At 42.3% G+C, this 60,948-nt stretch overlaps 1 protein-coding gene across 1 annotated transcript; it reads right to left on the bottom strand.

Annotated features, from left to right (window-relative positions):
- Positions 1 to 666: 666 nt before the first annotated feature.
- Vps4b (vacuolar protein sorting 4 homolog B) lies at positions 667 to 29,041 on the bottom strand. Its single transcript, XM_051203891.1, has 11 exons — positions 28,958 to 29,041; positions 21,531 to 21,642; positions 19,640 to 19,796; positions 16,610 to 16,677; positions 11,676 to 11,795; positions 9,492 to 9,648; positions 9,019 to 9,167; positions 8,026 to 8,107; positions 5,362 to 5,581; positions 3,276 to 3,416; positions 667 to 2,109 (listed from the first exon to the last, which is right to left on the bottom strand). Exons 1-11 carry the CDS (start codon positions 28,982 to 28,984, stop codon positions 2,008 to 2,010), a joined length of 1,335 nt encoding a protein of 444 aa, XP_051059848.1. The 5' UTR covers positions 28,985 to 29,041; the 3' UTR covers positions 667 to 2,007.
- Between the last annotated feature and the right edge of the window lie 31,907 nt (positions 29,042 to 60,948).

Here is a 60,948-nt window from a genome sequence, read left to right as displayed (position 1 = left end):
ACAGTTTACAAATGATTCATTCACAAACTACATGTATTAATTTGAGTAATAACAGCCACTAAATGTTCATATATTTGAATGCTTACTCATCAGGGTAAGCACTACTTGAGAAGGATTAGGTGTGGCCTTGCTGGAGGAGGTGTGGTCTTGCTGGAGATGTATCACTGTGAGTGGGTGCTGATGTTTTCAAAAGTCCAAGCCAGGCCCAGTGGCTATCTGTTTTCCTTCTGCCTACTGATCCTGATGCAGAACTCTCAGCTACTTCTCCATCACCACATAGACCAGCATGCAGCCAGGCTCCCTACCATGACAATGGCCTAAACTTCTGAAACTGTAAGCAAGTCCAATGACATGTTTTCCTTTGTAAGTGTTGCCCTGGTCATAGTGTCTCTTCAAAGCCAAAGAACACTAAAACACTATCCAAACCAATTCATTTAGAAAGAATTCAGTGTTGTTCTACCAAAATAAATTGGCAGCTCTCATACACAGCAGCTGATAATTTTATTTTATTTTTTTAAAGATAATGTCTTGCTATGGAGCCCAGGCGGTGCATGTCTACCCCTGATTCTTTCATATATACTCATTAATAATTTAAATTATTTCTTAGCACCCAATTTATTCTCGTAACCAATTTAGACAAATAAAGAATACACAAGATAGCCAAAATTAGGTTATAGCAATTTACTTCACATAATAACAGTGTATTTCAGGCCTATGATTTTCATTGAATATCAACAAAAATAATCTGTACAGAAAACCTAAAGGCAATCATATAGCATAGCATGTAAAATGTGCAAATATACTTTAAAAATGTAATTATTGTGTACGTAGCACTTGCAAGGTAGAACTGCATAGCAATTCTAGTTAACCTAGTAATTGTTTGCATGTAGTAAATGCAAATGTCCAAGGCACAACTCAGAGTTGGTACACTCTGTGTGTGTGTGACACACACCCTCAGATCTTTTATTTGAAGACATTAAAATAACGTGATGTTATATTTAATGAGACATCGGTTTATCGCTAAAGCTTCATGAAATACCACATTGATAATGCTTGTGTGTCTAGGACAAACTGCTCCCTGAACTTAAAAGTGAAAAATAAGATTCTCGCTATCCTATATTTAAAAAATTATATATAATATATATATATATATATATGTATGTACATACACACCCACATCATACAGTGGAAACATCCTAAAGTCCAAAGGGAAGCCATTTTCTTATTATTAAAGGTTCCCATTACAGTATTTCTTAACAATTTTTAAAAAGGAATACTTCTTTGCCAGCTCTTTTGGTCAACCTTGGCTATAAAAAGAAACTGAAGTAGACAACTTTCTTCTTCAAGGTGAAGATGATGACTTAGAAAGCCTCTTGCACAGTGGAAGGTGTTGTGTGGTTATAAAAGCCTGCTGCCTTTTGAGAATCACTTTAATCTACACAGGAAGAATCAACCCACGGCAAAGTCACCAGGAGCACTGGGTGTGGCACAAACCCCAAATTCATCACCATGTTATGCGTTTTACTGCTCATCCCTGAGAGTGAAGATTCTATCATTTTTAATAAAGCAATAGCTTTACACTGGTAAGAATGCTTAAAGATTTCTTTTTTTAAGATATTTATATATCATTAGCTTTAGCCCTATTTCAATTTCCTAAATACAAAAAAAAAAAAAAAGAAAGAAAGAAGGAGGCCGTTGCTCTTTGAAAGTGTGCTCATGGTAATCCCGAGAGCTGCACATGGAGCCAAGCTTGAGGCTCTCCTCACTGTTTCAATTCCCTGCTGTTTTTCATGCTCACTTCCTTACAACTTCACAATTTTTGTTAATTGGAGAATTTAACAGGTAGTGTAGGAAAAGTACAACACGAACTTAATGGAACACTGAAGTGAGATGTATGTTGTCCTGTGTAAGAGTTTTACTGGAAATAATCTGAATGTCACCCAAGAAAGGCAAGATACCTACAAAAGAGAAGAGATGCAGAGTAAACATGTTCTTGCTGTCTTTGCACTAGCCTTCCTGGCCAAAATCCTCTGTAAACTTCTTTAACTTCAACAAGTCATGGTCATTGACGGTTGGCTTGGTGCTGGACAGTGACCGCAGCATATCCCACTGTCAGAGAAAAGAGAGCATGAACAATGGACTTACAACAGTAAACACTTTCATTAGTTATTAGTTACCAATTTACAGTCACAAGGAAAGGCGCAGCACCATGAGCTCCTGACGGCAGACCCTTGCTCCTGCTCCTCTGTGCACCTCTGGGTGCTCATTACCTATTGCAAGGACTCTCCTAGCAGCCCAGGTCATCACCCCCTGGCCATGATCTTCTTCCTGCCTAACTCTTTCCCTTCAAAAAGAGGTCTGCTTTCCACTAAATGTAACTCTGAAGGAAAATGGTAATTTCTCAAGAAATTAATAATTTCTTACAATCTCTGTGGAAATTTGTAACTGAAGCAGCAAATTCTGAAAGTCTATTAGCTCTTCAATAATAGAAAATCTTCTGCATTCTTTTAATCCTTCCCACGAAAACTGCACTTTGTAGTGTAACAGCACTGCATTCCCTCTGAAATGTACTTACCGAATCATACTCCTTTTTCACTACAAAAACACATTTATATGCATCACTCAGTTTTGCTTAAATGAAAACAATGGCACAAAGCAATGAGAATTTTTTTTAAGTTAAAACTAATAACGAAACTGAAGATATGCTAACATCAGAAAGTCATTAAAAATAAATGGTTCCTGTAAAATTGCATAGCAACTGAAATAAGGAAGCACTCTAAATTATTGTGAATACTTAAAAAAAATAATTTAATCTATCAAGGACAAGAGGGATTTCTGAATAAGATAAGCAGCAATGAGACCCACGCATACACAGACATCTATGTCTGGTGTCTGTGCAACCGAAAGATGTAAAACAAAACCAATACTATTTATGAACAGTACCATACAAGAGTTGGTATTTCTGGTTATTTTTAAACACAGGAGATTCAGGGGCAAAACTCACATTTTATTTAAGTTCTAACAATATTTTATGCAATATATGTGAGAATTTTGTGGATGACTTAAAGCCAGAAAATTTGCTTTCAAAATAGCCTTCCTAATTAACACAAGTCTCACAACTTAAGATAATTATTTTTACATCTAAGCACAATTACTATTTATAATTCTTCAAGTATTAAATATATAAGCCTAATCATAAAATTCTCTAGCTGATGTTACATAAATGAATGCTTGCTATTTGACAAATTAGTGTATAAAGACTGAATGTGTCCCACCATGGAAACAACTGGCTCCAAGAGTTTATCTCCAGGGACATCCATCCATGTCATTTCCATAGCACCAGGGTCCCCTGGAGAGCAGGGTGTCAGCAGGTCATTTACAATGCAGTTAGGATCAGCTCTTGAGGGTCCACAAACCTGTAATCACAGTAACTTCAATTTATCTGAGTAAATGAAATAAGAATTAAGAGTTTTGTTATTATCAGGAAAGTTAAAAAAAATACATTAATTTTTATGTTGTATTAAAATGTTTACTCCAGGAAAAATAGCAATATGGAAAAGAGGTTATCATTAGGTTGATTTAAAGTTTGTCTTGGTGCATTGCTATATACAATAATTTACGTGACTATTGGGATAGAAAGGAAAAACACACTGTAGGAGAAGTGGTTACTTCTGGCTAAATCTTCTCTTATTCTCCTGATGCTTATTAAATGGTAGTCACCTTACTGACCAAACACATTACAGAATTCTCCAAAGTTGTTTTTTTCCATGGCTGAAAAACTTGTGACATTTAGTATTTAGTTTTAAATTAGTCATTATCTGTCTCTTTCAACAAAGACTTTAAAAACAAACAAAAAAACCTAAAACCTGCATGTGTGGCGATTTCAAGGAGAATGTCCCCCAGTCTCATGTATTTGAATGTGTGGTTCCATATGATAGGCAGCTTAGGATGATTAGGTGTGGCCTTTAATAGAGGTGTGTCATTGGGGGTGGGCTTTGAGGTCTCAAGCCCATGACAAGCCCAGTTGGTGTCTCTCTGCCTCCAATTTGCAGATAAAATGTGAGCTCTCAGCTACTGCTCCAGCACCATGCCTGCCTGCCTGCCGCCACGGTCCCTGCCATGGACTCAGCCTCTGAAACTGTAAGAAAGACCTCAGTTAGAGTCTATGTTATAATCTGCTTTGGTCTTGGACACGTTGTCTGATCACAGCAATAGAAAATGACTAAGACAACATGTAAGGGCTATACTGGGTAGTATTTTGTCAGACACAAGTTAGAATCATTTAAAAAGAAGGAAACTCAATTGAGAAAAAGACTTTTATTTCTCAAACTGGCCTGCAGGAAAGTCTATGACTTGTGTGGGAGGACCCAGTCTACTGTAGATGATGGGATCACCTCTGGGCAGACGGCCTTGGTGTAAGGAAGGAGTGACAGGAAGCAGCACTCCTTCATGGCCTGGGCATCAGTTTCTGTCTCCAGGTTCCTGCTCTGGCTTATTTTCACCATGGACTATAAATCAGAACCATAAGAAATAAACCCTTCCCTCCCCAGACTGCTTTTTCACACTAACAGAAAGCAAACCAAGACAAAAATAAAGTACTTAATAATTTCTGTCATTTCATGAAACACAGCATAGTTAAAATGAGGTTTTAGCAATTTCTTAAAAAAGAACCTTTGTAACAAAACTGCATACAAATATTTAGATGGTAAAATATTTGCATCAAACTGGGATTGCTGTCAAGTTTATTCCATGACGAACTTTATCTAAGGGTTGGTGCAGATATAAAGTATACCTTTTCAGCTTGCTGTGAACATACTCATACTTAATTTACTTGACTTTATGTCTATCTTTCTTTACCAACTGTATGAGATCAGGAAGTTTTATCTGTTTATATCCTGGCATGGTACAAAAATACTAGATTCTGCTCCAGATTGCTATGGTCACCCCCAAAGCACATCTTCAACCATCAGAATGACCCAGAAATGCCTCAGATCATTTAATAGAAAAACACAGTACTTTAGGACCATGAATAATCTTCACTGGAGAAATCTCTCTGTCTCTGTCTCTCTCTCCACTTTCCCTCTTTTCTTTTTCTGGTCTTTTGAGACTGGGTTTCTCTGTGTAGCTCTGGTTGTCCTGGATATTGCTTCCAACTGCCTTTGCTTCCCAAGATCTGGGATTAAAGGCATGCACCTCCATGCCCATCAAGGAATTATTTTCAATGCAACAGAAATATATTTATTATAGAAACTTACTATCATGTAACATTGAAGCCATTCCAACTACTTTGAGAAACAAGCCAGGGACAGTCCTGAATCTTCATTTCAAAAGCATGTGACAGGGCAGATTAAAGCTGCTTACCTTTTTGAAATGAGTAGCTGACTGAACTTTTCTAACAGGCTGCATTAGTGCATCCCGTACAATGATACTGATATCTGCTCCTGAATAGCCATCCGTCTTCCTCCCAAGTTCTTGAAAGTCTGTTTCTGTGAGGCTGTTCTGAGTGCTGCCCAAGTGCAGTTTAAACATGGCTGCACGGGCATGTGCTTCAGGCAAAGGAATATAAATACGTTTCTCAAATCTTAAAAGAAATTATACAAGTGGTATTAAATACACATGCTTAATTTCTATGTAAAATTCGCATATTTAGAAAAGCCATACACATTTAGTTAGGTATTCTCAATTGTACCAGGTTAGGGTGAACAGCACCAAAGTTAAACATCCATATATTAAAGTGCATGTACATAAACACAGATACCTGCCTACCTCAAGAAAATACTAGCTATGATGTACCAAAAACTAAAATTAGAAGCAAAATAGGAAACAATTTTTGCCTGGTTTAATCTTTCACATGCAACTTTTGGATCAGTTTTGGCTGTCTGCATCTGGAATTCATGTCATAAAGGCAGGTCTCACAAGCTCTGCACCCTGAACTAGTGATAAACAGAGTAATGATTCACAGTATAAATTAAGGATTACCATAATTCTTTAAGTTAAAAATAGCAAAACTACTTAAAATCCAACAGAGTAAACATTATACAAAATGTTCTCTTCACTCTCGAGTTCATTCTGAACAATCCTGTACTATACAGCATACATAGTTTATTAATAATTTTACTTGTGGTGGTGGCTTGAAAGATATGGCCCCCAAGGGACTGGCATTGTTAGGAGGTGTGGCCTTGTTGGAGGACGTGTGTTACTGTGGAGGCAGGCTTTGAGGTCTCATATGTTCAAGATGCCGCCCAGCGTTACAGGTCACATTATGTGGCCTACAGCATGAAAAGTCCCAGCTACTTCTCCAGCACCATGTCTTCCCACACACTGCATGTCCCACCATGACAGTAACGGACTGGACCTCTGAACTGTAAGCACCCTCAACAAATGTTTTCCTTACAAGAGTTGCCGTGGCCATGGTGTCTCTTCACAGCAATAGAAAGCCTAACTATGACACTTGCCTTCATAAACTTCAGGCATTTGGAAACAGGAAGCGAGGAAGGACAATTTTCTGCAGACTCACTGTGGCGTTGATATTTTAAGGTTTGTCTTCTCTTTACATAGGCTTGCTTTGGAATCAGGCCACTTTCTAAAACTGCCTGACACAGTTCCTCTGGTGGCATTGGATGCTAACCTAGCACTCTGCCAAATCAACAAATGAAGGTGACAAAGTGGCACACACTCAAGTGCTCTTTTTATCATGCAATTAAAGAATGCTATAGAGAGCTGCAGAGCTGTTAGGAGTCTACACAGGTTCTACAGCCGAAGTTTCAATTTCACTTTAAAAATGACAGACTTGTGTTGTTTTAAACAGGGTTTATATAGTCTAAACTGGTCTGGAACTTGCTACATAGCTGAAGATGACCTTGAGTCCTTGATTCTCCTGGCCTTCTCCTAAGTGCTGGGGCTACAGATGATTGCCACTTCACCCAGTAACAAACAAACCTCCTTTTAAAACTAAACATCTATCTTCCTTGCCAAGCATGGTAGCTCGTGCCTATGATCCCAGCATGTGGGAGAGGCTGAAGGAGGGTTGCTATGAGCCGAGGCTAGCATGAGCTATAGAATAAGGAGTAGTACAACAGATCATTTTGCCATGGGCACCAGTATGGTCTCCAGTGGCAGCCTATGAACCTCAACAAAGCTTCAGAAGCCAGTACAGACCACAGACCATGTGGTCTTCGGTGGTAGCATGGACCATAGACATCAACATGGCCTTCTGCTCCCTGCTCCCTCTGATTGTAAAGGGCAAGGAAGGTTCTTTTATGGAGGCACCAATGATTGCAGGATCACAGTTGAGAAAAACAGACATAGTAGGCTTCTGTGAACCCCCCCCCCCTTAAAAGTAACATTCTAGACAGGAAGCTATAGAAGAGAACTATGAAAAATTGGGATAAGGATGCTGAAATGTAGCTCTCCCCAACTGAGGGCTTCTGGCAGGCATGGAGGTAGGAAAGGGCTTGGTTTTCTTTAAGGGGCTGCTGGCCACTGAGAGTTTGACCATGCTCCAGTGACTGTATGGACAACACAAATTGGACTTGTCTTTTTTTGGGGGGCCCACAAGAATGGGGGTGACAGGCCTTCGAGAACTGGAAAGTGAGTGTGATCAGGGTGCATTACATGAAATTCCCAAATAATAAGAATATTTTGTTTGGAAAAGGAAATCACTTTGTAGAACTTTATATGAAGGGTTTTCAGAGAGACAGACTGTTTTTGTCAGTTTTGAAGTATCATTCCTTCTAAACTTAATCAAAACTAAAGTTAAGCATAGTCACTAAGCAATGTACTTTTCAAAGTGGAAAACTCTAGTATATACAGTGCTCATCTTCAATACATCCAGCAAACAAAAGCAATGGTCACTCCTTGTCCCCCAACACAAGGGGAGAAAGAGCATTAGGACTGATTAATTAAAAGGATTTAAAAATAAAAAAAAATTGAAATTATCAGAATAAATTCCTATAAAGGGAAGGGAGATTATCATTTATTGCTACACCTCTTGTTAGAAATAAGATGTTTATTCTATCATCATACCTTCGTCTAATTGCAGAATCCAGAACCCAGGGTATATTTGTAGCTCCCAGAACCAAAATGCCATCATTGTCCACACCAACTCCTGCATTAAAATAGGTAATGTTTTAAATAATAATTTGATGCTTTCTTTTTAAAAAAGTTACTGGTGTATGCTCATGACAGGTAACAATGTTTTCATATGTATATAAGGAGCATACTCCCCCAATGTCCCATCTCTCCCCTACCCATTAGCTCTTTCTGTTCCCTGAGACAGTTTCTTCTACTTTCATGACATAGATACACATAAGTTTACATTTCTCATAAAATCCAGTAACCAAAAATATGAGGAAATATGATATCTGTCTTCCTGAAAGTGACTTAGTTTGTTTAATAAGATTATACACAGTTAAATCCATTTTCTGCAAATGATAATTTCATTTTTCGCGCACGCATGCGCGCGCGCGCGCACACACACACACACATTTTTAATCTACTCTCCACTCTGTGTATGTTCCATTAAGAAAGGTAGTGTTTTATGTAAAACTGAAGTACTACATCTTCACAAAAATGTAACTAATGAAGAACCACATGCTCAAGTACCAATCATACCGTCCAAAGAAGCAAATCTCTTAGATTATAAACACATACTATTAACATTTTTCCCCCCCAAAATATCCTTTCATGCAGTTCCTGGTACATTGGTACATGAGTAGAGATATAATCTGCTTGCTAATAATATCTGTGAATCCCGTAAGATAATTACACAAATGATGCATCCATGCAGGGAATACATATCTTTAATCTCAGTGCTTGGGAGGCAGGGCCAGGTGGATTATCTATGGTGCTAGCCTGGTCTACGTCGAAGTTAAAGGCAAGCCAGGGCTACACAGTGAGATCCTGTCTTAAAACAAAAAACAAGAATGGCCATAATAGATTTTAGAGCAATTCTACTTATTCCTTTCCATTAACGGTTAAATGAGAATGAGAAGCTATCCGAAGAAGCAGTAATGCTACCTTGCATCTGAACCAGGAATTCGGTCTTAATTCTCCGTGCAGCTTCACTTTCGTTTTCACTTCTGGACCCACACAGAGAGTCAATCTCATCAATGAAGATAATGGAAGGCTTGTTCTCTCTGGCAAGCTGGAATAAGTTCTTAACCAGTCTAAAAGTAAGGATAAATACAGCTGGGACAAAAGGACCACAACAAGGACATTTACCAGTATTATAAGAACCACAAAGACAAAAGGCCTAATCATGCTGTGGGGTAGGAAACAACAAATTACAACTAGATAGATAATTCACTGTCACACACACACACATGCACGCACGCACACACACATACATACTAGCTTTTCTCCTACAAAATAAATTCCCAGTTAGGTACTGAGCTTGACAGAGAAGTGAATACCTATATTATATTTCTTCCCTGAGTATTTAGCAATGGTATGTGAACCCTCTTAATGCACAGAATGACAGTGACACTTACTTTTCACTTTCCCCCAACCACTTAGAAACAAGGTCAGAGGAAGATATAGAGAAAAATGTTGAGTTGTTTGCTTCCGTTGCAACAGCTTTGGCTAAATAGGATTTTCCTGTTCCTGGTGGCCCAAATAATAGGATTCCTCTCCACGGTGTCCTCTTCCCTACAAGTTGTATTAGAAAAATATGAGAATTTCCATACTATTCATTTCAGTTACTACAGACATTGTCCACACTGAAGAATATTGTAAAAAAGATCTTCATTAGAAAGCTGTCAGTAAGATTAAAAAGATAGTCTAAGTTATGTCTTAAGTGTATGCGACTTGCTATGTCTAGAAACATCATCAAAAGCACTGACCTCTAATAGGAAGTTCATTTACTTGCGCACGCATGTGTTGCAATGCATGATACAGGCAATAGGATCTCTGCTCCCCAGGGACAGAAAGTTCAGTTAGAGGGTACTGCTCAACACTAGACTAATGCAAGGAAAACACAGTCATGGGGCAGGGCAGCTGCAAAGCCTTGCTTCTAAGTATCTGTCACCTGTGGAGGATGACAGGATGTGACACTCACATTCTAGAGTCCTAAGGAATTCCCAATTACCAGGAAACAGGCTAGAGTGACAATCAGCAGCTTCAATGGTTGGTAATGACATGGGAGGTATCACTGTACATCCTACTTCTACTTAAAAATGAGGGGGGGAAAATCAACGTTTTCTTATGCCTTAATTTGGCTACTCAGAAATTATATTGCCTAAAATATAGTAGGCTGTATAGAATTATAAAATATTCTACATATATATAAAATATAAATTAAAACCACATACAAACTGCAAGGTAGGTATTCATTGCCTGCAGCAGACCATCCCTAGATGACTAATGCAAAAACTAAATAATACTTATGAAAAACTTGATTGACTTTTACTGGAATTCTGCTTTTTTTTATTCCTTTTTATTTTATGTGCACTGGTGTTCGGGTCCCCTGGAACTGGAATTTCAGACAGTTGTAAGCTGCCATGTGGGCGCTGGGAATTGAACCCCAGTCCTCTGAAAGGGCAGTCAGTGCTCTTAACCACTGAGACATCTCTCCAGCTCCCTGCTTTTCCCTGCTTTTCTCTTCTAAATGCATACACCTGTAAGGCAGTGTTGCCCTAAGTGGGTACTCGGTGCACAGAATACTGGAAGGGTAGAAAATGATATTAGATAGTGTATACTTTTTATTTAACTGATTACCTTTAAATGTATATTAAATAGACACTTCTTTTTATTCATGGTCAATAGTAAGACTTTAAAAATAATTTTAATCATGTAAAAGTAAACATAATTTGAAGTTCAAATATAAGCAAACTCTGTGTATGATCTGTGTGTGTCATACCCAGAGTCTAAGGAGATTTCCGAACCTTTCCAGGATTATATAATTAACTTTTATACTATCAGTTTTATGTACCTGAGATTGGGCTGTCAACAGTGCCTTGAAGCTTGGGAAGCCAGATGCAGCCCAGAGCTGCTTTGCTCTATCTGCTCTCTGTGACATTACAGTTTGAACGTTCTCAGTTTGTAGCCGACAACATAATGTGTTCTCTACGTGAAGCAGCTTGTTTTCAAGAGCAGAAAACCTCTGTGTGTTAAGACTGTGGGTACACTCACATCACAGCCACAGTCACAAAAAGGACAATGTAAAGCCATTCGACACAGCAAGTGATCACTCACGCCAGAACTAGAGCTTGGGCTATGGTCAGCAAAGATCTCTTCACAGCATAACAAGTGCTTTCTTTGTCCTTTGTGCAACATCTATAATTATAACCCCAGCACTTATTAGCATTTTAAAGCCAACCCATTTACATCTACTTATGGAATCATATTGTATGTTATCATAACTTTCTTTCTGATCTTTATAATAGATGTGGACATCTTTCAGTAAATTATCCTGTGGATTGAAATTTATTAAATATGGATATATACACTATATTTTAATGAGTGTGTAGTATTTCAGTGACCTTCATAAGCCCTACTGGCTAACACTTAAATTATTCTGCAAATATAGACATGAAAAGGAACATCTTTATGAAGATAAGATTTACTACATTTAAACTGTCAATTCAAGATAATTTATGATATGGAACATGAACTCACAATGCTCGCCCTCAATCACTAATATGTTTGAAATAAAAAATGTTTAGAAGCCATTTCACCTGTAAATAGATGAGGAAATTTAATAGGCAGAATCACAGCCTCTTTAAGTGCTTCTTTGGCTCCTTCAAGACCAGCGACATCACTCCACTTCACATTTGGTCGCTCTATAACAATGGCACCTACAAGATATTGGGTCACTTTTAAATTGAGAAAAACTAATTCAGCAAAGTTAGAAAGCAACATTTAAAAACCACAATATATCACAACCCCAGAGAAGCTAGGTAACAAAGAAGACTAAGACTGACATACATGGATCCCCCTTGGAAGAGGAAACAGATAGAATAAATCAGGAGCATGGGGGGTAGGGGGTAAGGTAGAAGGGGAGGAGAGATTGGTAGCGGGGAGGAGGGCATGGGGAGGAGAATAGGAGTGAATAGGATGATCTAGTTGGGGTAAGGACAGAGAAGGAGCACAAGAAAAGAGATATCTTGACGGAGTCATTATGGGGTTATCAATAAACCTAGCACAAGGGAAATTCCTAGGAATCCTCAAGGATAATCCCCAAACTAAGTAAGACTAAGCAATAGTGGAGAGGGTGCCTGAACTGGTTTCCCCTGTAATTAGATTGATGACTGCCCTAATTGTCATCATAGAACCTTCATCCAGTAGCTGATGGAAGCAGATACAGAGATCCACAGCTAAGCACTGGGCAGAGCTCCTAGACTCAGTTGAAGAGAGGCAGGAGTAAAGGGATCAAGACCATGCTGGGGAAACCCACAGAAACAGCTGACCTGAGGAAGTGGGAGCTCACTGCATAGAACCGAACTAGGCCCTCTGAATGTGGGTGACAGTTGTGTGGCTTGGGCAGTTTATGGGGCCACTGGTAGTGGGACCAGGATTTACCCCTACTGCATGAACTTGCTTTTTTGGAGCCCATTCCCTAGAAGGGTTACCTTGCTCAGCCTAGATACAGGGGGAAGGACCTTGATTCTGCCTCAATGTGATGTGACAAACTTTGTTGATTTGTCATGGGAGGCCTCACCCTCTCTGAGGAGTAGATGGGAGGTGGGGGAGGGGGAAGCTGGGGGGGGTAACCAGGACAAAGGGAGGGAAGGGGAACTGGGATTAGTATGAAAAAAAGAAAATAAATAAAGCCAACATAAAACTAAATATTTCAGGTACTAGGACTTTCTTTGAAGTAGTGTTAATGATGTTGTCAGAAATCAGTAGGAGGCGAGAACTTAGGTGGTTGGCTGAGCAGCTATGGACAGGACTCAACGCCTACATTTCTGCTCCCTCATCGGTGAAATGAAAATAGTACTACCTGGCCACCACACAGACAGGGTAGCACAAGCATCAGGTGACACAGTGAGCCTAGAGCCAAGGACTGTACTTCTTCAGTGGGGCTGGCTTACTATTTCTCTTGTTAACACTCTCTGTTGAGAATTCCAGAGAATACACTTCAGTGATTTTTAACTAAAGGAGACGAGATCAGGAAAGACAGAAAGAATGGAAATCGGACAGAAACAGATAATGGAAAAGACATTGTCTCCTTAAAGACCTGCAATTCTTCTTCTTCTTCTTTTTTTTTTTAATTAGCAAAGTTACTTAAAGGAATGATTTAGTTTCTCAAAAACTACAATTAGCTGTTTCAGTAAAGAATCCAAGAAAAGAGTCCTGTAATTCATTAGAAGAAACCTCTAGCTATTTTCATCAAAAGCCTTTCCAATTTTCTAGTCCACGGAACTGCTTTGTTATAAATGACTTAACAGCCCGATAAGATGAGAAGTAGCACTCTACACTGAGGAATGCTCAGTCAGCAAAGTCATGCTGTGCAAGCACCCATGTCAAACTGTGGTGGCACTCTGGGGGTGTGGGGTGCAGAGACAGGAGGACTCCTGGAGCTCACTGTCCAAAAGTCAAGCTCAATAGATAAGCTCCAGGTTCAATAATAGAGCTTGTTGCAAAAACTAAGGTGGGGTGATCTAGGAAGATGCCTGAAGTCAACCGCTGGCCTCCATACACATGCACACACACAAACACACACAAAAAGATGATAGGCAGTTGTTTAAAAAGAACATAGACATCTCCATGTACATCAATCACTGATCATGATATTACTTTTAAACCCAATTTTTTGTTGTTAGAAATTATTACCTATGATTCTAAGCCTGTAGTTAGTAACTTAACTTTCCTAAAGTATAAAAATCTGCAGTCATTAGGCTAAAATTAAATAAAACCGTATTTTGCAATCTAAAAGTTCAGTTTGATACACAAAAGTCAATGTGCACTGTTTATGTTCCACTGAGATCAGTAACATCGTGATAAAAAAAAAAAATCTATACCACATGATAGGGCTTCATTTGTTAAATGAAAGTAAATTCTCTTTATCCATGTACATACATCATCTGGCTAACTCAAGAGTTTCATGTAATCTAACACCACGAGAAGCTGGAGAAACAGCTCAGCTGGTAAATAGCTTGCCTAACAAGTGTTGAGAACTGGAGCTAGGATTCCCAGCTCCATGGAAGTGCCAGATGGATGTGTGATTGCATGTCATCCCGGTACATGAGGATCCAGAGAATCTCTGGAACAAGATGACTAACTAGACTAGCTGAAAGGGAGATCTAGGTTCAAGTGTGAAACTCAGCCTCAATACACAAGGTAGAGAATGCTCACACATGCACATACCCTTCCCAACATGCCACGAGCACTAACACACATGAACATGCATTTACACCTTCTTCACCAAGTATGCATACTATATATCCCCTCCCCCTACCTTTATTGGAGACACGGTCTCACTGTGTAGCTCTGGCTGTTTGGCTATATGGCCAGCTCTGGATGGCCATAAAACTCAGAGCTCTGTCTGCATCTGCCTCTCAAGTGCTACAGGAGTGCTCAGTTTATTCCCATATTTAATATTTCTATTAAAGTTTAAAGGTGACTTTCCAATATTTAGTTGTGAAAGATTAAGTGCCAGACAAAACTTAATGGATTACTGAAAAATATAAACTGACTCTACTTCCAAGAATATAAAAGCACTGTATATTATATGGATGGCTCAGTAGATAAAGGCACTTGCTGCCAAGCCTGTGGATCTAAGCTCGATCCCCAGAACTGCATGACAGAAGTACAAAACTGATTCCTGAAAGCTATCCTGACTTCCACATAGGTGATGTGGTTCACACACATTCACACCCCACACACATAAAGGCACACACAATAAATACAAAAAATTAAACTCAGACATTTAACCTCATAAGTCCCTGAATTAGCTAACAGATTTAGCTAACAGAAAATTCAACCCATAATCTATTTTAATCCTAGTAATCCAAAACACAAGTAAAATGTTAAAATATTATTTCAGGAATAAAAAATTAAAAATGACAGAATGTGTGTATTTGCATGTGTAGGTGTGTAGTCCGTGTGTCTTCTGTGGAGGCCAGAGGGCAACCTCAAGTTCATTCCTCAAGAGCCCTCCATCACCTTCTTTATGAGACAGCTCACCTGGCAGGCTGGACTGGCAGGCCAGCATACCTGAGACATCAAATCCACCTTCACCTCTCAGCACTAGGATTATGAATGTATGCTACTATATCTGGCTTTAGTACGTGAGTCCTGAGGCTTCAACTCAGGTTCTCATGCTTGTGTGGCAATCATTTTACTGACTGAGCTATCTTCCCATTACTAACAAATAAAGATACTAATCCATTAATAATCATTAAATTTAAAACAAAACAAAACAAAATTTTTAAAAAAGGACAAGAGCCACACATGGTGGCACACACCTCTAATCCCAGAACTTGGGAGGTGGAGGCAAAAAGATCACAAATTCATAAAATTTAAGGCCAGCCTGGGCTATGAAAGACACCCTCTTCTGACCTCTGTGGGCATCCATTCCCACAGAGATACATACACATAGATTAAAAAAAAAAAAAAAAAACAAAAAAACCTCTGCTCGCTACCATAATTAATTATATTATTTTTAACATGCTCTCTACCATAATTATATAGTTTTTAACATAACAAGGTTTATAGTATTCTCTTACATATCCCAGTGAGGTGGGTAAGAGAAATACTAGCAGAATAAAGGAAGTAGTAAAGCAAGGTTACCCACACTAACTCACTATCCAGTAACCAAACTCAGCCTACAAAATGGGGATCCTTTTGTTAAATATTTTGTTAGCTAAGACTCAAAGGTGCAAATACGTACTACCAATGACTAAGCCTTTTATTTGCAAAGCCATTAGCTAACATACAAAAGAACAATTGCATCTCAGCAATTAAAGAAGCCAACAATTAAATAGATGCCTTTTTAGATATGCAGAGCTACCATTTATTAAGATTTTTGCATTATGTTGCTTTCCTTCCCCTGAAATAAATGTCCGTTTTCAAGATGGGGGACTCAGATTCTGAGAGGCTGGGGAACTTGCCCTCAATCTGAAAACTTGTAAGTGGCAGACCTCGCTCGGAGTGGAATCCAGATCTGTGTTTACAGCCACTCCGTTACGTCACTGTATTTAGGACAGCATAATCAACGAGCCTCGGCATGTGTAACAGACAAAAAGAAAAGGAAATGTAATGAAATAAGCATATCTGTGAACACTAGGAAGTGGGGGAGAAGAACAGGGCCATGGCAGTAGAGAATCAGAGGAATTCCTAATCCAGTCAGTTCCTTGGGCCTTGCTGTATGTTACTAAGTGTCAATGCTACCTATTTTACAAGGGGCAAATACATGAAAAAGAGCAACTGTTGGCAGCCTACTAAAGGCAGGTTTGAAAACAAGCCACTTTTAACTTCATTAAAAACAACAAAATATTAGAAAGCCTTGAGAGCAAATCCTAGTCTGGAACCAAGCCAGCATGTGACCCACCAGCAATCAAAGCCATTTGTTGAAACTCAGAGAAATAGAGGGAAACAAAACAGTTCAAGGAGACAATCCATGAGTCTTTTCAACAGGAATAAATTTAACAGTGAAATCCAGAGTAACCTTGAAGTTGATTCTGTAGTTTCTTTTTTTCAGGGTCATCAGATTCTGCTTCCCCATCACTGTCATTCCTAATGAAGAGAATTTAATATATGCAAAAGATCACTCACTGCTAATAACAATGCAAAAGTGAAGGAACGATAACCTAAAATGTTTAAGCAAGACGTTGACATTAAAATTACTTCTATTTAAGTGTTCCAAATGATGCTTTTTAAGAATATATTAAAATAGGAAGCAGGCAAATAATCAGTAGGGAACTATGCACTGGAATCAGACAAGATGGGGATGAAGTCAGACACACCTCCATACGCATGACATAATTGTGCACTTATGCATCCATAGGTTGTATGTCCCATACTTTCAATGAATGATTTAAAATAGAGTACAGGAAAGTTTAAGAAACTACAAAACCATCAGGACCAGGGCAAATATAACCCAACAAGACTTGATGCTAGAAGAAAACATACAATTCACAATTATCTACAACATAACCCTTAACCTAAGGTTCCCAAAAAGTAGATAAAGCTTTCTATAAAAATCTGAACATCCAAGAAAAATGGCAAATCCACTTGTGCTGATTAGTTTTTGCCAACTTGACACAAAGCTAGATTACTTGGGAGGAGGATTGCTCATGAAGGAACTGCCTCCACCACTCTGGACTGTGGACACATGTGTGGCACTATCTTGATTGCTGATTGATGTAGGAGGGCCAAGCCCACTATGGGCAGGTGAGCTTGGGCTATACAAGAATGATGGCTGAGCAAGTGAGAGACAGCATGCCGGTAAGCAGCATCCCTGCCAGTCTCGGCTTGCAGCTCCTGCTTGGGCTTCCCTTGGTGGTGGACTATGCCCTCTATCTGCATTAAATCCTTTCTCCACATACTGCTTTTGCTCATGGTATTTTAGCATAGCAACAAAGAAACAAACTAGAATGGCACTAGTTCACATCTAGGGGTTTACATTGAGGAGATAAATTTTAAAATTTCACTGCAAGGACAATCACATCTACAGTACACTAAGAAAAAAAAAAAAAACAAAACTAATTTATGTTGTTGCAGACATTAGCCTTACGAAACAATACTCTACAGTTTTAAAAAACGATATTGTAGAAACAATTAATGGAAAGAAGTTTCCTGATGCAGAGAAGAAAAGTCTTACCAACTTTTCAGATTTTAAGATACAAAGAGGATTTAAAACACTTGATGGACTTGTGTTAGGGTGAGAAATCTTGGTTATTTGTAGAATTGGCAGGGTTATGAATGAAGTAACTAGCAAGAGCTGATTCAAGTTTCTCATGCTGTAAGGACCATTTAAAACAAACTGCCATTTGTAGGTTCCCTTGCAGACAGACAGCTTTTATCCTCATCAGACTTGAGTTCCTCGAAAGTGGGGGTTGCTTGCATGAAGAACAAATCTTTAGGTACCATTGGTTTGCTCTGGGGAAACTGAGGCAGGGGTCTTGCTGTGTTTTTCTGAGCCCTAGGAGTATCTGGTGAGGGTGGTGGCAGCAGCAGCAGGATCTCTACTTGAATATAAATACCACAGGCATGAATTTTCTATGCCCCCATATGGTATCCTCGGTAGTTTTCCTAATGATGGGAACTCAAGGCTGATTCTGTCCTCAAAATTCTATAAGGTAATCCCTATTAAAAAAAAAAAAAAAAAAAAAAAAAAAATCAGCCTAAGTAAGCCCTGCTGCTTGGTAGAAAAGACGGGCTCTCCCTTGTCAGGCAGCCATGACAGAGCAGGTCATTAGTGGGCCCTCACTAACACACCACACTGCCCTAGCAGACAGGAAAGACCAGATGTTCCTGCTGGCAGAAGTCTGAGATGTAGAGGCCCTGTATGCTCATAATGGATGTGCATTTCATGTTGGAAGTTACTATGTGCAGAATGAATATATATAAGCAAACTCTTGGCATGTCATAGAAACTGTTTCCTAACCACATCTTAACAGAGAATATAAAACTTGGAGCTTATAATTTTCTTCAAACTCTGCCACACAGAGTTAAGGCAGTCACATCTAAATTTTATACTTCTCCTGTCCTTAACTTTAGCAATGCCTAGTAAAGAGCAAAATTCCATCAAGAACAAACACAGGGGAGGAGCACTGCCTATAGGGCTCCATCCCTCATTCCCTCATGACCTTGGGCATCATCCAAGAAACCTGCAGCCTACAGAACATGAACAGCGAGCACATAGACTCCAGAGCTCACAAGATCCTCAGTGCTTCCAACCCAGCCAGGCCACATCAACTCAGAATTTCGTTTTCCTAATGCGTCATCAAGGACAAATCTAGCTAGACCAAGTCCTCTTTGCTTAGCAGAGCTGGGAATGCATGCACTAAATGTGCAGTAAATGCTCTTTACATCTGCGATACCTCATGCATCTAGGAAGATATGTAAAAACTGGAGTTCACTGTTTAAAAAATGTGCTGTTGCTTTCTTCACAATGGCATAATGCAAATCTACCTTTAAAAACATTTGCATAAAATAGAAATTGGCATTATTGGAGTTCATGTTCATTTTGTCCACAGGGTCAGATTTAATCCACAGATCACTCGTGGGGTTTTGTGCTGTTGCTTTCTTCACAATGGCATAATGCAAATCCACCTTTAAAAACATTTGCATAAAATAGAAATTGGCATTATTGGAGTTCATGTTCATTTTGTCCACAGGGTCAGATTTAATCCACAGATCACTCGTGGAGTTTTGTTGGTGTCACGCCCACAGTGTTTTTCCAAGTTATTTGAAAACAATCAGGGAGGTATAAAAATGCAGTAAGCACTGATTAGCAAACTTTGCTCTTTGAGAGACTTGATGGTAAATATTTCTGGGTTTTGTGGTTTCTATTGTAACCACTCAATTCTATTGTCACAGTACAAGAGCTGCCTGGGGTGACAGTAAATAAAACTGTCTCAATAAAACTCAATGACTGAAATAGGCAACACGTTCTTTCTGGCCCATGACAAAAGAAACTTATTACCCAATAAGAGGTTATAAGATGTAAAATCTAACACTTTAGGATACGTACCCCTTCTCATCCACTGCACTGGACTGCTCCTCTTTCATGGGCTTCTGTGGCTTCTTCTCTTTTTTCTTCAGATAATCTTTCAGTTTTTCTGCTCTATCAAGGTACTCTGTACACTTGGCCCTGATACTTTGCTTGGCTTTATCACCTTGTGTTTCATCTGTAGAAGGGAATGAGACCCCATTTCGTTAGCATTTGTTGTGGTTTGAATATGAATATCCCCACAGGCTCATGTATCTAAACACCTGGACCCTGGTGGGTGGTGCTGTCTAGGAAGGTTAAGGAGGCAGAGCCTTGCTGCAGGAACTATGACACTGGGGTTAGACTCTGAGGTTTTACCATCTGGCTCTACTTCCTGTTCTCTAGTTTCCTAAGTGTTGATGGTATGTGACCAGCTAGCTCCCTGACTCCAAGGCTGGCCTCACACTGCTGCCACGCCTTCCCTGAAATGACAGGCTGGATCCCCTCTGGAACTGTATGTAAACCACAATGCAGCTTTTCTTCCCTAACCTGTTTTCTCCCAAGGTATTCTATCATGACATTAGAAAAGCAACTAATATAGTATTCAACAGAGAACAGTTCAAACTTAGAGCTATTCTTTTAACTAGAAATTTCTATGACGGAGGAGGAGAAGGCATTGCTAATTTGTTGTATCCAGTGATTATCACCCCTTTTTTGTTCCTTCTCACTGGCTCTGTCAAGGGTCGGAGGCCACCAGTAGGTGTGAATTTAAAACAAACAAACAAACAAACAAAATAGAACTTCAGAGCAAAATGGTAGGTATTTTAAGTTAATGTTATATAATCACAAAGTATTCAACAGGCTATAGGTTTCAAATTCTCCCCTTCACAGTTTGCAGATAGCTGAAAGCTGTCTTACATAATAAAACCAACCACAAGCTGGGCATGGCTGTGCACTCCTAGAATTCTGAGTTCAAGGCCAGCCTGATCTACAGAGCAAGTTTCAGGACAGGCTCCAAAGCTATAGAGAAACCATGTCTCGAAAAACCAAAAAACCAAACCAAACAAAATAAAAACCCCAAACAACAACAGCAACAAAACAAAACAAAAAACCAACCACAAGAGACAACATACAACTCTGAATGTAGAATAGTGATTACTAAAGGCTGGGAAGGGAGCAGTTAGAAAAATGGAAGCTGGATTTGCTCTCTGTACACTGCAGGCACATGCTGATTGATAAAAATTAATACAAGTGAATAAAAGTTTTAAAATATAAAAGATAATCCAAAGTAAAGCAATAGTAACTCCATTAACATATTTGCTTTATTCCAAAGTATACAGTGACAGAAATCACATACGTTATGGGCACAACATAGTAACCTTATTACTATGTCAAAGGCCTCTATCATGGCTATTTTGAACAATACAGGCAATGCATAGGCTTATTCTCATGTCTCTTACGTGTTGCTTTCATTCTCAGCTCACACTAATACCCCAATGCACCGAGTGTAAGACTGATGAGAGACCTTGCAGGTTATGCACTTGTTTCTCAGTGCTGAATCTCTAGTCCCCAGAACAGAGTCTAGCACAAGACAAACATCAAGTGTGCGTTTGAAAAATACACTTAATATCGCCCAGCCTACTCTTACGACAAAACCATTTCCAACATATGCTTAGGAGAGGATTAAGTTCAAATCATATAATCTAGATAGGTCATCTATAAAAACAAAGCTTTCTCCACTGAATACACAAAAAGATTCTGGGTGTATGAAGTAACAACTATAACAGCTGTCACATCTGTTAACAGTACTTAAAAGTTAGGAGAACAAGGACTTTCTTTTTAACGAGTGGTTTAGATCTTTAGAATTCTTTTGGCTTGTTAACAGTTTTTTCCCTTTTAGTGCACAAGTTTAAGTAAAATAAACATGCCTTACACTTAACGACATGGAGAAAATACTGAACAGCATGTTGGTAGAGTTGAAGAGCTTCCTCATAGTTCCCAGCTTTGTCTTCCTGGGCTGCTTTGCTTGCAAGATCTATTGCTTTCTGTTTGAGGGAGGCAAAAATAATAAACTTAGTATGAAAGCATAATCCCCAAGTTTGAAGCAAATAATATTCCCCCCAAAACACGCAGGGAGGGAGGCAGTTAGGGAAATTCTCAAAATGTAAGTACTGCAGGACTGGAGACATGGCTCTGGGATTAAGGGCACTGGCTAGTCTTCTAGCCAGTCTTCTCAGCATCCACATGTCAGATCACAAATGTCTGTAACTCCAGTTCAGGGAATGTGACACCATCTTCTGGCCTCTGTGGACACCAGGCACATACGGCTACACAGATACACATGCAGACATATACACATAAATTTAAAGAATTTGAAAAAAGTCTAGTGCTGCTTTGCCTAAAGCATAAACATAACGTACAGAGATTAAAAGACAAAACAAAACAAAAACAAGCAAGCCCATGGAGCAATGAGATATCAAGACTCTGAAAAGTTCTCAAAACTATACCGAGCAAAAACATTAAAAAACAAATAGTGCTGGGCAGTGGCTCTCCATACCTTCAATCCCAGCACTCAGGAGGCAAAGGCAGATGGGTATCTGTAAGTTCAAGGCCAGCCTGGTCCACAGAGCAAGTTCCAGGACAGCCAGGAACATAGAGAAACCCTGTAGTGAAAAACAAACAAATATATAGGAACTACTACAGAGATTTAAAAAGGGAGACCTTCCCAGAAATAGAGCCATACAAACATAGCCAAGGGTTATTTAAAGTGATGCAGAACCAAGTCAACAATAAGAAAACAGGCTTTTAAAATGGTACCATGAGGGTACAAAAAAAAAAAAAAAAAAAAAAAAAAGGAATCTTAACTTAAATCCCATGTGCTTCTGCAAAAACTAACTCAAAATGAGCACAGACTCAAACATAAAGCCTACAGAATAAAAACAACAACAAAAAAGTTCTTAGATTTAATCACAAAAGCACAGGGTATACAATGAAAAGATGTTAACACATCAGTTTAAAAATCTGTTTTCTAAAGGGTTCTAATGATGAAAACAGTACAGACTGGGAGAAATCCTGTGAACTTCAGACAAAAGAGAAACATCTACTAAAATGCATAAAGGGATCCTGAAGATGTAACAGTTTAAAAAGAACCCATTAGTGGGCTAGTGAGATGGCTCAGCAAAAAAAGGATCTTGCTACCCAGCTTGATTGAGAGACCTACACAGTAGAAGAGAGCCAATCATTCTTGCAAGCGGTATCCACACAGAAGCCTGCAGATGAATGAATGTTCTAGGTAGCCTTCAATGGTATCACTGCTAAACAGCTATGTAATACCATGGAACACTAGGCAGCAATAAAAAGGACGGACTGATGTGGATGAATCTTAAGGCTATTATGTTGTTTAAAAAAGTCAAACATTAGTCAATGCTAATGGTTGAGTATTAATGGCTCCATTTATATACTGTTCTCAAAATGTCAAAATCAGAGATGGGAAGTGATGGATTCTGCCAGGGAATTGGAATGTGAGTGAGAGAGAAAATGGAGGTTCAGTGTAGACTTAAGGGCAGCACGAAGGGTCCCTCTGGGAATACTCTACAGTGAAATGCCTGCTTATATACACTGATTATGTGTTTAGTCTGGGACACTAAACCTCGGTGATAGACACACAAACACAAAAGTACAAGTCAATCTGCGGGGCGAGTAAGAGCTACAGAGTGTCAGCATCAGGATCCTGATGTGACACTGTACTGGTTTTACAGTGTGCAGCTAGGGGAAGCGCACACTGAGAACCTCTTCTCACTTTTTAAAACTGTGCGTTGTCTCAAAACTGACTTTGTAATTTAGGGGCTGGAGAAATGTCTCAGGGGTTAAAAGCACTTCTTTTACATATACATATATGTCATTTTTATTTTACATCGATCCCAGTTCCCTCTCCCTCCCTTCCAAACCTCCCCCCTCCCACTCCACAGGGCAGGTGATGCCTTCCAGGTGAGATCATCAAAATCTGTCAAAGTCATTTGGAGTAGGGACTAGGCCCTCCCTCCTGCCTTTAGACTAAGGGAGTCCCTCCATGGGAAATGTGCTCCCGAAGTCCTTTCTTGCACCAGGGATCCATCCTGGTTCCACTGTCAGAGGTCCCTTAGACTGCCCAGGCCTTCTAACTGAGACCTCTCAAGTTTTTATCTAGGCAGGGTATGAACGTGGAAGTCACAGATAAGGTTGGTTACCTGGTGTTTAGGAGAAACTGTTCACATAACCATATACTCTAAATGCTCAATGGTTAAACCACATGGCAGAAACAAATTCCTTATGCAGACAGTAATTTTCTCCAGATCAACTTGAAATGCTGTGTTTCTTCAGTCACTATTCCCCCAACTCAGCCGAGTCTAATATGTTAAAACCTTTTCTTTATTTTTTTAAGACAAAATTTTGTTATGTTGCTCAGGCTGGTCTTGAATATATGCACTCAAGAACCCTCCAGCCGTATCCTTCAGAGTAGCTGGGGTTATGTGTACACCCCACCATACCTAGGTTACAGTAAAATTCTTATTTTCGGTGTGTGGTTTCAAACAATGCGTAAGACACACAGTCGAACAGCCTTACTGACAAAGCCTTTCGGTTCTGATCATGATGAATGCCCCATCTCACCCTTGGCATTGCTGGCACTCTGCACTTGAAACTGTGTCCTGCACAGTTTTGAAGAGTGAACTGTTCTGTGGGAACAGTCCTTTTCATTTCCCGTCACTCTTGCCTTTGCCAAAACTACCACCTAGTATGTGGACAGCCCATTTCCACTCCCGCCACCCAAACAGATCACCACACTTTGCTGTCTCCCCACTGCCGACTAGCAGAATACAAATGCTGGAGCACGGTCTATATGGCCTTACATGCTAGTCCCTAGCTCTGTACTGGAACATTCTAGTCCTACTTCAGCTGGTAAATCCTTAGAGAAGGCTCCCGGAATCGTCTAAACTAGGGCTCTGTTCCGTCCCTGCTGTCAGCTCTCCCTACATCCCTTTCTATTATGACTGCATTAGCTGCTCTTTGCACTCACAGCCGCTTCCTCAGTTTTCCCGTGAAGGAAGACAGACTTCTTTGCCTAAAGCATTTGAGCCCAGAATGGCTCTGGTAAATGATGGGCACACTGTTAACTTGCTGCATGACTGGAAACTCCAGACTCCTCCTGCTCTTAAAGCAATCCTGTCCTTCGTTATTCCTGTCATCTCTAACAACCCCTCTCCTCTAGGTATTTCCAGCAGCACACAAGCAGCTCTGCTTCAGGGTACATCCCTTACATCTGACACTGAAATACTTCCCCCAGAATTTGGTCTGAGGCTCAATTCTATTTATGCCCTCTCTAGCCGAGATATTTTTAAGGACTCATGGCTGACAATCTTTATGATGCTGATTCATTCCCAAATTTATTCCATTTTTATGGAGATGTCCATATAATTCCTATGAATAAACTTTCCAGGTTGCTCTAAGTATATGCATTTGTTTTTACTGTTATTTATCTCTCTGCCTGTCTGTCTTGTCTCTCACTAGACTGAAGCTCCATGAAGTCAGGGTTATATCTTCACTTTTGGATGCATTAACATAAGCCTGGCCAAGTGACTTCATTACCCCAAGGTCAGCCAGACCTAGCCATCAATATAAAGTACAAAGGTTTGGAAGATCTGAGGTTGGCTTTTTCTGAGTAGATCATGGAGCATCCATCCTAGAAAAATCCCTGGAAACAGCATCTGGACAAATAAGTTCCAACCCTGTCTCTATGTTCAGGAGTTCAATTCCATTGTACCCTTTGATATTCGCTCTATCAATGACATGCCACTGGACTGTCCTGCCTAACCCTTCCCTTTTGGTTAGGGTCTTCCCCTGAAGAAAAATGTGTTTAAGCTGTCTCAGATCTATAGATACAATATATATCCCATTAATAATGCACCAGTTTTCTTGTGTTCCTAGACTCCTCTCTAGCTGTCATCTTAGCATCTCTTTATCTCCATAACAAAATCCCAAAGAAAGCCATGTAGTGATATCTTGTTTATACACAAGCAAATAAAGCTTACCTAAAGATCAGAAGGCAGAGCCAGCCACTAATTAACCATAGAGACCTGGAGGTCTGTACAGACAGACAGGAAGTGAGATGGCTGGGTGGAGAGAGGAAGTTATAGAGCAGGAGACAGGAACTCTTGTCTCTTTTCTGCTGGGAAGTTGAGTAGGTAAGGTGGCTGTGGTTTTGTTCCTGTGTCTCTCTCATCTCTCAGTATTTCACCTATATCTGACTCCAGGCTTTTATTACTAAGACCCATTAAAACTTGTGTTACAAAGCCCCAAGTTCATTTGGGTTTCTTGATCTTCTATTCCAGAAATGCTATCTTTTGACTGCCAAAGCATGCTCATCTAACTTCCTCTCTACAGGACACAACACTAATAACAAATACCCAGACAGTCCCATTACCTACAGACTGTGATGTGTTTATTTTCCAGTGTCTATGATATGCTAAAGGGTCCTTGTTTTCTTCTTCTGTAAATTCTCTCTGTGTCTACTCTTATGCCAACTCCAGAATCCTTATTTCTCCAAACACGTACATTTGGCACTTTCATTTGGCTGTCTCAGCAAACAAAGTTAATTCAGCACTCAACTTCTTGTCGTGTATCTTCAGAACCAGCTTATATCCATTCTGATAGTCAACCCAGAACTCTTGTACAAAACCCAGACTCCAACTCCTCCTCCCTTTCTGTTGCTTTCCATGTACAGCAGAATGAGGACCCACCATGGGACACAGCACACAAATTCCTGTGACAACCTGTTTCCACTCATGCTCCTTCCTTATGCGTTCCTGTCATCAAATGGCTGGTACAACATAAACCAACAAAATCTACAAGTACACATAACATACATACAAAGAGTACACATAACATACATACAAAGAAGACCTATGCCATCGTCTCTGTAAAACTCCAGCGTTCGGGGCTTCAGTGCTAATATGACCCTCCTGGTGCAACACACTCTCCAGAACCAAACAGTCTGGTATAATATACTTCATAGATTCCTATGGTTGCACCTATGTGTTCCTAATGATTATATTCTGTTCTAGCGGTTGCTTTCTGCTTTTATATAAGCCATTAGAATTGTGTGGACACAGGCACGGCACATACACATAAAGTCAAGTCACACAATGGTGATTTTTTTTTTTAAGTCACACTCTCTTACTTGGGAGTTTTTTCCATCTCTCTACAAGTGGTTTTTCTTTCTTTTTTTATTTCTGCATTTTTCTCTGCCCAGAATGCCTTCGACATTCTTCAAGGACCCAGAATCTGCAGTGAAAGAAAACCGCAAGCTTGTAAGCACATAGGCCTGGATTCAAAACTAATGTCCGCACTAATTAACTGTGTGTATTCAGCACATCACAGCCTCAAGAAACTTGAGTTTCTAATAAAGTGAAACTGGATAGCATTCACCTGGAGGAGCTATTCTGAGGGTTCATGAGATCACATCAAACACTGGGGCAATTACACTCAGTGCTCATTTTATCCGGCATCATCACCTCATTGAGACACTTATTTGTCCTTGGAAGAGTGAGCTACACCCTTCCTGGGTGCTGAGCCACACTAGCCTCCAATTCAGCTAGAGCAGATATGGAACTGGTTTTTGTTGTTTGTTGTTGCTGTTTGTTTTGTTTTTTTTCCCAGGCAGTTCCACTGTGTAATATCCCTAGCTGGGGCTTGCTCTGTAGACCAGGCTGACCTCTAATTCAGAGATCCGCTTGCTCCTGCCTCCGAAGTGCTGGGATTAAAGGTGTGGTTTTAAATTCTGGAACTGGTTTGTTTTAGTAATTTGCATTCTGCATTAGACTTAAACCATCTGTCAACATTGTGCTTTGTTTCTTGGAGAAGTTACTCATTTCCCAGCTCTTCGCCTAAATGTCCTAGGTTAGGAAGTAGAGAAGGCTGGAGAAAAGCACAGCGGAAGCAACCACTAAATCACTCAACAACCCTCCTCTTTACCGCTCACACCCACACGTTTAATACTGTCAGTTTCCACCTGGCTCAGCAAAGAACGCCTAGCAATCCAACTCAAACACAATACAGTCTAGTTATACAGTCAATCTACACATGTTGGAAAAGGGAGACGATGAATGTTACAGAAGAAAGCTTTAATATCCAAAGGAAAGCTTTTACCAATAAATAAATACATTCACACACACACACACACACACACACACACACACACACACACACACACACGCGCTGCATTTTCTGACTAGGGTTACAAAAACTTGGTGGAAAATATGAACATACACAGGGAACTCACTCTTAATTATTAGAAATAAATCGTTGTTGCAATCAGACTTTACTAAAGATAGCAAACATTTTTATGATCTTTTAGGCTAAACTTCCGGATAAGAGCACCAGAAAAGCCCCTCCCTTTCTTTGTGTGTACTGCTCTCTGTTTAAACGGCCCTCCTTCGGGTAGAATTTCGTCAGAATCAATTATCCTACGTTAAGGAAACTGCTAGTTATACCACAACACTCAACAGATTCCTATTTGACAAACTACCAAGAGGCCGATATTGAAGAGTATTTCGTTCTACTCTGTGATAAGTAACTGACCCACTGTGCTAGAAGTCTTGGGTACCAAGCCACATTCAACCCCACTGACAATCCCACGACAGGAGGCACTGCTGTCACATTTGTTAATGAATGCCATCCCACGAAGGAGCAATAATCTTTTCCTAACATTAGCTATTCCATTTTTCTTTTTTTTTTTTCTTTTTTTCTTTCTTTTTTTTTTTTTTGTTTGCTGTGAGGGCAGGAAAGTAAAGATACAGATGAACACACTCCTTGGTCTTACATAATGTAACTTGGGAGAACGTACACAAAAACATACTCCTAATGAATTCGGTGTGTGTGTGGGGGGGGGGGTGTTGGCCGTCTCCAACCTCAGGTTCTCGTATTTCTATTCACCGGACACCTGGAAGAGCTTTGTTGATCGGCAGGGGAAACCAAGTCTACCCTATTCTAAACTGCCCCGAGTAGCGCTCTGCAAAAACTACGCTTCCTGGTTAGGGAGACTGAAGCTCTTCCTGATGGGACAGATCTGCCCAGTTCGGCCCAAGCTCTACCGGCTTGTTTGCCACTGTTACGAGCAAACCAGGAGTCCCCAGACACAGACGGTGAGGCTGGGACAAGGCCGACCCGTCCTGGCATTGCCTCCTTTCCTTTAGGGTCTGCGCAGCCCCGCCCTACTGGGCCCGGGACGGGGACGCGGCCCTTCCCCGCGCCTCCCTGGCGCCACCCTTCCCCGCGCCTCCCCGGCCGCTCCTTCCGTGGCCGAGGGGCCGAGGAGGCCCGAGGTACCTGGAGGTTGTTGCTCGTGGACGCCATGGCGGAGATCCGAGGCGGGTCGGCGAGGAGGAACGCGGGGCGAGGGCAGCAGCGTCGGGTGGCGCCGGGGTCACAGCCGCAGGCCTCCCGGAGCTGGTGGCCGAGACCCCGAGCAGCAGCCTCGGCTCAGGAGCCGCAAACCTGCTGGCAAGCGCAGCAGCCGCCCAAACTGCTAGCAAAACTTCCGCAATCCCGAGCCCCTTTGGGCTCTGGTCCCGCCTCTGGCCCGGCACTTCCGCTTCGTCATCCGCACGCGCGCTCCCCAGTCACCCCGGGTGCGTCTCGCCCTGGGTGAGGGGTCTCGCGAGATGAGATCAGGAAGCCAGGGTGCCCACCCCCAGGCCTGGCGGAAGTCGGGCTGAGCGCCGGCGCGTCGCGGGTTCAGTCTGGAAGGGTGGGGCGGCTTTGCGCGCCGAGGGCTGAGCCGCCACAGGGCTGGGACACTTTTTTAGGCTTCCGTTTATCCCTCTTTGCCGCTCGTGCATGTGTACTGTCGCCACTTTGGCTTTATGGCCCAAAAAACAAAAGGTTGCCTAGTGTCTGAAGCCCGTGGCCTGGGGACGTCGGGCTTGTTTTGTTCCGGGTCCCCCAGTTTCCGAGGTGGTGATGGGTGTCAATCACGCAATCTCTCGTGGTCAGAGCGCGGTGATCGGCGAGCAGGGAGACCTCAGGCACCCCAGCTGTGCTCGCCCGGGGAAGCTCGGGCGGGGTTTGGGTAAATACGTCCCGTGCGGCCGCGGCCCTGCGCTTCAGCGAGGGCGGGAGATAAAATACCAGTTAATAGTTCACAAAGGAAGCCGTTGGCCCCGGGGTACGTGCTTCGCTCTTGTTGGGTATATCGGGATTAGTGGCAGAGATGGAATATTTCTTCTTCTCGGTCCACTGCACAATCCCCGCTCTCTTCTGCTGTTCGTGGCTAGGCTTCTTAGGGGCGAACGGAATCACTCCCTAATTTTATTTCCTATGTATAACTTTTAGCCCTATCGTATTCTAAGTACGGGCTGTAATAGTATGGTCAACCACCCTTGAAATTGCTCCTTTGTAGTTCTCTAATACCCCTCTACATTTCCCACTGGCTTCTCTTTACCTTATAGTTACAGAATTTTCTCAAGTCCTATCTTCTCGCTACGATATCTCCACTCATCCTCCATAGACAGAAATGACTTCAAATTGAGATTTTGAGCCTACGCTGTCCTTTTCTTATCTACTATGCCCGTCCACAGGGTTTTACTTGGTACAAGACAAATTCAAAGCCAAATTAATTATCTTCCACCATAAGTTTCCTTCTTTAGTTTCCCTTTGGCATCGCCCTCCATAAATGAGCTCAGCTCTAAACACTTAGTGGAGCTCAATACAGGTGTTCAGTGGGCATCAACACTTTGGGCATGCATGTTCTTGCTACTTAAGAGTCTGAACATTAGTGGAAGAGAGAGGAGTTTGGACAAAGGCCTCTGATAAGATAGGTTGAGTATTAGCACGAGCCAGTCTGTTCTAGACACTGAATATCAAGTAATATCATTGATGCACTGTTCTCCCATGTGCAGTGAGGAAGGCACATTTTCGTTATGGTATTAATCCCTCCACATCTGTAACCCAGTCAATTATGAGAAAAAAAGAAAGTAAGTCTTCATAGGGTGTTCCTGCTTCTGTAAAATAAACAGAGCTCTATAAAAACATCAAGGTTATAAACGATGGAACATCTGAGAAGTTGTCCCAGATTGAGGACTGTAAGACATGCCAACTAAATGTGTGGGATTCCTGATTGAGTCCTGGTGCAGAAAAAAGGAACATTAGTTAAAACTGACGAAAGTGAGGGAGAAAATGTGTAGCTCAGCTAATGTATCGTGTGTTACCATCTCAGTTATTTACGATGCTGGGTAAAAAGTATATTGGAATTCTCTGTATTTGCAACTCTTCTGCAAACATTTCAAAATAAGTTTTTCTTTTTGAAATTACTACTATCTGGTCTTTACATTCTGGCACAATAAAAACTGCCTATTGTGTATATACAATATAAACAGAGCCTTCACGCTTACTGGCTAGTGTTCATGGTACTGGAAAGTACTCTCCACAGGACCAGAGGAAAAGAGTGACAGTCAACCCAGCCTCAAACCCTGGGATCTGCCACTGTGGCCTGCCTGCTGATATGCTGGTCCAATACTTGCACAAATGTGGGAATGACCAACCACTCTCTGATTGGATTTAAGACCCCTCCACAAAATGGAACCCAAGCTTGACACTACTTGGGTGGCTATGAAGTTTAGTCTGGATAATCCATGGGCCTAGGAGAAAACCAAATACTGTTGTTCTGATAAAGGAACACAGCAACAGAATGACTCCTAATAACATTCTACTATACCCATAGATCACTACTTCACTCATTATCAGAGAAGCTTCCCCTCATAGTAGATGATAACTAACGTAGAGACCCTAGTAAGTGGACAGTGTGCAAAGAGTGAGGGGCTTGAAGTACTCAGTCTTAAAAGGAATGTCTCCATCACACCCCCCAGTCAGGGCTCAAGAGCTATTCAGAGGAGAAACAAAGACTCTGAGAGCCAGAGGAGTTGGATGGCTCCAAGGAAACAGACACAGGGAGACTGATGCACATAAGAACTCAGACTGGCAGCATGAACAGGTGTGGTGAAATATTATTTATGATTTATTAAAGCTTGCCTGAGGATTCAGAAAACAAGAAGCCATAGAAGCGAGGCACACACCTTTAATTCCAACAGTCAGAAACTAGGAGGTGGCGATACACACTTTTAATCCCAGGGCTCAGGATAAAGAGGTAGACAGATCTGAGTTCAAGGCCACCCAGGGATACACGAGATTGAATCAGTCCAAAAGAGTAACAGATCATAATAATCCCAGCTCCAGAGGGGTATGGGAGAGAAGCAGGGTCTTCAATATTGAGTAGGAGCATTCATTTTCCAGCCACACTGAGGATAGGCGCATGGATTCTCCAGACACACTGAAGATAGGAAGGCTCAGTATCAAAGAGGATTGAAAGGCGTTGAAGTATCAGGATTCTCCAGCCACACTGAGGAGAGGCAGCAGTTTGAGGCGTGGTGAAGAGCTCGTGCGTGGATCAGCCCTTTCAGCCTGAGCTTGTGATGAGATCTAGTGGCTGCTTGCTTTGCTTCCCTGATCTTCAGGTTGAACACCCTGAATCGATCTCTGGGTCTTTTATTTTTTTGTGTTACAGACAGGGTTCAAGTCAAACAGCCCACCCACCCCTTACCTAGAAGCTGTCTGCAACTGACATCCACTTGAAAAGGAAAATTTAAATGTTTACAATGAACTCTCATTGGATATACATACCACACTTAGGGGTAAGCTCCATGTCAGCACAAAACAAACTTGATGGCATTTTTGTAGACTTTCTCATACTACTTTGCTTGGTCTTTTTGTTTCCTTCTAAATGTTCTTTTGCCCATATATTATAGTTTCTAATCTTGTGTGTTTATGGGATGTGTGTCTCATTGTGTTCTTTCTTTCCTTTTCTGCTGGTTTTCGTTCCAAAAAGAGAGAGAAAGAAAACAGCATGGAGGTGTGTGGTGATGGATTGCTTATGATCTAATAAAGCTTGCCTGAAGATCAGAATGCAAAGCTAGCCACAGCCACAGAGACCAGACAGTACACACCTTTAATCCCAGCAGGCATACTGGTTAGTCATAGATGCTGGGTGGTGGTGGTGTTCACCTTTAATCCCAGCACAGGACATCAGGGGCTCATGCAGTATTCAGTCTCCAGTCACTTTGAGGATAGGATTGCCCCAGCCTTGGTAAAGGTAAGAACTCTCTGGTGCTTGGCTGCTTTGCTTTTCTGATTTTCAGCTTAAACTCCAATATCTGTCTCTCGGTTTTATTATTTGTACTATTTGTATTATTTGGGTGGGTTTTATTGTGTTTACTACAGAGGTGTGTGGGTGGGGGTGTGGAAGGGATCTGGGAGAAGTTAGGAAATGGGAAATCTTGATTAGGATATATTGTTTGAAAAAAAACTTTTTTCAGTAAAACAATAAAATGGAAGTGGAAATTTTTATATGTATAGCAGTTTACAAAACACTTCTATATACATTTTATCTTACTGAATTCTGTGAGGAATGTTGTAAGTGTAATGGCTGATTTTGTGTGTCAACTTGACACAAGCAAGAGTCATTACGGAGGAAGGAACCTCAGTTGAGAAAATGAGGTCCAGCCGTAAGGCATTTTCTCAATTAATGATCGATGCAGAAGGGCCCAGCCCATAGTGGGTGGTGTCATCCCTGGTCTAGTGGTCCTGCATTCTATATGAAAACAAACTGAGCAAGTCATGGGAAGCAAGCCAGGAAACAGCAACCCACTATTGTTTCTGCATCTGCTCCTGCCTCCCGGTTCCTGCCCTGTTTGAGTTCCTGTCTTGACTTCCTTCAGTGATGAACAGCAATGTGGAAATGTTAGTCAAATAAAACCTTTCCTCCCCAATTTTGCTTTCTGATCATTGTGTTTGTTTCATCAGTAGAGACCTTAATTAAGATAGTAAGTGTCCATGTTCTACAAATAAAGAAGCCAATTGGTTGATCAAGAAAGCAGTTTGCAGAGCTGAAGAGTGAATTCAGGTCACCTAGCCGCAGAGGCAATCTCATCAGAGAACTGTGACAAGTGAATAGCACCATGCCATTGGAGAGGATGCTCAAGTTTGATGACTTGGACAGAGATGCCTTAGGGAGATGCCATTTGAACTGAGTCTCAAATTCTTAAATTCATTTCCGCAGACCAGGCCATTTCATACAGCAATCAGAACAGAATAAATGCAGAAATGAAAGCTATCCAACATGTTTATGGGAGGCTGGCATGCAGGAAGCAGAAGCACTTTGGAAAAAAGAGTAGCAGGAAATGTATCAGTAGGCACTGCTGGATGCTCAGGGATGCAGTTAAGCTTTTCCTGCAACCAGTAGGGTTTGGAGAAGCCCAGCATTATTGGTCCTTCTAGACTCCAGCGAAGTTGTGATTGGTGGGATATTGGCTTAAAGAAGATGGATCTGAGTATCTGTTAAGGGCAGACCAAGAGGAAGCAGGTAATAGGATGAAGTAATAGGCGCCTTGTGTCTACACTTTAGGAGAGAGGGCATAGAGCCAACAGTATACTCTTCATTCCTCCAGCACAAAGTTTGCTTCCTGACTCATGGGCTTTGGTGCTAGACAATTTTCTTCAATTGCTTTTGATTAACTCATCCTGTTTAAAAAAAAACATTCTTCAAGTGCCTATTCCAATGTCACTTTCTCATAAAGTCTTGGAAATGTCTCCATTGTCAAAAGTACCTTGGAACTTGCATTCCCCTTAGATATTGTGTGCTGAGTGCAAGTGCATCACAAATAAGGGAAAGCGTCTTTTCCTCTCATTGGCATAGTATCCTGCATTTCTAGAGGTAGACTCTCTGAGGTCCCACCTTTCTAGACTATAATCCCCTGGGCACTAAACTTTACATGGTTTTGTAACTCCCCCTGCCCTTACTCTCGACACACACCCACAGACTGTGTGCTTAAGTAACCAAAGTTAATTGAGAAAAGCTTCCCTTCTTCAAGGGAAAACTTTCAGGGAAATATTTTCAGCTTCAAGAATTTTGAAAGTGAGGGAGATCAGTGGAGCTCATGGGTGGGCATTGTGAATTCAGCCTTTGAAAGAGTTTCACAAAGACAGAATCCATCTCAGTCTTAATGAAAGGTTTAAGTGAAGCACATAATAGTAAGACCTTCTCTATATCCCGAACAGCCACACATGTATACCCAGAAGTCATGTCTCTACTTGCTGAGTTTTCATCTCTCTCATGACCTGGAACACAATGGTATGCAGGCCAAGGGTTGTCAGGGCTGGTTCTGTGAAAGAGTTGACTCAGCATTCTCCAGCTGGAAACCTCTTGGCCCATTTGGAGTGTCATACCTTTCTGAGTACACTAAAGCAACGTGGAAGCCTAGCCCTCTCAACGTAGACCATTTTCTTAGGTTTTCATTTTATTTAATTGATGTGGGTGGCTGGTTTGAATTTCTGTGCAGCACATTCTTGCCTAATGTCTGTGGAGGTTGGAAGAAGGCATTAAGTCACCCAGAACTGAAGTTACATATAACTGTGAGCCAAGATGTTGGTGCTGGGAACTGAACCTGAATCCTCTGGAAGAGAAAGTAGTGCTTTTAACTGCTGTGCCATCTCTCCAGCTCTTCGTTTTATTTTGTGCAGCTGCAGCAGGCTTGGGAGGTGAGATGTGTGTTCCATGATTGTCTTAGGGGTTCTACTACTGTGTGGCAGCATCACAATTTCTTAAAAAGGAAAGCATTTAATTGGGGCTACCTTACCGTTTCAGAGGTTTAGGCCACACATTCTCCAGTACTATCTCCTAATAGCATCACATTCTGTGGGCCAAGGACTCAATCACATGAATGTATGGGGCCAATTACATTCAAATCACCATATTCTACTTCATGGCCCCCACGGGCTTGTAGCCATAACATAATGCAAGATACATTTAGTCCAATTTCAAAAGCCTGTCACAGTCTCAAACTTGTTTAAAAGTCCAAAGTCCCCCGAAATATGCCTGACATCAGCAGTTTTCCTTAGTTACTCCTTAACTTGAAATCCAGAATGACAGGGCCAAAGCTGCCAAGCATTGCCACTTCTGGGGCAGGGACACGGATGGTCTCCTTGTTCAATTACATCTTCACCAGCTTTTTTGTTTTTTGATGGATTCCTTCACTCCTAAGTTTGGCTATTCTGGAACTTAGAGATTTGCTTGCCTCTGTTTCCAGAGTGCTGGGTTGGTAGGCTTGTACCACCATACTGGTCTCTAAGCTTTTCTTGAATTTCTTTTCCCAAGTTGGGAGCTTAGCTAGGTGGGATCTTGCCCTGAGATCACCACTTCTTTTAGTCCATTTCTTAATCTGTTTATCCCCTTGAACACTGGAGTTAGTTCCATTCCACTTTCCCCTCAATCATTATATTTTGTATTTTTACTTGCTCACCTTTCTTGTTTTCCTTATAAATCTTCATAAGAGTCAACACTAGAAACTACACTACAGTCTGTACTAGGCTGTATTGAGATAAAACTCTTGCTTTAGCCTCTGGCAGAATTTTCAGACAAGGACAAAAAGCAGACCATTTTCCACTGAACTATCACAAGAATGATCTCGAGGCAAAATACTAAAATTTTTCTCCTTTGAAATCTCTTGAGCCTGACCCCACCATTCAAGCCACTGTTGGCACCACTGTCTCCCATGCTTGGTGCCTAAAAACAGTGCACTTCTTTGCTAACCCAAAGTACCGTACATCAGTCCTTGATACTATAGTGTTTTATGAAACATGAGTGCGGTTGCCTGTGGAGACCAGAACAAGGAGGTGGATCTCCTGGTGCTGTAGTTACAGGTGGGATAAATCTTCTGACCTGGGTGCTGGGAACTCAACTTGGGTCTTCTGCAAGAACAACGTGCACTCTTAACCACTGAGCCAGCCTCAACTATAAACATTTTAAAATGATTTAATTACTCCCATGAAAAAGCACAAATTGGTTGTAGTTTTTGTTTGTTTGTTTGTTTGTTGTTGTAGAGCACATAGAGACACTTCATGATTCGGTCACTACCTGAGCACTGATGAGGTAGCCCTTTGGTAAATTTTTAAGTAAGATAGTACTCTGGGAAGAGGAGAAACGAAGACAGAGTGGCCCTTGAGGAGAAGCTCAACGTGAGTGAACTCTTATAAGTAGCAGTCTGGTAATGTTATTCTGTGTGATGGACCAGTTTCTGTGAGTGATATGTGGAGATAGATTTGGGGCAAGAGAGATGGCTGAGCAGGTGAGTACTGTTCTTGCTGAAGATCTAAGTTCAGTTCCCTGCACCCACATCAGGTGACTTAAAGCCACCAGACCATCTCCAAGGGTTCTAGAGCCTTCTGGCCTCCACAGAGAACTGTACTTGTCACAGAGAACTGTACTTGTACACATTCCCTCATGCATAAATATATAACTTACAGGCACAAACCCATGCACTTAGGTGCACATGATTAAAAATAAAATCTTACAAAAGGGGTAAATTTGGAGACAGCTTCAAAGGCTTAGATGAAAAACCAGAAACTGACAAACTTAAGACTTTTTTGAAGCCGATGTTTCAGAGTACTTTAAGGTAAGGGTTTTAACTCAGTAAGACGTTTAATAGTTGAGTCCTGCACGAGGTTTAACGAAGTTGAATTTTAAATCAAAACATATGACATGGAATTCTTTTAAAATTTTATTTGTGTGTGTGTGTGTGAGCTTGTGCGTGTGCGCGCATGCATGCGTGGTATGTATGCATGTGCATGCTTCTGATCTTGTTGGAGTCAGTTTTTCCTTCCACAGTGGATCCCAGTGGTCAAATTCAGGTAGGCACAGTGTTTACACACATTTGACATAAGAGCAAGAAGCCCAGGCCAGCATGAATGCTCAGTGTGGAAAGGACTCCAAGAACAGACATGCGAGTTGGTGACTCAGCTATGTCTGAACCAATGCTATTTCCCCACTAGCTCATCAAACAGTGCCGGCTGAGAGTCTGATGGGTATGCTACACATGAAATCTAACATGGTCCTTTCTGCAAGCCTGTATTACAGTTGGAAAAAATGAAGCAGAAAGCAGCCTTTGTGTCCCCAAATGATTAAGAAATACAGCGTATGCTTTAGGACTTAAGAACAAGCGGTAAGAAATGACCACAGACAACGCTGGGCCTGAGCTGTGCTGCAGAAACTGGATGCACTGAGGGAATTTACTTGCTCATATAAAGACACTCAGGGCTACAGACAAGAGCTTTCTTTTCGTGTTATTCAAATTTCAATTACAAAATGGAAGTCCTAAAAGCCCAAACATTTATTCATAATGTTGGCCAAAGTCCATGTTGGAGGACTAAGAGTAAGTTAAAAACCATTGCCAATTCAATTATTTAATTTCACTGTATTACAGCCCAAGTTGCCAGATGATCTCATTACCAAATTATATCCTAAGGTCATCCTGGGAAAATAAAGGTATCTGATGCCAAGCAAACTATCCCCAAGGATAATTCCTGGCCAATGGCATTTTCTGACATTGCAAAACGGCTGTGTTTTCCATAGGAAAATGTCATCTCTGCTTCTGGTACTCTCGGATATTTCTACAGTTTATGCAAACTAGAGCAGCAAAGTGTTAGCTCAAAGGGTATCACAAACAACCTACCCAGTAACCTGTAAATGGCAGTAGGCGACAGTCCAAAACACAATTTGTTATAGGTTTTGTGAAGAGGAACTTGGGTTTATAGAACTATGTGGGGGCTAGGGAACTGGCTTGGCCAATAAATTTCCAACTTAAATTCAGACTCCTAATGCTGACATAAAAATCTAGGTGTGGTTTTGTGCACTGAGGATGTACACATAGAGGGGCCCCGTAAGTTTACTTGTTAGCTATTCATGCTGAATTGAACTCCGTGCTCAGTGAGAGATGCTAAAAAAATGGAAAGCAATAGAAATAGGTACCTGATATTGACTTCTGGTCTCTATACCCATGCTCCTATACACACACATGTAACTCTCTCTCTCGCTCGCTCTCTCTCTCTCTCTCTCTCTCTCTCTCTCTCACTCTCTCTCTCTCTCTCTCTCTCTCTCTCTCTCTCTCCATCTCCCCTAGGGTTAATCACAAATGCCTTCCATATATTACTCTGACCCGGTATCCACAGTTATTAAAAGTTCAATGTTGAGATGCCAGACTTGAAAGCATTATAATAAAGACACGGAACACAGCAATGCTCGGTTTTCACTCTTCATGTTTGTGGCCTGTCTTTTCAATGGTGTGGCTTTTTTAGAAGCTGAAGGTTCAAGTTACCTTTTAAAAGAGAAAGTATGCTATCCCCTTTAAGGCAAGAAATACCCCACCACAAAGCAGTTTGGCTGTGCCAGAGGCAAGAGAGAAACTCTAGAAAATGGATATCATAAGAGCCCCCAGAAGGTAGATCTAGGTTAAGAGATATACCTTGGAGGGAGATGGAGACATTAGCTTATTCATAAGTTGGATCTCCTTGAAGACCAGAGAGTATAAAGTATCGTGTAATTGATCCAAGTGGCCGGTGTGCCAATCAAGGGATCTAAACTGGGTTGACTATAATGTGAAAGGCACATAACACTCCAAGGCCCTTCTACATTTCTCCAATGAGAAAGAGGCACATTGTACACGGATCATATAACTTATGGGTATTACAATACAAATACATCTTAGAAATAACAGTGATGTTGTGATTTTACTATGCTCTGCCTGCTCCCTGTGGTGTGAGGAACAGGGCCCTCTCTGGGCTTAGAGTCTTGAAGTTCTAGGTTTGACCCTAGCCCAAAGCCTTTCTTAGAGATAGAAGGCTGCGTGAAAGGACCCCATCTCAGAACTGCAACACTGTCTCGTTTTTTGTTTGTTTGTTTGTTTGTTTTCAGATTTCCTTTGGCCTCAGCGATATCAACCTCTCCACTCCCACCTGGAGGAGAACGCTGGAAAATTGGTTCCTCTGAGTATCCAGCCCTTCCCTGGCTGGCTTGCACAACATTGGATTTCTTCCAACAGGAATGGATGGTGAACTCTTCGAGAACAGGGACGGCATAGACAGGGAGGTGCCGAGGAAGTGATAAGACAGGAAGCGGTATAAAGGATGGCCCACTTGTGTCAACAATAAATCCTAATCCAGGCAGTAAGTGCTTGATAAAGCTGTTAGCTACAAATCAGCCCCCAGAAGAAGCCCCTACTGGCAAACGCGAAAGCTTTACCACTTTTGGAGAGCCATGGTGGGTGGGTAGAGAGAGCCCGGGAGATCAAGGGAAGTGGCCACGGATGGCACAAACATGCGTTCTATTCTGGTTTTCTGAGGGAAAGAGGAAACGCCCAACCGTATCCACAGAGCAGTACAGATGGAGAAGTGCAGGGAGGAGGGCCACGATCTGCCAGCGACCACGGTGACCAAGAGGAGCCTGCACAGACAGGAATAAGTGCTGAGATGAAAAGGTCTTATCCAGTCCGCAGTGTAGCTCCAGCTCCGAGCCGGTGGGAACTGGCCTAAACACCGCGGGGCCCGTGGGTGTTACATGTGTGTGCGAAGTAACTGTGATACACCACCAAGGCATTCTGACTACGGCGGCAATGCACTCCCAGCAGAGGCCTTTAGTGAGTTTTCCTAAACGTTCATGCTCAGTGGTCTGCATTACAGAGGAGAATTCTATGCTGTGTCAGCCACGCTGATGCCTTAAGCCAGCAGTTCTCAACCTGTGGGCCGCGGCTCTCAGGAGGTCGCATTATTAGATATTTACATTGCAATTCATAATAGTGTCCAGATTGCAGTTATGAAGTAGCAACAAAACACTTTTATGGTTGGGGTTCACCACAACCTGAGGAACTGTATTAAAACATTAGGAAGGTCGAGAACCACTGCTCTGGGCCCTTAATAGTAAAGGCTTTTTTTTTTTTTTGTTTGTTTGTTTTTTGTTTCATATATATATATATATATATATATATATATATATATATATTCTTCTAGGAAAAAGTGTTATTCTTTGCCATTAAGTGTTTTATAAAGGTAAAATAATAAATACTGCCTTCTCCCTACACCGCCGCTAGTCACTGAGTGTCCACCACAGGCCAGAGACCCCAGCCAATTGTCTCTCATCTTTGTAGCAGCTTTGCAAAGGAGGAATTACTGATCTCATTTGGAAAAATAAGATGAAATTTGAGAGTATGGAAGTGGCTGTCCTCGGGTCTCACTTCAAAGTCACCGAGACCTTCTTTCACATCTCGGTTCCTCGGGAGTCACCTCTAAGTGCCCACGCTGATCTCAGGTGCCGCAATCATGCTATGCTTTGTGGGACTGACTGAAAATAGCAAGCAGTTTTAGAGATAGGTAGCATGGATAAGGAAACCATAGAGAAGGCAGGCGAAATACGAGCCGGGTGTGGCCGTGTACAGCTGGAGTTAAGGCTCCTTTGGAGGCTGAGACAGATGGCATGGGCCCTGGAGTTCAAGGACTCAGCTTGAGGGGCTTGCGTGTGCGGCACTGGTTGTGGGCTGTGCAGGTCCCTCCTATAGACCTTTCGAGAACGTTTCATGTTTGTTTTGTCCCCACTCACTCAGTTCAGTTAAGGCTAACACAGAGAAGAAAAGTGAGTGTTGGGTATTGGATACCCAAGTGTGAGTAGAGCCCAGTCCTTTTCAGTCTGCTTTTGTTAACAGTGTGAGCAGTAGCGTGGAATACAGGAAGCTCCTGGGAGCAGCTTGTCCTGAAAGTGAGACGCCATCTCTCCTCCTGTTCCGTGTAGGTGTGTGTGTGTGTGTGTGTGTGTGAGAGAGAGAGAGAGAGAGAGAGAGAGAGAGAGGGAGAGGATGGGGTCGTGTTTATCTCTGTTTGTTTACAAATAATGTTTATGGAGATAAATGTAGTTGTAGTAGATTTTTAGGTTTCCTAGCTCTGTTCTTTTGAAATAGTTTTGTGATGGATTGAAAATAACTTTAAAAAAATTTATTTTTATTTTATGTGTGGGTGTTTTGCCTCTGTGTACATTTGTGCTCCACATGCATGCAGTGCCTACGGATGCCAGAAGAGGGCGGCAGATCTGCTGAAACTGGAGTTATGAGCCCCACATAGGTGCTGGGAATGAATGGAACCCTGGTTATCTGGAAGAGCCACCAGTGCTCTTAACCACTAAGCCCTCTCTTCAGACCCAAAAGAACTCTGAAAAACGACTTAGAAGATAGTTTGTCAAGTGCATTGATGCTTAAATGAAGACTGGAGTGTGTGGTCTCCCCTCTTCTTAACTCCCCTCCCTTATTCAAGGGACTCAGCTCAGGTTCCTCGGGTCACTGCAAACAGGAGGTGGCCTTAAACCACACTGTCTCAGAACTGTGGAGGATGGAGGTCTGATACCGAGATGTCAACATGGCCAAACTCTGTCTGAAGGCTTCAGACAAGCACCGATTCCTTGTCCGTTCTGATGGTCAGCACACCCCTAAGTATCTCCGCCTCTCTCAGCAGCATACGCCGTGCATAAGTCTCGGTGCTAAGTTCCCCTGTTTATTATAGCAACATCACTCAGAACCAAGCGCTCTGAGTAACAACAATATATCAAAGCAAACAAATTCATCATCCAGATATTTCCATAAGGTTCCAGAAAGAACCGAACTTCAGAACAATTAACTTCATAAAAGTAACTGCTATTGAGACCATTAACTATGCCAGCTCATAAAATATTGACTACTACATCTTCCTTGTTATAAATATTTTATATAAATGACAGGGTAAAACTCCTTTATAAATAATAACATCAGGGCAATTTGTAATCTTATTCATCAGTGTCTAGAGGGCAGAAAGAGGCATTTAAATTATTTTTTAAATTATAGTTCCGAAGATTTTACAGAAAAAAAATAAAATAACTTAAATATTGGTTTTCAATTTCAAGGTTTACGGGCTTATGAAAAGTTTCCCAATATTGGGTCCACCTGTCAATTTTACCGAAATGCATTCTTTCATTTAGTATAAGTTACTTTCACTTTCTCAGTTTAGTTTACTTATCTGATAACGAACAACCTAAAATTGGTTGAAAACAGAATTTCTATTTCAAACAGTGCCAATTGGCCACTTATGTTTTCAGTCAAGTGTGGTAAGATTGCCATCTACTGGCAAAGTTTAGTAACTACAACTTTTTATCCCTAAACTCAAACCTCCATAGAACCTCCATATCCCCCCCCCTCCCTTCCCAGCCTTACCTCTTCCATTTGCTCTCTCTTCTCCCTGCCCTGCAGGCCTGACCTTCCCGCTCATCCACTTCCCTGGCTTGTGACTGGCCTGATGAGTGTTTAAGGAGTAATAAACTAGACACCTTAGGTATCTGGCATGGCAGCCTGTAGTTGCTTTTTCAGGCAAGCCATGGAATGCCAGCAGACGCCAAAGCCACCCTCGCCCCAAACTTCATTATAGCTCTTCACGTCAGGCTCACAAACCTCTCCATACTTATCAGGGTAATTTTTAAAGAATTTCATATATGAGTACTATATTTATATAATTTACACTCCTCCCTGCAATTCCCCATTTCCTGTCAAGTCCATGACTTCTCTGTCTACGATTATTATTGTCTTACACACACATACACACTGAGCCCATTTAGTGTGTTTATGTCCGACCCCTTGGAAGAGTTGGGGCACCTATCTGGGACCTGTCCCTGGAGAAGATTGCTTTTTCCTCTTAGTTCTTTACCTGGGGTTGGGCCAATGCATCCCAGCCTGCTAACCGGTGCTGTCATTTTGTAGGTGCCGTTTAGGCAGCTGTATTGCTAAGGTTTCGGGGGTGCAGCTCCCTATCGCTTCTAGAACACCGTCAAGCAGCAGACATCCTGGCCTTCTGGCCTTAACAGTTCCTCCACTTCCTCTTCCAGAATGTTCCCTCAACCTTAGGTATGGGGGTGTCATTGTGGATGTGCCGACTTGGTCTGTCTCCCCCTCCCTTCTCCTCCGTCCCAGTTACTCTATTCATTTTGGGCAGTTTTGGAGTTCTCTGGCATGTCTTTGACGAGAGGTGACAGGCACACATCTGTGCATTTAGAATGCAGTTATGCTGGTTTGAGAAAATGACAGGTAGGTTCTACTCTAGGGTCCATGGCCCCAGGAGCCACAGGTAGGTGGCTAGGTTTACAGCACCAGACATGAAGTGACTTCTTGTTGAGTCCAGTTAGGCAGCTGTTGGTTACCCGCTAGATAAAAGAGCCAGTAACCACATCATTTGGGATCTATTGCCGGAGGGGTTGTTGCTGTTTGTGGGCTTTTGTAGCACTATTGATTACTTTTCTCCTCTGTAAGTTGAGCAGCGCTTTCCAATGTTAAGCGAACTAGTTTCAGGAAGGAGCCCTCCACGTCAGCCCCAGCTCCACCCCTCCATGTCCTGTGTTGGAGGTATGCGGAGTATCCACAGGTTCAAATATATAACTTGAAGTAATGAAGAGGACAGAGAGTAGAAATTGACTGTGGTGGCAGGGACAAGGAGCTCTAGCCAAGGGGACAGGAGGACAAAAGGGAGGGAGGGTAATTCAGGGCCAGAGAGAGATAGACAACACTAGGGATGTTTGAAAAAGCCAGAGGGAAATACATTATTTTATATGCTTACTTTAAAACACCCGTATGCAATACATATGTGTGTAATGCTCAGGTACATGAGCACACATACATGTAGCTTAAAAGGATCAAACTGTGTGATGATGCTCCCTACCTCAAGAGCCATAGACTATCTAAGAAGATCCCAGTACCAGGCCTAGAAAGCCTCCCTTCATGTTGTTGGTCAAAGGGGTCCAAGAATCTCCTACAACAGTACACACAACTGTCACTACCTGGGCTGCCGCCCAGATGCTGAAGGTCAGGGCCCATCGGTGGGTACCCTAACCTAAGCGCCATGCTCCTCACGCCTCCTAGGCTGAGCATCCTCTGGTTTCCCCCTCTGCGTTGCTAAGCGATGCCCCCAGCTCTGCCTGTTCTCCAAAGAGCAAGAGTAAGTCACACTCAGGGTCATTTAAAATGGGCCTTCTCCTCCCACAGCTCCACCTGATGCCAGAACAGGTTCAGATAGTCCAGGGAAAAGCCCGGGAAGCTGAACTCTGATGTCAGGGATGGTGGGTACAGCAGCAGGAAAAGGAGGAAACGAAGTGGATGAGAGGGAGGAAGACAGACAGACAGACAGACAGACAGACACACACACACACACACACACACACACACACACACACACACGAGCAAGGATAGGCCAGTTAGTAGCACTGGTGTCCCTTCCCTAGGACCTCTTTACATCTGGATTAACCCCGAGAAGGTGCCATACACCTACTGGGAAGCTCTAAGCTACTTCTTTCTGGAAACAACTCCCCTCCCGCCCAGAGTTGTGTCTCTTATTTGCTTCCAGATCTTACTGAGTTGGCAGTTAAGATCAACCGTTGCCTCCTGTCATTCCAGACCCATCCTTCAAGGTGTAGGTGGGTTGAGGGGGTTAGGTGTCTTTTAGCCTCCTTTGAAGCCTTTCTATTTCATTCTAAATCATAGAGTCTTTCTGTTGGCGTGAGGCGGGATGAGGGAGACCTGGATCTTCTCTACTGTTCCCCTTCTGATATTTTTCACTTCACATTCTTGTCACCAGTTCTGGTCATGCCAAGACTCATGAGAAAGACTGAGTTTAAATTAAGGCTTCACAGGGAGTTCAGAAGTGACATCTAATAATATACACCACCAAACACAAATACAACCTCTGTTCACAAGAGAACTGGATTCTCTTGTGTGGGAAGTGGACAGGGGTCTCGTGAGTCTGAGAGGGAGAGAGGGAGAGAGAAAGAGAGAGAGAGGGATGGAGAGAGAGAGGGGGAGAAAGAAAGAGGGGGAGAGAGAGGGGGCGCTAGAGGGGATCAGTATGAAGACAGGAGCATGCGGACAGGGGTCTTGTGGGTCTGAGAGAGCTAGAGAGGGTCAGGATGAAGACACGAGAGTGTAGGACAGACAGGATCAGAGGTTTGCACCTAAAGTGCAGAACCTGAGCCCATGGGAGCTGAGCCAATGGAGATGCCACAGTTGGAAGATGGTGGGGGGATTCAGGGTAAACAAGACTTAACCTTCTGCTCTATGAATGGTTTGTATTACAAGTCTGGAAAATTCATTTTTATTCATTTTCCCATTTATTCCGTTTAGAGTACGGAGGTGGGGGAATGGAGGGAGAGATGGAGAAATGACGGAGATGGAGGGGCATTATGAGGGGGAGACCTGGTACAATGGAAACCCCTTGGATTCTATGAGGTGACCCTACTGAGGACTCCACTTACAATTTGTCCTGCCCGCAAGATGTGTGGGGACAGTGGGCAGGGGCAGGGCTTGTGTGAGTGGACAACCAATAACTGGTCCAACTTGAGACCCACACCACAAGAGGGAACCGACCTCTGGCACTGCCTGAATGGCCAGGAACCAGAGGCTGGACAGCCCAGAGACCTAGGATAGAACCACACATGACTAAAAAAAAAAAGTCAATGAAATGATTTGTAATGATATTCGGCTGTACTCATAGATCGGATCCTATTTCAATCATCATCAGAGAGGCAACTTCGTCCACCAACTAAAGGGAGCAGGAGCAGAGGCCCGCAGCCAAACATTAGGCCTAGCATGGGGAACCCACAGACGGGGTGGAGGAGAGGACTGTAGAAGCCACAGAGGCAAAAGATGCAAGGAAAATAGCCCATGGGGGCTCACAGAGACTGAAGTGGCAATTTCAGACCCTATATGGCTCCTAGTTAGGTCCTCAGGTTATAGCTGTGTATCCGGTGTTCTCGTGGACTCCTAACAGTGGGAGTGGAGTTATCTTTGACTCTGCCTGCTCTTGTGACCCTTTTCCTACTGGGCTGCCTAGTCCAGCCTTGATATGCTGTGTTCAGTTGCTATCCCGGGGAGGCCTGCTCTTTTCTGAAGGGAAATGGAGGAGGAGCAGATCTGGGGGAGAGGGGAGAAGGGAGATGTGGAGGACAGGGGAAACTGTGGTCAGGATGGAACATTTGAGAGAAGAATACGATTTTATAAAAGACTTCTATGCATTTCTCAAAAAAAAAAAAAGTATTGAGGTTGAAGACGCATCATTTACTTTAATTATTGGGTAGTAAAATGTTCCTTTAACTTTGAATAAATGCCTAGACATTTGATAACACAAAAATTAAAGGACATAGTATCTTATAGGAATTTTACTCCCCTGCCCCTCCCTGTCTGATGTGTCAATCTGAGTAATTTCTCTAAAAGTGCTGTCAGAATGAGATAGCAATTATGTCACTCATTGGCAATACGTACCTAGGGAGACATCACTGAGGGGAAGTTAAAAAGCATCCCCAGGGAAACATGTTGCTGTTTCTAGTTCCATGAGTTGTAAATGTATCTCTGAAGATGCATGTGCATATACTTTATTGCTTAATGCAACCTAAAATATATCCTTGAGGTAGGGTCCATGTCATGATGACAGATTCGAGCAGTTCACATTCATTCCTCAAAGTTATGATTCAATGACTGGAGGACTTGAAATCTGAGCTATTTTAACCGCCCCACAGTGCTTCTCCTATTTTTCTCAAAGCGTGAGCTCATCCTTGTGAGCCAAGATTCTCTGAAGATAGAGTGTATGCATCATGTAACAGAGAGGCGGCCATTGTTCCTCAGAGACCAGCCTTCTGAGAGCCTCATGTAGGGGCCTGTTAGGTTACTGTTTGGGGAACAAACCCCTCTTGGAACCGTGCCCAGCTCTACAAAGAACCTGTCCAATCCCATTTGTATCCTGCAGCCGAATGTCTTGTGAGAAAATCAATGAACTTTTAGAGATTTTTGGGGGCTGGGTTTGGCTGAGTAAGAGAGGAAGGGAGGCCTAGAAGAGAGAGGCACAAACCTCATTGGCTTAGAAAGAAACATCATTAGGTAAAGTAAAATATCTTATGGGATATTTTAACAAATTTGATATTTAAAAGTTATTATATATGACAGACTAAAAATACCTATGATTATTCAGCAACTAATTAAAAGTGTGTTTTTCTTAGCCCATATATATACATATATGCATATACATATATGTATATACACACATACATACATACAAACATATATACACACACACACACATATATATATAAAATCATAAATGAAAAGAATGATGCGAAGTCCTTTTTAAAAATATCAGCCAGGCATTGGTGTCACACGCCTTTAATCCCAGCACTCAGGAGGCAGAGGCAGGTGGGTCTCTGTGAGTTCGAGGCCAGTAGGGTCTACAGAGCTAGTTCCAGGACAGATTCCAAAACAATACAAAGAAACCCTGTCTCGAAAAACCAGTGTGTGTGTGTGTGTGTGTGTGCAAATAAGTGTGGGTGCCCATGAAGTCCAGAAGAGGGTGTGAGAACTCTTGGAGCTGGAGTTATAGGTGATTATGAGCTGCTCAGTAAGGTTCTGGGAACCAAACTGAGGTTGTCTGGGGAAGCGGTAATCACCCTTGGCTGCGGGGTCCTCTCTCCAGTCCATAGTTTTGATTATTAGGCAAACACAAGTCATTACTGTGGATGCATGAGAGTAAGTGTTAAATCACTGAAGTTGCAATTGGGGAAGACCTGTGACCCATCAATCCTGTGACAATGGCTTACACTGCATGGTGGCAGCTGTCCCAAGGTTTCTGAAAGGGCATGCAAGGGCTCTTCTGTCTGCAGGGGCCAGTGTGAATTCAAGAAGCTGCCTTGTGTACTCTGTTGATGACAGACTTGGGAAACGGTAACCGACTGATGGAAGTCACCGGAGTCATACCAATCAGAACTGTATTGAAAGGTCTCCCTGCTGGGACCTCGAGGATGGCATTTTATGATCTTCAATGATGGTGGTATGATGTGTGACTCACGTTGTGGGGTCCACACCCTCTTTCAAAAAGTGGCTAATGGCCTATTGTGATAATTTTTAAGATCAGGCTGCTCTCAGCTTGGCTGAGGAGAGCATGTGTATGCTGACTTGTGAGCCTCTTTCAACTCTTCCTTTTAGGTACCCGTTGACTTCCTATTTTATATTTCCCTTGTCTTTTTCCTCTCTGATTTCTGCATTACCCATTACTTCTGTGCCTTTTAATGGAAAGTGTTACATTGGTCACTCGCTGACACAGGTTTCCTCTCCCATAGTTCCTCGCAACATGTAGAACTAAGAAACACGTACATGGATACATTATTTTCCCATTCTCCTTTTATTACTTTATTTTTTTTTTTAGTTGTTGTAGCTTGTTGTTTTTACACACTTTTAATTTATATTACAAACAATCTTGTTTCACATATCAATCCCAGTTCCCTCTTCCTCCCCTGCCCCCCCCCATCCCTTATCCCAACCCCTTTCTGCTCCCCAGGGAGGGTGAGGCCTTCCGTGGGGGAATCTTCAAAGCCTGTCACATGGGTACATTATAATCTGTGTATATCCCCATGCCTCCCAAGGGACAGAAAACCTCGAATCTTTTCAATTACAGTGCAGTTCCATGGAGATGATCCCGCTGATTCTACAAAGGTTGTCACAAGCCCCCTTGCGAGTCTACAGCGTGGTGTCAGAATTTGTTGCTGACATGAGGTTGGGGGCAGAGCTGGGCCCTCGTGTTAAAGGAATCTTTCTGTGGATAAAAGAATGTCCTGATTCTTTCCCTTCTTCTCTTCTGGTTCCCATTTTCCTCTCTTCGAGTTGCCTTAGCTTTGGGAGGGCGGTCACAGTGGAGACATAGGAGGAGGAGAGTCCCCACTTTGGGTGAGGGAAACGTCTCCAGAAACGAGAGAGAGGCTCCTGTCCACACTTCTGGTGATGCGGAACCCTCATGTGGGAGCCGTTTTCTGAGACAAGCTCTTCTGTAGTCCACAGGTCTTTAGAAGATGGCTTTTAGTAGGGTTCTTACGGGAAGACAAGTTCCTGCCTCTGTTGGACAGAAGCCCGGGGAAAGGGGGAGCTGTTTGGAAACAAGGCATCAGGGAGAGTAAGAAGATGCTGGAAAAGCAGTTGGAGGCAACTTGGAGGTGGGCCACTGTGTCATTCCCTCTGTTCGCTATCACAGCCATTGGGAAGCAATCTCTCCAACTTCCCTTTGTAAAGTTTATTCAGCTTTACGTGGCTGAGGAATCGTTTGGAAAACACAGCAAGAGCAGCTTCTGCTGGGAATAGACCAGAACCTATTGAGTCTAAGAGGAAAGAATGAAGGAACATCTTTTGTGCAATGGACGGCAAGAATATCAATCAACAAGAGACAAACTCCATCTGGGAAGATGATTGAATTCTTAAATTCCCGTTTTCTCACCACCATCATCAACCCCATAATAGGGATTCTCTGCCGATGCAGTAAGCCAGATCAAGCCAAGTTAGCAAGTAAAAGACCAGGTATATTTGAGCAAAGCTTGCCTTTCCAGCCCCAGAGATGAGGCAAGGGAAGAGGACAGGAGAGGAATCACATGGCTGTTCTGAAGGAAGGAGGCACCCTGTAGGTGCCTGGCGATGACACATCCTCCACAAGCCGGGTTGGTGCCCAAGGCAGGGTCTTGAGCAGCTAGCAGCTTCCGGGGAGGAGCCACCGCCGCTGCCAGGAACTGGATTTCCTGAGAGGGCAGGGTTTGGAGGGAGAAATGGGGCCTGAGCTGGAGATTCCTGCTGAACAGTCATCAAAAATGTGGCATAAATCGCTAATGTATGTGAAGGTAATAAAATTGTTATTGAGAATAGCAAGTAGCTTCAAGAGAAATGGTGGAATGATCCAGAACCCTGGCTGCTTTGCCAGATGCCCTGGATTCAGTTCCCAGAACCCATGTTGGATTACTCACAACTGTCTGGAGTTCCAGCTCTGTGGGATCCGATGCCTTCTGTGGCAGACACATGCATATGGAATTTATTTACAGACACTACACATGAATAAAAACAACAATGAAAAAAAGTCTTTAGAAAGCCAAAAGAAATGCTAGAGAGGAAAAAGGATGGTAGAAATGGAACATAACAAGAGCTTTATTGAGAAAGGGCTGGTCAAGAACAAAGTCCTTAATCCCGGTCTGGAAGCTCAGAGTCTAAACAAATATTTGGAGGAAGAAGACTCTATTTGGTGGCTTCAGAATAGAAGAATGCAGAAGCTTTTGCTTACAAATCACCGTTTCTTTATCAGGAAGTTTAGATAGCTTACGGATATATCAGGACTAACAAGGAAACTGATTGGCTAATTAAGGGGAAAAATATTCATGTATTTTCTGGGGATAGGTAGAGATCATCCAGGATCGTAGCATCACTTCTTTTCTCTCCTTTTGTGTGGTGTTTCCCGTTATGGCACTGGTTAGGTAGGATTCTTTAGCCTCCAGGGAGGGTGGAAGGTAAGTGAACTGTGCTGGAGCTTTGGGCAGCACATTTATCAAAAGCATTCTCTTTACAGAGCTGAGTAGAATCCAATCAGATACATATAACAGCAGCGAAGTAGACAGACTGTAAGAGCAAAGAGGCTGAGCCTTTTCTTCCTCTCCAGACATTTGCAGACCAACTGGACAGTCAGTGTTTTTGGAAAAATGGCTTCGAGTCCCTCAGAAAGTGTTCCAGACAGTTGTGATCATCATAACCTATTCAGCAGAGGTATCATCTGAAGTGTAGTTATTGGGAGCCCGATAGAGCATTACTCACATGTGTGACCTTTTGTGGTGCTGGGGAGGGCTTGAGCAGGTGCTCTGTCACTGAGTGGGTAAAGCTCGGGGATGATTTAAGGTTTTTTTTTTTTTTTTTGGTGTGTGTGTGTGAGTGAGAGAGAAAGAGAGAGAGAGAGAGAGAGAGAGAGAGAGAGAGAGAGAGAGAGAGAAATACAAACACAGGAGTAAATTTAAAAATTTGAAACCCTAGCTTTTGAGTGTAAAGGACCAATGAAGGCATCACTGACATATAATAGAATTTTCAGAAATTTGCTACCTTTGAGAAACTCTACAAGGTGAATTGGGTTGGCAAGCTCACTGTGGGCCTTGACTGATTGCCACACAAAGGGTTCACCCTCATTCTTCACAGTGTCTGGTCTGAAGAAGCACATGCTTCCTTGACAATCGGAAGGGGCTGTTTCTGTGGTAGGGTCCTCCTGGACCTTCACCACCGGCTTTCATCTCCCGATTGCACTCAGCCCTGCCCACTGGATCCCGAGAGTCCCTGCTGCCCTCTGGATGGTCCCCTTTGCACTTTTGTTAAAAATCAGAATCTTCCTCTCAAACGTTCACCTTTCCTTAAAGCTGTGGAAGACGTTTTAAGGGGGAGGGGAGAAGACAGACAGCCCAACACACTATTAATCTATGTTTCTTCCGGATTAAGTGGGCTGCTGGCTTTCCATAATCTTGTTTTGTGGTTGTTGAAATGTGAAGTGCAAGTTGGTTTATGAGCATCTGTATCCTGGTTTTTGGTCATGTATTATGCATGCAATTATTTAATCAAGTAGCAGTGACGGGAAACAAGACGACTGATCCTCCTGAGTTGGGCACATGGTAAAGGACCAAAGAGGTCCTTCCCAGGCATAGAGAGTACTGGTTTCCAACTTCTCCTGTCTCCCTAGTTTTGAATTTTAGAATATATTAAATTACCTGGGGAAGTTGTTCATGGAGATTTTAGGGTTCCTCCCAGAAATTCTGAATCAGTAGGATTGGGTGGGGCCCTGCCCTGAATCCTCAGTCATCGTGGGAGACTATATTGAAACCATTTGCATGTCTTAGTTTGAGACCTCCTGTATCCAGCTCTTTTCAACCTTAGCTGCTATTTAGATTTTCACCTTATATATGATATTAGTGTCACAAAATGTAAACACGGTTCGAGGACCCCCTGCAAAGAAGTAGTGATTCTGAGATTCAAATTAAAGTCAGCATAGAGAACATATTCTCCAAAGGTAAAATAAACCAATAAACTTAAAAAAAATTGTCCAGAAGCGTTTTAAAAACTACTGGTGCCTGGATGCCATCCCAGATAAGTTTTTGAGGGAAGCAAGTGCTTGGGAAGTGTATTTTCTAAATGCTCTGAGATGTTGCCAGCATGCAGCCAGGACAGGGAAGATCCCAGCTAGACAACAATGCTGACACTAAATTGCATGCATGGTGTTTCCATTCAATTTAAAGTGTTTATCAAAACCTTGCAGTAATTCTCCCATCCAAGTACTAACCAGGCCCGACCCTGCTGAGCTTCTGAGATGAGATAAGATCAGGCATGTTTGGAATGGTATGACTGTAGCAAAACCTTCTAATAATTCTATGAGTCTGGTGTTTTGAAAACACAGGCTAGGGGCAGTTGCTGATTGGTGTAAGGATGTGTATTACAGAAGTGCTGGAGGTCTCTGGGGGACCAAATGCCTTTCCTGTGCATCTAATTGACTTCTGCCAAGAGTTGTTCTGCAGAAACAGGCTCACTGCTAATAAAAGTGCCTCTCTTGAAACCTATTTCAAATATTGTTTCACATTACAACCTAGATGACATGCTTGCTATGTGTTGAATGATCAGTGAGCTGGACGCAACCTTGATGCATACAGTCAGGGTTGATGATTCATGAGGAATGTTGACTATGAGGATATTATGAAGTTAAGTCTCTCTCATCCACTCTACAGTCTGTTCTGCCTGGCAGAGAATCTCCTAGGACAGGTACCTCTTGTTTCTCCAAGTTCAATGAATTAATTATCTTACATCTCAGTGAGAAGTCATTCATTAGTAAAAGAGCGTTTGATAGAGTGGCCCCCTCCCAGCTTCTCCCTGCAGTATCCTCTATAGATGGCATGACAACAGTCTAATCATCTTTCCTTTCCCTTGCCTATGATGGCATTGGCTGCTGTATTACTTACTTAGGTGTGGCTTGCACAGCTGTTAGCCTACTCATGGTTACTCATAGAGTGCACCCAATTGCTGGGGGGCTGATTGGACACCACCATTAAATGCCTCGCCCATTGCTCCATTGACTCAAGGATCAAGAAAGAAGCCCTTCTCAGCTAAATACAGAGATCTTACATGTTTCCTGCAACTGTACAAAGTTTGTGTGGGTAAACTTCACCCTGTAAGTCTCAACACAGACATTATTATGTTATGATGCATCTGAGTTTGTCAGAGGCACCAAGAATCCAGGTTTTTAATTTTTTTCAAGAGAATTAGGGAATGAGACCTAGATTGTGAATGAGACACTTTTTTTTTTCCTGATACATAACTGCAAAGAGGCCACACCTACTCTTTGTGTGTGTTGGTGTGGGTTCTTCCTCCCTCCCACACCATGGTGAGCAGTGGGCTTCAACAAGAGGCCTAAGAGGCAGTCTATCCTGCCCCCATGCCACCTGCTGTGCCCAAATAATGAACCCCAAATTACCAAAAGACCCATTCTATCTGATGCAATGCAAAGAGTCTTTTATTGTTTAATGGGTTAACTTGGTTCCCTTGTCCATCCAGCACAGCAGTTGGCACGAGAAGGACCTGGAGGGGCTGAGAGTCAGGGAATTTATTGGGGTGAGCAAGGGGATGTCTAGAGGTATGCTTCCGGTTTGGACGACCTGTCCTGAGTTGGTCAACTGGTTGTTATGGCCTATAGGCCCTCCTAGGGCAGTTGATATACTCTGCTCATCACTGTCACTCCACTGTTAATATAAAGCACCATAACGCTAGTTCAGAGCCCGCCAGTTAACTTCTGATTGGTTCCTTGCCATGTGGAGGGTAACTTCTGATTTGTTCTTTGCCACGTGGAGGGAGGGTATCTGAACTCCTAGTGACTGGGGCAGTCCTGCAAGGACACAAGGCCAGAAACTAAGCCACATATGCTGAGGCAGAGGCCTACGTCTTGCTGGGTCTTTTCTGCAGCCTGTCATGGCTGCCCAAGCAGGGGTCTGGGTGAGGGTCTAGTACCTTCACCATCCGCTCAGCCTCCAGGTTTGGAGGTCTACTTATCTTGTAGTTTGTTTTCTCTCTAGAATTTCAGTGACAGTCTGTGATTCTGTCAAGAAATGTTTAGCAAAGTTTAGTTTCCTTCCAGCCTGTAGCTGCAGCTACACATGACAAATACACAATATACATATATTATGTATATATACAGATTTTTATATTTTTATATTTCCCATCTAGTAACAGCCTTGTTGAGGTATAATCTATGTAGCCATAAAATTTACTCTTTAAAAATAGACTTTTTTAGAGTTTATAGAAATATAAAGATTTTTATTTTTATATAATTTTTTTTAATCAGAGAATACAAACAGAAGAGTGAAATCATATGACGGGATAATTAATCCTGGGACATGTGAGCAGCAACAGTGATGGCAGTAACAGTTTATGAGGCTGGCAGAACTGTGGCCACATCATGGATGTTTTCACTGTGTATAAAGTTGTTTATGAGGTCAGAATATATGTGAACACATAGGGACCTGCACCCAACCATTGGAATACATGTGACCTGGTTCATGAGATCAGAGGATGTGGGACATTCTGAACCCTTCCCCACCTTATATCCTACCACAATTCCTGAAGTTTGTGAGATCAGAAGGGATACCAATCCTAGATCATTCAAGATCAGTCACCCTAACCATCTACAATCCAGAGCCATGTGTCTCCACACCTGAGCTCAAGCCAAACACAGATAAGCCAGGCACAACCACACTAGGAACACTAAACACCGATCCAAACATTCCCTGAATACAAAGGCATCAGAAACACTTAGCCAACAAACTAAATCAGGATAAGCAATCCTCTTTACAAAAATAGGATTTTCATGAAGAAAGGGCACCCCCCCCAATGGCCAATCCCACAGTAGTAGCAAGCAGTAAGAACAACAGATAAAATTCAATACAAAGTGTTTAAAGAGTGATTTTGAGTATGTTTACATAAATTCAATGCATTTATCAGTATACAAATAACTATTCTGAATTCATTAAGAAAATAAATAAGAGCTGGTTGTGTAGCGCACGCCGGTAGGATTTGCTGAAGAAAATAAATAAGAAAGAAATTTAAGATATGAAAACAAATTAACAGAGAGACATAAGAATACATTTTTCCCCCCTAAAAACATATTCACCCACTTTGCAACCATCACTATACTGTCTGTATTCAGATGTTCAAAACCACTACAGGAAACCAGGTGCCATCATTAGTGGCCACTCATGTCTGCTGTAACGTCCTTCCTCCTGCTCCCAGACCCAGGGGGTCCCCAGTCTTCTTCGTGTCCCTGTTGGTTTGCTCTGTCTGGCATTGTGTATGAAGGGGGCCATACTCCATATGGTCTGCTGTTTCTGGCTTCTTTCACCTACTGTAATGTTTTGAAAAACCATCCATGTTTTAAGGCTGACATAATACCTCAATATATGGAGCTACCATCTTGTATTCAGCCACGCACCAATCCAGATCCCTCTAACAATGCTGTTATGGGCCTTCATGTATGAGTTTTCAGGGACTCTGTCTTCATGATGGGAGTGTATGTTGGAAACGAAACTGCTGAGCTATGTGACAACTCTCTACTATTTTAATGAAATATCTGTGGGGCCCAGAACAGTTTGGGCACACTGCTGCCTGCTGCCATGGCAGGCTTAACAAAAAGCCAGCTAAAAAGTAGGCCTGATTTTTTTCAGTTTACTAGCAGACAGCACATGGGTTCCAGGAAAAGCCATAAGCTGACACCACCCAGAGAGAGCCAGCATCTAAGGGGAAGTACCTGACATTCCAAACACCCAACCAGTAGATAAGATTAGATGTCACCAGATGTCCTTGAGCCAGCATGCACCTATTCCCTTTTAGCCAAGACATCCCTAAACAAATGTCAGCCAATAAAGATCTCGAATCCTGGAAATCTCCTCACCTCCAACCTCTACTATGATAAAAATCCTACGCCACACCACCCAGGCTGGGCACTCTCTGCTCTCAACCACTGTGTGGGACAGATGGAGAGTCCAAGATGGAGCTTTAATTAATACTTTTGCTTTTACATACTGATTCGGTCTCTTTCGTGGTCTTTGATGTGTGTGTGGTTACTCTCATTCTGGGCATAACAATATCAGATTGTTTTTCAAAGCATTTGTATTATTTTATTTCCAACTGCAAATATAAAGAGGGTGCCATTTCCTCTATATAGTCACCAGCACATCATTTTCTATCTTTTTTTTATTGTCACCATCTCAATTGTGCAGTGGGCTCTTGTGATTTTTTCCTTTGTGTGACTCATGCTTTTGATCATCCTTTCTTGTCCTTATTGTTCACGAGTATGTATTTATGCAAACTCCATTTTAATCCCTAGAATATTAGAAATTGGGTTGTCTTTTCATTGTCAACAGTAAGAACTCTGCATAGTTTACATGAAATTTCATTATCTGGTGTTCAAATATTTTCTCCCATGCTCTGAGTGTCTTTTCACTCTGTTGGTAGTTTCTCTCTCTCTCTCTCTCTCTCTCTCTGTTCTAACATAATTTTTAAAACTGATTCAGTAGGAATTTCACATCCTGCACCCCAACCTGACCCATTTCCTTGTCCCTCCAGATCAGCCCCTTCACTCTTGTAGGCCTCTCCAAAGGAAATAAAAAAGTAAAAACATAAATTAAAAAACAAAATGAAACAAGACAAAAAACCAAAGCAAACCACAAACAAACAACAACAACAAACCACATCTCCATCTTCCCCCCTCTCTAACACCTATTCTTGGTGGCACTGGGAGTTATAGTGTTTCATGTAGTATACTCTTTTGCCCAAACTCATTGCAATGAGTTGTTGGTCTGGTTCAAAGCTTCTTGATTCTGGTACTCCATCAATACTGGACCCTCACCAAAACTCCTCTTGGATAGCCTGCTGTTGCCCTGAGTTATGGAGGTCCCTGCTGCTATGGTTCCACAGGACCCGTCCCTTCATGCCCTCCAGGAGGTCACAGATGGGGTAGATGTTGGGGTGCGCCAGCTCAAAGCCCCGGATGTGGGCCTGGGTGGTAGGTGAGTTGGTGAGTCCAGGCCTGAACAGGGAGCTCCCTTAGGTGAGGGGAGGAGCCAGCTCTCCCCACCATCAGGGCTCTCCTGACATCATCGAGAGGGGTGGTGCCTACTCTTCTAGGACCAGTGAAGGGTGGGGCCAGCTCAGGTTGGCCTCCCAGACATCAACACAGACCCCAGTTACAGCAGGACCACAGACCCAGACATGGCCCTCAGCTGCAGCTTGGGCCCAGATTTCACCATGGCACCAGGGGGCAGGGCATTCAGATCTGTATGGCATGGCTACATGGTCTTGGGTGGAGGCCAAAATCCTGGGCATTGGCACAGCCTTCAGTAGAAACAAGAGTCATGGACATCAACACCGACCCCAGCTGTGGTAGGGCCACCGACCCAGACATGGCCCTCAGCAGCAGCAGCAGCAGCAGCAGCAGCAGCAGCAGCAGCAGCAGCAGCAGCAGCAGCAGCAGCAGGGTCCAGATGTCACCATGGTCCTGGGTGACAGTGCACCCAACCCACATCATCCTCACTGCCTTTTCTTCTTCAGTTCTGACTTCTCTTTCTCTCCCATTTCTCCAACATATATTTGCTTATTGTAATGTCACCCATGGCTGACCAGCACCAGGCAGGCCTATGGGTGTCTTCTGCCAGCTCAGGATGAGAGGCACCAAGCAGGTTTGTGGATGTCTTTCACCTGTCTGAGCCAAGCAGTGCCAGGCGGTCCTCCTGTGGGTGTCTGCCACCGGCCCAGGCTGAGTGGTACCAGGAGAGCCCCGGCAATGTCTTTTCAACACAAAACTTTAATAAAATCTGTTTTATCTATCTTTTGTCCTTTTGATGTCATATTTAAGACAGGGTTGCTTAATCCAGCATAGAAATTTAGTACCCTGTTGTATTCCAAGCTTTTAAATAGTGTTTAGATTTGGTGATTTACCTTGAATTAATTTTTGTTTGTATAGTGTAGTTAGGAATTCATATCCCTGAGGGTGGTCTTAGAGGAAAATCTTCAGGAAGAAGCTATCTGACTTTCTGTCACTTGGGTAGTATCTTTGAATTAATTATATGGTTACATGAATTATATTTTCGAATTATCTTTCCTCCTTTTGAATAATGGCATAGTTCCATAGCTAAGTAGCTATGTTATCTTGTCTATCAAACCCAAGGAGTGCAACGGTCCTCCTTTATGACATATTGTCTCCACTTCCTCAGCTCCAACTATCAGCATTTCCTTATGTCATATAAGCTTTTGTTGAGTTATTGTTCAGCTCACTGTTGTTTTCTTCAGAGCATTGTTTTCTCCTGTTTCCCTAAATGAACACTGATGACATTTGAAATCTTCAAGTTCTTGCTCTTTTTGAGTAACAACTCTCCTTTAGTTCATTATTCTTTATTTCTTATTTTTTGTATTGTATTTTAAGAATCCAAGAGAAACAAAACTGCTTTTTTAACGTCCTGGTTAAAAATTTTCTTAACTAAGTGTTCAATTATATTGCCCAGCATTTTTACTGCTATAAAACAGTAGAACATTAGATCAGTGCTGCTAAGATTTTTGACACTGTAGTAAAGGTCATCTTCCTGCAGTTTCAAATAGTGTCTATGGCTTAGTTAGGCTTTCTATTGCTGTGAAGAGACACCATGACCATGGCAACTCTTATAAGGAAAACATTCTATTGGGGTGTTACAGTTCAGAGAGTCAGTCCATTATCATCATGGCAGGGAGCATGGTGATGTGAAGGCAGGCACGATGCTGGCTACATCTTGATCAGAAGGCAACAGGAAGTGGACTAAGAATTGGGTGGTATCTTGAACATTTATGAGACCTCAAAGCCTGCCTCTACAGTGACACACTTCCTCCAACAAGACCTTACCTACCCCAACAAGGCTACACCTCTTAGTAGTACCATTCCCTTTGGGGCCCATTTTCTTTTAAACCACCATATCTTTCCTCATTATTCTGGCTCTGGCTCTTAATGTCCATGTTTCTAGCATTCATCCAAGAACTCTTCCAGAATCTAACCCTTGTACAGTATCCAGGTCCAGTATCAGTTATTTGTTACCAGATATCTCAGTACCAGAGTCCATAATAAACTATATTCTCCAGGGAAGCAGAGCCAATAGGGGCTATGCATGTATACTGGTGTATTTATTTACTACAAGGAAATAGTTTATATAGTTATGAATGCTGAGGAACCCCAAGGTCTTTATCTAGCAATCTTAAGACCTCACAGAGCTGACAGTATAATTCTAGTCTGTGTTCCAAGGTACAAGTACTGTGTTCAAATCTGTGTTTCCAAGAACCTGGCAGGCTGATGGCATCATGTCCAGTCTGAACTTGACTTCAGGCTGGAGAATCCTTAGATTTCACAGTTCAAAGATCCAGGCAGATGGGGAGAGATACTCTTGCCCTCAGTCTGTTTGTTCTGTTCAGGTCTTCAGTGGATTGGATTTGGCATGTCCATAGCAAGAGATGTATTGGCTTTTCTCTCTCTCTACCTACTCAGTTATTGATCATCTTATTTCTATCCATGTTCTTTCTTCCTAGGCTGCCAAGTTCTTTCTTTCTTTCTTCCTTTCTTCCTTCCTTCCTTCCTTTCTTTCTTTCTTTCTTTCTTTCTTTCTTTCTTTCTTTCTTTCTTTCTTTCTTTCTTTCTTTCTTTCTTTCTTCCTTCTCTTACTATATACCAGGCTTCATTTGCTGACTAGATATGAGGCCTACATGGATATCATCTTCCAGAGAGGATGTAAGTTTGCCTCTCCTATGCATCCAAGATTACTGCCTCATTAGACTACAATACTTGTGTGTCACAGAGATGACTCACGCTCATCTGTAGTCGCTGTAAGGGGACTTGAAGCACTAAATAATGTTTATTCCAGATTTATGCCCTTTGGAGATTCAAAGAAGGCTCTGGTAAGTTTACCAGGCTAGCTTTTGACCCTGAGATGTCCTCAGCATCAGCTTTTCCTCTCCTTTCCCTGTGGGGTGGTCATGGTTGCTACTCCACATCTCAGCCATTCCTTTCAAATGGGGAAATGCTGGAAAATCAGCATCAAATGTGGAAGTTATCTTTCTGGGCTGTATCCTTTGGGTTTTGAGATGATTCTGCATTATTGCTTAGTTCTTTTTTGCAGACTGTTTTAAATACTTTTCCAGCTCTTGTTTTCTGAGTTTCTGCAGTGGAAAGGTTGATCAGATTTATCTGGATTTCTGTTGCTGGAAGTGGAAATCCTCTGTTCATCCTCTGGTCTATCATTTTCCACACTGAGGTGGAAAGACGACTCCAACATCTTCCCTGGTCCTGCTGATTCAATGACAATCCAACCACTGTAGCTAGAACTAATGAATGAAACAGGCTTCCTCTCTGAAACATAAACAAAGTGGCATCGTACTTGTCCATTTCTTTCTGATTGGGAGATAAGAGCCTACAGACTTTAGGAGCATGAGGATGGTAAATTCATGTCACATGAGGATATTTTTCTTTGCTGCACTCATTGTTTTGGGTGTCAACCATGAAAAAAAATTAGTCCTTGT

This window comes from Phodopus roborovskii, unplaced genomic scaffold (genome assembly GCF_943737965.1).
Source record: "Phodopus roborovskii unplaced genomic scaffold, PHOROB, whole genome shotgun sequence".
Lineage (NCBI taxonomy): Eukaryota > Metazoa > Chordata > Mammalia > Rodentia > Cricetidae > Phodopus > Phodopus roborovskii.
This window is presented reverse-complemented; position numbering and strand designations above follow the sequence as displayed.

Bases quoted from the DNA above. Each gene is read 5' to 3' on its own strand.
- Vps4b (XM_051203891.1), bottom strand. From the start codon at position 28,984: ATGGCGTCCACGAGCAACAACCTCCAG. The intron at 9,649-11,675 runs GTGAAATGGCTT...TACAACTTGTAG, and splicing joins ATTTCCTCATCTATTTACAG to GGAAGAGGACACCGTGGAGA. The intron at 9,168-9,491 runs GTAAGTGTCACT...CCTTACTTTTAG, and splicing joins TGGTTGGGGGAAAGTGAAAA to ACTGGTTAAGAACTTATTCC.